At 43.3% G+C, this 72,089-nt stretch overlaps 1 long non-coding RNA gene across 1 annotated transcript; it reads left to right on the top strand.

The window, feature by feature from the left end:
• The first annotated feature begins 19,675 nt into the window (after positions 1-19,675).
• On the top strand, positions 19,676-60,602 carry LOC310686445. Its single transcript, XR_014515923.1, has 4 exons — positions 19,676-19,907; positions 56,320-56,445; positions 56,708-56,961; positions 60,490-60,602. It is a non-coding gene; the product is annotated as an uncharacterized lncRNA (long non-coding RNA).
• The last annotated feature ends 11,487 nt before the right edge of the window (positions 60,603-72,089 follow it).

Below are 72,089 nucleotides of genomic sequence, written 5' to 3'. Positions count from 1 at the left end.
AAGCAGTGTTCATTTATCCTGCAGTGGCTTCCGAAGCAGGTATTTGGATGGTTGGTCCTGGAATGTGATCTGAAGCTACATGAGGAGGCCATCATTGGCTACCTTCTTGAACTAAGCACGTCAGGGTCCAGTCAGTACCTGTAACTGACTGTAGGTATGCTGCTTTGGGTTCCAAGAAATAAGACAGGCAAGATATAAGTGTATGAAGATAAAAAGAAATGTGTTAATAAACTATCAATACCCCCAAACAAATCCATCTCAAGGATATAGAATACAATGGAACTGGTTGTCTTTGAAGAACAGCAGAACCTAAGCACATTCAGAAATATCTGCTAGCTAATGTGTGTGGGCACACACATTTGCCTTTAAGAAAGAGTAACCACAAAAAATCCACAAATATGGGAAGTGAGTTACCTGGGAAAGCTACCAGAGCACAGTGCTCAAATCTCATGGACCTTCTGCTACTTTCCACTGTTACTTCTGCTCACTTACTTGTCCTTCCCTTCAACCCAGTCTGTACAACCTCCCAGAGAGAGGACAAGGCAGATAGAGGATGCTTCTCCTTATATCTCTTCTACACTTAAGGAGGGCACATGAAGAGGCTGTGTCAGCAAGGAGGAACAGCAGGACCAATAGACTCCAGAGCAGGGATGGGGAATGTTGATCCGTGCAAGGACCACTAAGCAAAATTCCAGAGGCTACGTCCCAGTGGTGGGTGGGGCCAGAAAAAAGTGCCAGAGGACTTTACCTTTGTACAGTAGGTTAGTTTCTACAGGCCCATCTCTGTACTTCACATAGCGGACGCAGGTGGTGCTGTGATCTAAACCACTGAGCCTCTTGGGCTTGCCAATCAGAAGGTTGGCAGTTCAAATCCCCATGATGGGGTGAGCTCCTGTTGCTCTGTCCCAGCTTCTGAGAACCTAACAGTTTGAAAGCATGCCAGTGCAAGTAGATAAATAGATACTGATGCAGGGGGAAGGTAAACGGTGTTTCCGTGTGCTCTGGTTACCATGATGGTGTTCCGTTGCCCCAGAAGCGGTTTAGTCATGCTGGCCACATCACCCGAAAAGCTGTCTCTGGACAAACGCCGGCTCCCTCATCATGAAAGCAAGATGAGCACTTCAACCCCATAGTTGAGTCCAGGGAACCTTTACCTTTACCTTTACCTTTACCTCCACCTAGGCATGCAAGAGGCATCCACAGACCCTCCAAGTGTCCCTGTTTTCCAGAGATATCCCTAATTTAGAGAAGCCATCCCAGATGCTGATTTGATTCCGGAATGTCCCACTTTTCCTTAGGATGTCCCTATTTTCCTTGGAGAAATGTTGGAGGGTATGGAGTTATCCATCGCCCGAGCCGTCAGAAGGCAATCCTATATAGGGAAGATTCCTTCCAGTAGCACCTTAAAGACCAACTAAGTTAGTTCTTGGTATGAGCTTTCGTGTGCATGCACACTTCTTCAGATACACTGAAACAGAAGTTGCCAGATCCTACTATATAGAGAGAAGGTGGGGAGGGGTATTACTCAGAAGGGTGGTGGGAATGGGGGATTGGCAGATAGCTGAAATGAGCCTGTTGACGACTCTTAACGACTGTAATAGGTCTTACAACACGGCTACCTATCTGTAACTATATAGGGAAGCTTTTTTTTTTTTTTAAAAAAAATGTTTTATGTTTTATTATATTTTTATATTTAGAAGCTGCCCAGAGTGCTTGGGCAACCCAGTAAGATGTGTGAGATGTAAATAGTAAAATTATCATCATAGAATGTGGCATTCCTATTTTCATCAGAGAAACGTTGGAAGGTAAGCATCTATAGAGTTCAAGGAAACATTCCAGGAAAAGCTCTTTGTTGTTGTTGTTTAGTCGCTTAGTCGTGTCTGACTCTTCGTGACCCCATGGACCAGAGCACGCCAGGCACTCCTGTCTTCCACTGCCTCCCGCAGTTTGGTCAAACTCATGCTGGTAGCTTCGAGAACACTGTCCAACCATCTCGTCCTCTGTCGTCCCCTTCTCTTTGTGCCCTCCATCTTTCCCAACATCAGGGTCTTTTCCAGGGAGTCTTCTCTTCTCATGAGGTGGCCAAAGTATTGGAGCCTCAGCTTCAGGATCTGTCCTTCCAGTGAGCCCTCAGGGCTGATTTCCTTCAGAATGGATAGGTTTGATCTTCTTGCAGTCCATGGGACTCTCAAGAGTCTCCTCCAGCACCATAATTCAAAAGCATCAATTCTTCAGCGATCAGTCTTCTTTATAGTCCAGCCATAAAGCTTTATGGAAAAGCTCTTCAGGAGTGTGCAAAAGCGCGGCTGGTAAGGGAGTGTGGATTTGGAATAGTCCAGAGGACCAGACAGAAAGGCCTGGAGGACCATATTCACCCCCCCCCCCCCAAGACCGGAGGTTCCTCATTTCTCCTCCAGGGATTCGTAGTGGGCTTCTTCCAAAGCCATGAGCCTTAGCAGCTGTCCCCAAAGGTTTACCTATGGCAGTGACCCTGCTTCATAGGAGTATAGAATCAAATCTTGTTAGGATTTTGATGAGTCAGGCTCAAAGTTTGCTCCAGAAGGCTTTCTTAATCCAGAAGTCGGTGCAGAGAGTTGTGTGGGCTAAACTAAATCTTGCCCACTAAGCTCAGATCATAAAGTCTCCCTAACAGAGTTTGCAAGGGCTTTTGTTTGCCTCAGCAGGGAAAGAGGAAACCTGCCATTTTGAAATGTCAGATTTTAAACCTGAGGGTCTTTGTTTTGATTTTTTTGTTTCATTATTATTTATGCCCTTGTCTGTGTTTTTTCCAAGACAAATACAGAAGTAATCTTCAAAGAACTATTTGTACTATTTGGAATTTCTTAAGTATTTAAGTCTTAGTTTGAAGAACCACCTGGGAAGAATATATAGCTTGCATCCTGGACATTAAGCTCAGGCTATAAATATTCCTAATAGGTTTTTCAACATTTCCCTTTATCCCCCAGAGAAGAAGAAAAGAAACCTGTCATTCTTAGCTATCAGGTATCTTTTTTATTTTTAAAAATGGTGCTGCTTGCCACAGCCTTTTGTAAGTTCCTTTATTTATGCCTTCCTGTGTGTTTGATTTCTTCTTCTGAGAATTTTAATTGCACGGGGATCATAGTTAACTAGTCCTTTTTGCTTATTACATCAAGATAGAATAGAAATAGGGAAATTACAGCTACATTGGGAATGGGGGTAGGAGGAGACTAGCCGCACTTCCTATTAGCCAAGACGTCACTGCATTAGGGTTGCTTCCATGGCAGCAGAAGCAGGCAATACATTTGTTGGAGGCTGGATCTGCTGCCCCATGGATCCTGCTGCCTGAGGCAATCACCTCACCTTGCCTCATGAGTGGACCGGCCCTGGGTATCTTGCTTATTCCACCACTGTCTTTAAAGGACAATTCAAAGTGTTGGTGCTGACCTTTAAAGCCCTAAACGGCCTCGGTTTTGTATACCTGAAGGGGCGTCTCCACCCCCATCATTCAGCCCGGACACTGAGTTCCTGCACCAAGGACCTTCTGGCAGTTCCCTCACTGCGAGAAGTGAGGTTACAGGGAAACAGATAGAGGGCCTTTCTGGTAGTGGTGCCCATCCTATGGAACGCCCTCCCATCAGATGTCAAGGAAATAAGCACCTATCCTATTTTTAAAAGACATCTGAAGGCAGCCCTGTTCAGGGAAGTTTTTAATATTTAATGCTGTATTGTATTTAACACTTGATTGGGAGCTGCCCAGAGGCTCTGGGGAAACTCAGCCAGATGGGTGGGGTAAAAATAAATTATTATTATTATTATTATTATTATTATTATTATTATTATTATTATTATTATAACTGTTTTTTGTTTTGTTTTTTATGTGAGCCACTTTGATCCCAAATAGATCTGTGCAAAATAGCGTACAGTGGTGCCTCGCAAGATGAAATTAATTCGTTCCACAAGTTTTTTCTTCTTGCGAGTTTTTCGTCTTGCGAAGCATGGTTTCCCATAGGAATGCATTGAAAATCAATCAATGTGTTCCTATGGAGACCGTCCGGGGACAGAGGGGAAGTGCCGCGCGTCTTCCCCTCTGTCCCCTCTTTTGAAGCAAGGGGCGGAGGGGAGAAGATCGCTTCTCCCCGTTGCCGCCCCTTGGTTCAAAATGGGTCTGGGGACAGAGGAGAAGGCGCGCGCGCCTTCCCCTCTGTCCCCGGAGATTGCGGGGCTGGCAAGGGGGAGAAGCGATCTTCTTCCCGCTGCCCCTTGCTTCAAAAGAGGTCCGGGGACAGCGGGGAAGACGCGCTGCGCTTCCCCGCTATCCCCAGAGCTTGCGGGGGCAAGCTTCGTTTTGCGAAGCAAGCCCATAGGGAAATGTGTCTTGCGAAGCGGCTAAGAAAACGAAAAACTCCTTCGTCTAGTGAGTTTTTTGTCTTCCGAGGCGTTCATTTTGTGGGGTACCACTGTATTTAGAAGGAGAACTACTTGAAAATGCTTTGCAGATGGTATTTAACTCTGAGTAGGCTTGCTAACATGTATAAGACTGAATCAGATCAGTGCTGGAGATGCAAAGAGGTGGAGGGAACTTTTTCCATACGTGGTGGACTTGTGAATGGGTAAAAGATTATTGGGAAATGATCCATAATGAATTGGGGGGAAATGCTTAAAAGTACTTTTCCAAAAAATAACAGCAGAGTCCTTTCTGTTGGAGATAATTCAGACTGAAATTCCCAGGTGTCAAAAAAGGTTATTTATGTATGCTACTACTGTGGCCCATGTTTTGTTAATGTTTTGTTAAATGGAAAATGAGCGAGGTCCCAACCAAAGAAGAATGGCAACTTAAGTTGACAGAACATGAGCAGCTTGCAGACTTAACATATAGAATAAGAGAACAAGAGGAGCATACGTTTAGAGAAGATTGGAAAACGTTTATTGAATATATGGGACATAATTGCATACAGCTGAAAAACCTGGCAGCATTAAGAAAAATTCAACAGTGTAAATAAGCTTTGATGGATGTAATAATGGAATACTGAATGGTATAGGTTTTGTAAAGTATGCAGGGATTTATGATATGTAAAATGAACCATGGAAAGAGAAGAAGGGAAGTCACTGCTTTTTAAGGATGTAAAATGAATATTTGAAATTGTAAAACAGAATATTTAATAAATGTATCCCCAAAATGAAAAAAAGAAATTGGGGTATTTAAACAAATGGACTATGACGAGCTGACTGATCCTTCTTGTATTGAAAGCAGCTCTGTTCAAGTGCCTTTAACCACAGCTTGAGCTATAGTGGCTAGGCTTTTACAGCCATCCCTCCGTGGGCCAATCCCAGCGGTGGGCCTGCTAAATGTATATGCATGTGTGCATGCGTGCTACACATTCAGTGCACATGCGCACACCACAGTTGCACGTTCACCACGGGCACGCAGGATAACCCTCTTACCGGACGTACAGACACCCACACCCTCTCCTCCTTCTCTCATGGAGTTGCACGTTCATCCTTGCAGCAAACATCTCTCTCACACACACACACACACACACACACACACACACACAGTCTGTATTTCCATCCCTGTCCACTCCAGTGCTAGGGTGAGGAGTGGTTGAAAGTGCTGCCTTTTACTGTGCACTGATCGTTCTAGGCATTTCTGCCTCCTTTCACTCTTACAGAGTAAAGAGGCAGATGACGTTATCTCCAATTTTAGCACAGTGATGCATAGCACTAAGATCAAAGAGCCCCATGCCTGTTCTTTAGAGACGATCTGAGGGATTTTATCTTCCAATCTGGAAATTAATTGGCAGAGGCTGGTGGACCACTTCCTGCAGTTTGGCAGGTTGCACATGGCCCGTCTCCCGATCTATAGTCAATCAGTGCTCAATTCCATGCTTTGGAAAGATTAATCAATCTGTTGTTTGAGGCACGGGAGCAAAACACACTCTCCCCCTCACTCCACCATCCATGGGCAGCTCCAGACTGAGGGACAGCCTTTCATCCACTCAGGGAACAAGTGGTTATTCTCTATCTCTGACTAACTGGTTCTATGCAGGGCCGAAGAAAGGGGGGTGCGTGGGGGGGGTGCGCCCCGGGTGTGACCGCCAAGGGGGGTGACAAAATGCAGGGCAGCACTCACCGCGGGGCCTGCAGCACGCCCAAGCCATGTGTCTCTCCTGGGAGTGACGTGGTGGCTTGGCGTGCAGGTGGTCACTGCCCAAATGGTCCACCCGGCGCCTCCCCCTCAGCTATAGGGCGGCTGAGTGGGAGGAGGCAGGCAGACTCCTCCGGGGCCCTGCAGGGCATCCTGCCCTAGCTGGCTCCACCCCCACAGGTGGCTGGCCCCGCCCCTGGGAGCAGGGAATGCGAGCAGCCCCAGGCACCTGATCGGCTTGCTCTGCTGCTGATTCTGTGCTCCTGGAAAGTATTCGTTACAATGCATTCATTAGATTTATACTAGCTAGGCATGCCAAAGGCACAAATCCCTTTGCTTGGCAAAGTGGCAGCTTGATTTATGTCAATAACATACTGTGGTTCCCAAACTTTTTTCCTTATGGAACCCTCGGAAATTGCTGATGGTCTAGGCAAACCATTTAATGATTTTTTTTCCCTGCCTGTTGTAGCCATTGCACTAGATGCTGTGTGATTTTTCATCATATTTTATTGCTTCTTTTATTTCTTACATTGCATTATAATTTGCATTCCACAGAATTTAAATTGTAGTACAATAAAACACAATATGAAATAAATATACAATTAAAACTCAATATCAGTATGGATCACTTGAATTGACCTCTGGGACTACTGGTGGTTCACAGGCCACAATTTGGGAGCCCTTGCTCTAGTAGATACTGTGGAGTATAGAAAGTTACTACACCAATTGCTTTTAAAGCTTACTCCTTGGTGCAAATTATTCCCAAACGTATCCAAGAATAGGATGAGAATTTTCTCTCCTTCTGAAGTACAACCCTCCCCACCAAAAAAATACGAGATTATACCCCTAGAAGTCCATTTTTAAATGGCAGACAAATTTATGGTTTCTGCTGGAAAAAATGCAACAATTTGTTTTCCCTTTGGACGGTGTGCCTATTCTTTTCCCCATTCCATGGGAAAAACCTGCCTTGAGCCGCTTCAAGATGCAGTTTTGACTGCATCCCAACTCTGATCACTTGGAAAGCCATTAGAAAGTGTGGGAAGTGTTACATTCAGAGAGAAAGTTAATCAAGTGGAAGAGACACATTACAAGTGACAAGTAACAGGTTTTATAACTGAAGTGTTATTTTCTCTTACTTGCTGCCTTCTTTAAAAAAATGCTTTATGTCATATTTGTGCCAATAACGCACTACAACTTCATGTCTGCTGGTATCTCAGAAATAGTACTGCATTGTAAGAAGCAAAGAGAAGGCCTTCCTTTGTGTGCGTCTTGCTTGCTAATGAATCACAATGGCCAAAAGATGCTACTAAAACTAGATCAGGTTGTGCATTTATTTATGAAGAAATGGAACTGAGTGTGATCTGCTTACTCAATTTCCATTCTTCCAGGTAAATGGGTATGAAAAAGTGGGCTTCTTGTTCTTAGCCCACCAATACTCAGCTTTTGCTAATTCGGGTGTGAGTGGGGCTTAATTTGATCTGATAGCTTGCATTCCAGTCTATTATCCCAGTTTGCCCTGGTGTCCTGGCTCCCACCCAAAACATGCAGATACTTGTAAGTATCTTATAAGTAAGTAAGAGATCTTTATTCAGAAAAGGGACAGTACTAACTCTGCAGCAAACACAGCGACCAAGAATCACAATTCAGGAGCTCAGGAATCAGGTGAAAAATTTAGAGCTTGATAGAAGTGACAAAGATGTCCCAACAAATTTCCTCGCCCAACCTGCCAAGCCCTTGAAGATAAGGCATGGGGTACTCACTTGCAAGGCTCTCTCACTTTGCAGGAATACAGTGGTACCTCTGGTTATGAACTTAATTCGTTCCAGAGGTCTGTTCTCAAATCAAAACTGTTCTTAACCTGAGGCGCGCTTTCGCTAATGGGGCCTCCCACTGCGCGCACATCTCTGGCATGCGATTTCCGCTCACATCTCGGGGCAAAGTTCGCAACCAGGAGCATCTACTTCCGGGTTAGCGGAGCTTGTAACCAGAAGCATTTGTAAGGAGGACAGTTCGTAACCAGGGGTATTAATATACAGTGGTACCTCGGGTTACATACGCTTCAGGTTACATGCGCTTCAGGTTACACACTCTGCTAACCCAGAAATAGTGCTTCAGGTTAAGAACTTTGCTTCAGGATAAGAACAGAAATCGGGCTCCAGCGGCATGGCAGCAGCAGGAGGCCCCATTAGCTAAAGTGGTGCTTCAGGATAAGAACAGTTTCAGGTTAAGGACGGACCTCCGGAACGAATTAAGTACTTAACCTGAGGTACCACTGTATTGATATTGCAAGTGTGCACTCTGTCGGGGGTGGGTGGGTGGGTTTGCTGCCACCTGCAAAGAAGAAGAAGAGGAGGAGGAGGAGGAGAGTTTGGATTTGATATCCCGCTTTATCACTACCCGAAGGAGTCTCAAAGCGGCTAACATTCTCCTTTCCCTTCCTCCCCCACAACAAACACTCTGTGAGGTGAGTGGGGCTGAGAGACTTCAGAGAAGTGTGACTGGCCCAAGATCACCCAGCAGCTGCATTGGAGGAGCGGGGAAGTGAACCCGGTTCCCCAGATTATGAGACTACCGCTCTTAACCACTACACCACACTGGCTCCTGGTGGTACCTGGTTCTTGGCAACAAGGCTGAATGGTCCTGTTTGGGCTCCTGTTCAGTCCCTGCTGTGTTTGCTGTTCAGCCTCACTTTGGGCTGATCAAAGGCTTCCCTAGTCTCCACTGAGGCTATCAACTCCACAGGCAGTTTGGAGGGGAGAGTCAGCATTCCTGCTCTCCCTTCCAAAGCAGCTGAAGATAAGGTGAAAAGGGGAGATCCCTCCTTCTCCAAGCCAGGTTCCCACAATTTAGTTCTGCCCCCATTTTCCCCTTCTCCTCTTGTGCTGGAGCCTGCCAATCCTGACAGTATTGTATGTTTCAAGACACCCGGATGTTGCATCAGGAAATCTGCTCTGCATATAGATTTGCACAATTTCAGCAGCAGGCTAGTTTAATGTAAGTAAAGTTATATTATGCTCAGATTTTTTCTAAATTTGGAAGTGAATCTGCAGTAAATATTTCTGGATAATGTCTTGGCATCTAGCAAAGTATGAACGAACAGTGAACAATACAATTGTTTCCATTTTTCCACACGCAAACATTCAAATATTCAAATATATTTCAAATCTTCCATTATATATAAATGTGTGTGCGTGCATATGAATAAAGCTAATTATTTAGCTAGTGGGGAAAACAATCTCCAGATACAAACAAGGTCAATTAAAACTAGATCTATCGAATGTTTTGCTGTTGGCTTCAGTGGGAAATTGATTGCATCTATATGTAATTAGCAGATTGCAGAATGAGAACCAGTTCCCACTTTTATAAACAAACAGTTCCTCATTTGTATGATTTGGTCACTGTCATCTGTTCTTTTGTGACCTTAGGTTAGACTGTGCAATATGCTCTTTGTGAGCTTACTTTGTAGATGATGGGCAAGAAATCATAGCTAGTGAATTCTGTAGCTCATCACCTGGCAGTGGCTAGTGCGGGCAGGTCTGGCCCAAGGAATTTTGCTGCCCAAGGCAAGGAACAAGACACCCCAGCCCCATTCCATGCACACCAACTGACTGCATCGGCAGTTGAAAGTATCTTCAGTATTGGTGGTGAGACAGAGTCCTCCAAGGCAGCAGGCAAGTTTAGGGTGGCAAGACAGACCTTTTTGAAAGCTCTTCAAGCTCATCAAGAGCATGGGTCTTGGCATAAGACATATTTCTAGCAAGAAGTAAGCCCAGTTGTGTTAAATGTGGTTTACACCCAGGTAATTGTTTATAGAATTGCAGCCTTGCTGTGTTTTTAACTTGCATTTGTATGAGTCTATTGCATGTGATGTCTCTGCAATAGACTCCAATAGAAGCAGTAGAAGCAGAGACATCACCTTACCAACAAAGGTCCGTATAGTTAAAGCCATGGTTTTCCCAGTGGTGATGTATGGAAGTGAGAGGTGGACCATAAAGAAGGCTGATCGCCAAAGAATTGATGCTTTTGAATTATGGTGCTGGAGGAGACTCTTGAGAGTCCCATGGACTGCAGGAAGATCAAACATATCCATTCTTAAGGAAATCAGCCCTGAGTGCTCACTGGAAGGACAAATCATGAAGCTGAGGCTCCAATACTTTGGCCACCTCATGAGAAGAGAAGACTCCCTGGAAAAGACCCTGATGCTGGGAAAGATTGAGGGCACAAGAAGAATGGGACGACAGAGGATGAGATGGTTGGACAGTGTCCTCAAAGCTACAAACATGAGTCTGACCAAACTGTGGGAGGCAGTGGAAGACAGGAGTGCCTGGCATGCTCTGGTCCATGGGGTCATGAAGAGTTGGACACGACTAAACGACTAAACAACAACAACAACTTTGCATGTGAATTCTGCCCAGTACAGGCCACAAACTCCACCCACGACACCACGCCATAACCAATAAAAAATACCCCAAAATAATGGCAAGTGATTTTCCCCACCCTCTGATCAGCTGAGCAGTTTTAGCGGCTATGGAGATGAACTTTAGTACCAGATCCTTTCCTACCTTCTTCCCAGTCAGTGCCTGGCATGCTCTGGTCCATGGGGTCATGAAGAGTTGGACACGACTAAACGACTAAACAACAACAACAACTTTGCATGTGAATTCTGCCCAGTACAGGCCACAAACTCCACCCACGACACCACGCCAGCGCTTTGTAAATGCCATAATCAATAAAAAATACCCCAAAATAATGGCAAGTGATTTTCCCCGCCCTCTGATCAGCTGAGCAGTTTTAGCGGCTATGGAGATGAACTTTAGTACCAGATCCTTTCCTACCTTCTTCCCAGTCAGATGTTGTTATTTGCAAAGTTCTCTGTGGAGCATAATATCTGGAATGAAAGAAGATGTTCTATGTTGAAAGAGCGGTTGTAACAGTTAGTAAAATATGAAAGAAGCTGCATCTCTTTTTTACTGGGGCTGACATGCTAGATTGAACTAGCAAGGAAATCTGTCTGTTATGGAGACAGATGGGGGAGCTCTGGGACTCTTAGTGAAATGATGCCGTGGTTTCTGCCAGCGCTCTTACAGCATCCTGACAATCGCTACACTCCGAAAAGCAAGAGTTTACATGCCTGAAATAAATTGTTTTGATTAGAACCTTTAGGAGAGAAAGTCATAAGGTACAGTTTTATTGACTACTTGCCAGACAACAGAGCCCTGTCTTCCGTGAGCTTGTTTTGCTCTTGTAAGTCAAGCAGGAAACTGGGCTCTGCTTTTTCTAAGGTTATGGTCTTAATACCGCAGCACATTATCATTTGCTCTGAATTATTACATCCACTGTACAGTCCGAGACAAAACACAGTTTGGATTTATAAAGTGTCGTTTATCTTAAGGAAAAGTTACAGGTACCGTTACACTTCCTATAATTTATGTGCTTGGGTAGGTGAAAGCTGGAGGCTTGCTTTGAACTAAATTAAAGATACAGCAATGGAAGAAGTGTCTAGTTACTGGTAGAAAAGTGTTCTCTCATTTGTGTAAATTAGATCTCAGTTGTTGTTTGTTTTCATTTTATGGCAATTATGTGTCTGAAGCCGCTATTTTTTATACCAGTTTATACAGCATAGTTAATTCATTAAGTAATATAACCAGTATATTATTATCATCATCATCATCATCATCATCATCATCATCAAACAAGAGGTCTGGAACTCACCACGAACACCTCCCTTGTTCTCTTAGAATGTCAATGGTCCCCACCTGAGAGGTGCCAGAACTGAGTTCCGGAGAGTTCTAGATGGGGAAAACCCCCTGAATATAACAGTATTGATATTTGGAAACAAAAGAGATGAGACAAGTCACTGCTCTGATTTTACTTCTTCCTCCTTGGCCTCCCAGTCAAGGAGAAGTCTATACATTTTAGAGAGCAGGGTTTTCTTTTTCTTTTTTTGGATTAGATCTTTCTCGAGTCTTGAAAGTTCTGTGGAAAAGCCTTTCTGCTTGTCCTATTGGAATGTAAAATCAGTAATGGTACAGTGGGCCAGAGATTTCGGTTACAATATCCAAATGGAATCATGGGAAAGGTTATGGAGGGAGGACCTGAAATTCACTGTGTGCTGTGACTTGAAAGAGAATTTCATGAAAATGCTTTACAGATGGTATTTAACACCTGTAAAATTGGCCAAAGTGTATAAATCCAGGTCAAGAGTCTGTTGGCGATTCAGGGAGGCGGAAGGCACTACAGTGGTGCCTCGGGTTAAGTACTTAATTAGGTTAGGTTAGCTAATGGGGCCCCCTGCTGCCGCCGTGCCGCCGGAGCACGATTTCTGTTCTTATCCTGAAGCAAAGTTCTTAACCCAAGGTACTATTTCTGGGTTAGCGGAGTCTGTAACCTGAAGCGTATGTAACCTGAAGCGTATGTAACCCGAGGTACCACTGTATGTGGTGGAACTGCAAAAAAGGGGGGATTTTGGGAAACAATATATAACGAGCTTAAAAAAAATATTTACAAGTTCCTTTGCTAAGAAGCCTGAAGCCTTCCTGCTGGGTACAATGAATAATGAAATTCCTAAAAATTTAAGGAAATTTTTTATGTATGCAATAGCAGCAGCAAGAATCCTAATTGCAAGGGGATGGAAAAGAGATTGCATTCCCTCTAAATTGGATTGGCAGAACAAAATGTTAGAATATGCAGAGTTAGCAAGATTGACGGCAAGATTCCAAGATGATACAGACCAAATGTTTAACAGAGAGTGGGACATTTGCAGAGTATACCTAAAAGAACATTGTAAAAAGCTAAATCCTTTAGCAGGCCTGGATTGACTTCTGCATGAAAAAAGAGAATTTTACAAAACCAATACAACCCAAACCACTTAGGAGAGATAAAGTTAAGTGCATATTTAAAAATGTAATTTAGGAACCACAATGGGGGGATCGGAAGTCATGTTGAAATTCGCTATGTATGAACCTAGAGAGGAAGTTGAAGAAACACTCCACAAGGGAGGTTGTTTGAAGAAGGGTGAGAGGCTGCCAGCTCTGCAGGCAAGGGGGGGGGAATAACTGTGCCCCACAGTGGTGCCGCAGAAAGTGGTTGGTCAAGGGATCCATGGACCCAAAAAGGTTGAAAACCTCTGGGTTAGAACAACACTCAGGCTTGGTTATGTGAGGATGTCTGTGGAGGCAAATTAAGCTATGCAAGTGAGGGTAAGGTCAATGAATACGTTTTTGGATTCACTGTTCACATTGATAGAGAAGAGTGTTCATATATATATATATATATATATATATATATATATATATATATATATAAATTTTATTTATACCCCGCCCTCCCCAGCCAAGGCTGGGCTCAGGGTGGCTAACAAGCAATAATAAAAACAAGTTGAATGAATACAACTTAAAAACAAGATTAAAATACAACATTAAAATATAAACAACACAACAACTTTCCCCTTAAACAGTGAATCCTTTCAGCTCAGAGCTATTCACTAGAAGACTGGTTTGAATTCTGTGTTGACAAGGAAGGATATTTCAGTACTCAGTCAAGTCAAATTCATGTTGTATTCATTTCCGGGCTTTCTGCATAAGCAATGTTGCATTGTTCCACATTTCTTCTGAGAAATGAGAATAGGAATAAATCTTTGTGCCGAGCATCGTTCATGTGGTTAGGAAAAACAAACAAGCCCATACCCTCACCATTGTCGATGTGTGCCCAAGCAGAGCTGCATATTTCATAAGCTATGCATTTTGCTGATTGCTGATTGCTTATGTATTCACTTCAGATTTGAGCCCCTTGCGTGTTGGCAAATATATATATATTTTCTGCGCAGAAATAATTTCTGACAGCGTTTAGTAATGAGAAACATTTTGTCTCACATCACACATGAGAACTGCTTCAACAATGGCAAGGTTGTTGAAGGCCATTGGGGGATCAGGCCTTTCAGTCAGAGAGGGGAGGGGAAGCACATGGATTTCTCTGTTTTGTCAGAGTAATGAGACTCCAAGTTTGTGTGCTTCTGTCTTTTCTTGAATACAGAAATCAAAACAGAGGAACAAACCTTGTTTTTGGGGGGTTCACATTCCTTGAAGGAACAAGTAGCTGGGGTTTCTATATTCTTGAAATATAAATGTCAAGGGTTATTTTGCTTGCTTTGCTATTTTCAGTTGCTCTTGTCTTCATCGTTGATAGATGTTGACTTTGACATTTAGCCATGATGCTGAGGGCTAAGCTCGTGTGGCCTGGGTCTGAGAAACTGTCCTTCCATTAAACCTTTCAGTTGATGAAGGATGCTTAATGCAATCCCCGGTCCACCATTTCTCTCCTGCACTTCCATTCGCCAAACACTTTCCAAACCAACCTGAGACCTAGACTTCCCCATGTTTGTCCCACCAGTTATCAGAATTGCATCCCTCAATGCATACTCTCTGTGTGTGAAATAAAAACTGGCAGCTTTTTGAATGAAAGGGCCTAATTTCCAGCAGACCAAAATAAGCGCTCAGTGGCAGATCAGAGCAGTATCAATTCACATGTATGTTGTAAAATAGTAAAGATGTGAGAGAGAGCCAGAAAGATTTTAAACCACAGCATAGCCCTGGTAGAATTAATTGGGTTTTTTGTTTTAATTTAGAGGAGAAATCTGGGTCGGGAAATTCTATCCACTTGCCAAATGGGAGCAAAGGACTTTGCACCAAGTCAGTGGCGTAGCGTGGGGGGTGCCAGGGGTGCCAGCCGCACCGGGCGTAACTTCTGGGGGGGCGCGCTCGCTGCCTCCGGAGTCGCCGAAGAGCCTCGGGCGCAGGCTGTAGCTGGCAGCGGCTCTCAGCGCTCGCCGTGGTCCCCGTGCGTCAGGGCCACGGAGGGCGCGCCAGGCAGCCCCTCCTCACCGACGGGCAGCGTTCGCCTGCGGGGCTCGGCCAGTGCGCTGGGCTGGCCGCGTGGAGTCGCCGAGGAGCCGCCGCCTGCCATGCTGCCCTGGCTACTTCAACCGCGTCCGACAGCCGGCTCGAGGCTCCTTCCGGCTGGGTCTCCCGGCGGGGCGCTGCGGGCGGAGGCTCCGGCACCAAGCGCCACGCCGCCCAGGCTCGGGTCGCTGTCTGGACGCGCGCAGCCTGCCAAACGCGCCATCGGCGGCGCTCTAGTGCCTGCGCGCCAAAACCGCCCACCCGCCCCGACGGGGCCCCCCCACCCGCGCCGGAGGCCGGCCGACGCACTGGCCCCAGAGCCGCCCCCTCCCCGCGCCAGAAAGAAGCCGCGTCGGGACTAGCCGGGCCGGGGAGGGAGACCGAGAAGGCTGCACCGCGACGCCCAAAGACGCGCGTCTTGGCGTATTAATGACCATGGTTAGGTGTTAGGGGGCGCAAATTACTTGCCTTGCCCCGGGTTAGGGGGCGCAAATTACTTGCCTTGCCCCGGGTGCTGATAACCCACGCTACGCCGCTGCACCAAGTCCTGTAACATATATTATGACATTAAAACAAGCTGTAATGTAGCGGAAGGTGCAACACTGATGTCCAGAAACAATATACAGTTTGTAACGATAGCAGTGAAAGAAACAAGCAGAAATTAGCCTTTCATTGAAGACTCTCCTGGATTTCTTTCTTCCGTCTTCATCTCTTGCCTCTCTCAAGCACCCGGCAACATTTTGATAATCCTACACATTGAGACTGTGGGCACATCACTGAGTTACAATGCTGCAGTTAGGTTGTAAAGGTAAAGGGACCCCTGACCATTAGGACCAGTTGTGACCAACTCTGGGGTTGTGGCACTCATCTTGCTTTATGGCCGAGGGAGCCGGCGTACAGCTTCCGGGTCACGTGGCCAGCATGACTAAGCCACTTCTGGTGAACCAGAGCAGCGCACGGACACGCCGTTTACCTTCCCGCCGGAGCAGTACCTATTTATCTACTTGCACTTTGATGTGCTTTCGAACTGCTAGGTTGGCAGGAGCAGGGACCTAGCAACGGGAGCTCACCCCGTCGCAGGGATTCAAACCACCAACCTTCTGATCAGCAAGTCCTAGGCTCTGTGGTTTAACCCACAGCCCCACCCACGTTCCTGCAGTTAGGTTGTACATTTGCTTAATTCAGATCAAGATGGTTTGGGGGGTGGAACACATCAAAACACAACATTTCATAAGAAACAACAGGATAAATATGGATTGTGACTAATGTCCTGGATACCACGCTTGCCAAACAAGCAGTGGGAGGGCACTGGATGCTGAATAAAGAGGAAAGTGTACCCAGCCCAGGACTTTCATCAGAAACATTTTAATCTCTCTCTCTGATTTAGAGAGCTTCTGAACGGTGGATAATCACAATGTTAATGCTGTGCAGATTGTCTTAGACTTGGGGACCTTGAGTCCTTCCATGGAAACTAGAAGTGGAGAGATATAAGCCTATTTGTTTTCTGGCCGTATCAGCTTTGCATATGCTTTGTTCTGCCTCTAATGCTCACTCCCCCCCCCAAAAAATTGTTTTTTCTTTTTTATCCCTGAAAAATCAGCATCTAAATTTTACACATTTTATATGCATTCTCCCCCTAAAATACGCATATCTGTGAGCTATTTGGTGCAATACACATTTCCGTGCCCATTTTTCTCCAGTCAAAAAGGCATCACAAAATTATGAGAAATGCGTAATCCGACTGTGTGTTAAGCTGGGACAGAAGGATGAAGTTCCGTTATGCGAATCTTAGCTCCATATTCAAATACTCTAAGGAGGCTCTGAAAATTGTGTGTGTGAATGCAAAGAGTATTTGGTAATTAAGACAAGGAAATGGTGCATGATGAGGAAAATGTTCTGCCACCAGACTGTCAACTTTGGTTTTGAAGCACTTGATGTGTGTCTGTATGTTCTAAATGATGAATAATCCATTTGTGTTTGAGTAGTGGGTTAAGTGGTGGGCATCCTGTATAATATTCGAGATCTTGCATTCATTCATTTGTTTCTCTGCAGATGAGTCATGTCGTTGTCCTTTCCAGCAACGAAATTATTAAAGGAAGGCATTTTTCAAGCTCCTTATTTCCTGCTATCAGGAATGGGTCATAGCAGCCATTTCCATGCTATGACAGAATGCTAAATGATTTGTGAGGCTGAACAAACAAGAAACTGGGTGTTCTTTTATTTATTTTTATTATACAACATGATGGCGGGAGAGGTTGTGAAAGCTGTAAGGAAGGGGTAAAAAATGGAATAAGATGATAAGTAATTTATCGTTAGAGAAAACTAATCAGGACACCTCAATTCCCATTGTCCCTACACAGGTGTTCAATTACTTTCTGGGAGAAGCCGAAAGACCAATAACCCAATGTCTAAGATATAAATGAATTTTATTATTAAGGAACATATTAAAACTTACATAAGTATACCAATGTAGCTCATCTAAATTCTGTACAGATTTCTACCAACCTTCCTTCACTGGAGTTTCTTTTTCTTAATACAAGGTTCTGATCTCACTTTGAGCTGCGTTATGCATGGCCCCAGCAGACATGTTGCACATATGTGTGTGAGAGAGAGAGAGAGCGAAAGAGCAAGAGAGAGCACGGAATTGAGCTTTGGGGTAATATTTGCACACACAACTATAGTATAGCTCTTCAACTTAGGCAAACACAAGTAAATGCCCATCTAAGAAGGCCTTAATCAGATGAACCTACCATTGTTTTAGGGATGCGGGTGGCGCTGTGGGTTAAAACACAGAGCCTAGGGCTTGCCGATCAGAAGGTCGACAGTTCGAATCCCTGCGACGGGGTGAGCTCCCATTGCTCGGTCCCTGCTCCTGCCAACCTAGCAGTTCAAAAGCATGTCAAAGTGCAAGTAGATAAATAGGTACCGCTCCAGCGGGAAGGTAAACGGTGTTTCCGTGCGCTGCTCTGGTTCGCCAGAAGTGGCTTAGTCATGCTGGCCACATGACCCAGAAGCTGTACACCGGCTCCCTCGGCCAATAAAGTGAGATGAGCGACGCAACCCCAGAGTCGGTCACGACTGGACCTAATGGTCAGGGGTCCCTTTACCCTTTACCATTGCTTTGGGGGGGGCAGCGGAGAGATTGTAGCTTGTGTCATAGCAATTTGCACATGTTGGTCTGCGTTCAGAGTCGAGAATCTATGCATGAGTGGGGATGGAGCAATAAGAGTCTAAGACTCATTTGCATCCTTCAGTGACATCATCAAGCATTTCACCTTTATGTGTATGTCTTGTGTAGGATAATAATCTGCAATATGGGGCAAATAGTACTGTGTGTCAGGGTTTTGCTGATGTGGTCCAAAGAGAAACAGAGCCAGTCACCCCCAGGAGGTACTCAATGGCACACAGTACCAACACCCCCCTCTTTTGGTTTTAAAAATGTGGTACTCACTGTAAGAACTTCATGGTGAGTACCAGCACCTATTTTTCTAGAAAAAAGCACTGAGCAATACATTTGGCACCAACTTGGCTGCAGGAGATGCTGGAAGTAGGCGTACAAGGTACCATCCAACCATCTTAGGCACTCCACTGTGGATTTGCATAGGGTTTACTCCTTAGCCCTTTCTTCTCCCAAAGATATCTTGCAAGACAGTGGATGTTTAGGATCTGAGTTTTCCTTCTCCTAGATGGACTACCTTCCCTGATGGATGAGCTCCATCTGCTCCTCGTTTCCTGCTACACGGTGTGCAGAAACCAGCTTCTCGACTGTTGGAACCACCATTGGTCTCTTCCGCTCAGTCCACCAGAGCCTCTTATTGCATGCAGGGGAGGTCCTTAACTCACCAACGGTTTGAGATCCATTGGACTGTCTCACCAGAGTGGTGCATGCTCTAGTTATCTCCTGCCTGGACTGCTGCAATGCACTCTACGTGGGGCTACCTTTGAAGGTGACCCATAAACTACAACTAATCCAGAATGCGGCAGCTAGACTGGTGACTGGGGGTGGCTGCCAAGACCACATAACACCGATCTTGAAAGACCTACATTGGCTCCCAGTATGTTTCCAAGCACAATTCAAAGTGTTGGTGTTGAAATTTAAAGCCCTAAACGGCCTCAGCCCAGTATACCTGAAGGAGCGTCTCCACCCCCATCATTCTGCCCAGATGCTGAGGGCCAGCTCTGAGGGCCTTCTGGCGGTTCCCTCACTGCGAGAAGCAAAGCTACAGGGAACCAGGCAGAGAACCTCCTCGGTAGTGGCACCCACCCTGTGGAATGCCTTCCCATCAGATGTCAAAGAGATAAACTGAAGGCAGCCCTGTTCAGGGAAGCTTTTAATGTGTGACATTTTAATGTATTTTTAATCTTTGTTGGAAGCCGCCCAGAGTGGCTGGGGAAACCCAGCCAGATGGGTGGGGTACAAATAAATTATTATTATTATTATTATTATTATTATTATTATTATTATTATTATCATCATCATCATCATCATCATCATCATCATCATCACCATCTACCCTCACCTGGTTTGGTCAGTTGAGCTCTACCACTTGACAGCAATTATGAGATGGTGCTTGGCAACAGTTATGTCATCTGTCTGACCACCCTATCACCAAGGAAACCAGCATGGATCCATCAGTCTGCAGGGAGTGGCCATCCTAGCAGGTCCTCCACTTCTGCACTAGATGGGTTGTCATCACTAGTTTAACCAGTTAGTGAGTTCTCCCTGACTAGAGAATTGAAGCAGTTCTCCCCATCTTCAGCTCAGCCTCTAATTTAATTATTAACTTGCCATGTGTGCTGTTGAAGTGACCTAAGACCTTGGGCCCCATCAAAGGTGGTAGAGTAATATCTGTGGAGATTCAGCCAGTGCAAAGGTGTGAGAGGTAGGCTGTAGAAAGGGATGGATAGAGCTGTTCCTTTCAGTTTCTCCTTTTTCCAATCTTAAATTCCATTCACCACATTTCTGCATCAGTTTGCAAAAATCTTCATGACTGTGCATTAGCTTTTAAGCCTAACATTTTGCCTAATATGCACATTTTTGCAATGCACTCCCTCCCCCAATATAATGCATTTGTGTATGTTGCTTTCGTGTATATATGTATTCTCATGCAACCCTTCCCACATTTTTCCATTGGAGACATGCACCACAAAATTCAGAGGAGTGCAAATTCTCTGAAGGCTCGTTTCAGTTTATGTATCGTCTTGGGAAGAAGGTTTGCATTTAAATCTGAACTGATCTGAATGTCTCTCCTGGCCTGAGCTGTATATGGCCATGAATAAAGCTACTCTCTATTCTGCTTGCTCAGTGCCGATACCAAGATAATATCAGTGGTATGGGAAGAAAATGGTGGGGAACAATAGAGTAGGTAGAAGAATTAGCACCTTTGTTCACAGCCAGTATTTACACTTCCATCTACCAAGTTTCCCTTGCCAGCTAATTTTAATGTTACCCTCTAAGGTTTATAGGCCTGAAACCCATTATTAACTTTATATAAAGGCTTTTATTAACTGGGAACTTAAGCTTTCTAATAATAGTTTTAAATTACAGTGGTTAGCTCTCATGCCACTTCAGTAAGGAAACGAAACACCATTTGAATGAAATGTTCTGTTGTAAATGGAAAGAACAAATGCTACAACTTTGGGGGAACATGTGCAACGATGGCTTTAACAAGCTGGTGAGTTACTATAGGGTGACTGTGACTCACATTCAGGACTGGAGTCTTGGGGTAGTTCTGAGGTCGGCTTTCTGTTGTTGCTTTTTATATAAATTTATTTATTTGGTTTTCAGATTAAAATTTTACACTCACATATCCAACATACAGGGACGCGGGTGGCGCTGTGGGTTAAACCACAGAGCCTAGGACTTGCCAATCAGAAGGTCGGCGGTTTGAATCCCCACAATGGGGTGAGCTCCTGTTGCTCGATCCCTGCTCCTGCCAACCTAGCAGTTCGAAAGCACGTCAGAGTGCAAGCAGATAAATAGGCACCGCTCCGGCGGGAAGGTAAACGGCGTTTCTGTGCGCTGCTCTGGTTCGCCAGAAGCGGCTTAGTCATGCTGGCCACATGACCTGGAAACTATACACCGGCTTCCTCAGCCAATAAAGCGAGATGAGCGCCGCAACCCCAGAGTCGGCCACAACTGGACCTAATGGTCAGGGGTCCCTTTACTTTTACCTTTATCCATCATACAACATAGAAACAAGATTCCAGAGAATATCTTGAACTTCCCTCCTCCCCTTTGTGGGTCCTATTGCTAATCATTTCCTCCTTCACCTTTTATGATAATCCAAATCTTTTACATCTCCATTATGTCCATAATTCACCACAAAACTAGAAGTGTTATTCCAGTCCTACTAACAAGTTTAACTGTTTGCAATGGTTTTTAAGATAAGTTAACAATTGTCCCCATTCCTTATTAAAATTTTGGTATTCCTGATTTCTGATACTTCCAGGCATTTTTGCCATTTCGGCACAATCCACCAATTTGATCTCCGGTAGGGACTTTATCTTCTTTCCATCTCTGGGCCAAGGATATGGCTTTCTGGGACCCTCTGTGGTAAGGAGAATGCAGGGAGCACTGACCATTGACTCACCATTTAGCAGTGCAGTTTCTGCTTTAGAATTTACTCTCCAATGAAGAAGACCTGCAGAAGGGACATGGAAAAGAGTTAAGAGCCTCAGATAGAAGATCACCAGGTTGATGGACCATATGGTATTGATAGAAAGGACTGACAGAATCCGAGTCCAGGGTGAAGAGACGGTGGAAGAAGATTGGAAAAAAAGTTTTAAAAATTTATTTAGAGAAATATTGTTAAGTTAATGAGTGTTAGAAAAATTGTTGGAATGAAATTATATGGCTTTAGTAGAAATGTTATAAGGAACTAAGTAAATATAAGTTTTAGGATTTTAATGGTAAGATAAGGTTAAAATAAATTAAGACAATTAATTGACAGAAAATAGTGAAAGATGGAAAGGATTTGATGGCTTTAGCAGAAATGCTATAAAGAGCTAAGTAAAAATAGATTGTTAATGGACCAAAGTGGAAAATCTAAGGTTAGACTGTCTTAAGTAAAATTTTAGATTGAAAATTGAGAAAGATGGAAAGGACTTGCTGAAATAGCTAATTGAACTAGAATACAAAGAAGGGAGGTGTGAGGAGGTCGATGAAACAAGTATATGAAAGGTAAAGACATGGAAAGGTTGGATGTCTTTTTAAATGTTTGTGTTCTTTTTTTGCTGTTTTGCTGTTTTATTGTATTGTTTTTTGTTCTTTTTGGGTTTTTTTTTCCTTTTTTGATGTATTGTAAGGTACTGTTCAATTTGTTTAATTTTTTTATTGTTCTTTTTCTTTTTCTGTATTTTCCAAACCCTTAATAAATATCATTAAAAAAAAATAGAATTCACTCTCCATTGCCTAGTGAGGGCATTAAGTCCCACAAATGGAGTCCAGTTTAATCTTGCTACCACCATCCTCTTGTGATGATATGGAAGCAGACTTTGGCACAGGCGTAACCAGTATTATGAAATGTATTCCCTGCTGGGGGGAAAAGGCACAACCCATCTGCATTGCCATTCCAGCTGCTTTTGAAGATGCACCTATTTCCATAGGCATTTCCTCCACCTCTCAACCTGAGCCGCCTTGTTTATTTTTTAATGTATTAATGGGATTGTTTTAGCGCACATTTTAATTATGGATATTTGCATTTTGACGTTCGCACAGTTGTTTTTATCAGTACTATTTTTCTAGAAAAAGAGGTGCTGGAACCCACCATGAATGCCTCCTCATTCTCTTAGAATGGCAATGGTACCTACCTGAGAGGTGCCAGAATTGAGTTCTAGTGAGTTCTGGCTGAAAAAACCCACACCCTGGAGATTTTTTTTTTACTTGCAAACTGCTTAGATGACTACCATATTTTTCGCTCTATAGGACGCACCTTGTTTTAGAGGGGGAGAACAAGGAAAAAAAATCTCCCCCTCTCTGCTCAGCGCCCCTTCAGCAAAGCAGCAGGAGAAATGGAGCCCTTCCATTTCTCCTCCTGCTTCGCTGAAGGGGCGCTGAGCAGCTCTCCCTCTCTGCTGAAGCCAGGAGAGTCTTGCCCTCCCAGCTTCAGCAAAAGGAACCTGAAACCTGCGGAGTGCAACAGGAACTCGCGCTGCACTCCGAAGGCTTCAGGCGGCTATCCCTGAAGCCTGGAACTTGCTCTCCAGCCTTCAGCGAAAGCAACGTGAAGCCTCCGGAGCGCGGAGGGAGCGCTCCCTCTGTGCTTCGGAGGCTTCGCGTTGCTATCACTGAAGCCAAGGAGCCTGCATTCACTCCATAGGATGCACACATATTTCCCCTTAATTTTTGGAGGGGGGAAAGTGCGTCCTATAGAGCGAAAAATATGGTATTTTGACAGTGAACAGTATATTCTTTATTTCTATCTGTCTGTCTGTCTCAGATCTTTAGGCTTTTGCTTGCCACTGGAGAGAAGAAGTTGGTCAATGGATCAACAAAAAGGCTGGTGTTGCTCCCCTTTTGAGCCCCATCCCTGTGTTGTTCCCCAGGCCATGATGAGTAGCTCTGCCTTCTCATACAGAGCACAAGGATGGATCAAGTGACCAAGCCTGAGATGGAATCTCACAGAGCTGATGCAGTGCTAGGAAAGTTTCCATTACACTGGCCCAAGCCAAGCTGCAGTCCTCGATGGCTGAAGAACATCTAGCCACACTGGGCTAAGACAGTTGATCTTTTCAGGGTAGCAAGAGTGTGTGCCCTGCACTCAGTAGCTGCAAGGAAGCATTAGACAGCCTGCAACAAAGAACATGAGTACTGATATCCATGCCTCTATACAATAGTAGCAGACCCTCCAAGTTCCCCTATTTTCCAGGGCTGTTCTGATTTAGAGAACCCGTCGTTGATCCCGGAATGTCCTGCTTTTCCTTAGGACGTTCCTATTTTCATTGGAGAAATGTTGGAGGTTATGGTAGGATGCCCCTATTTTCATTGGAGAAATGTTGGAAGTTATGGTAAGATGTCCTTAATTTCATTGGAGAAATGTATGAGAGTATAACATAATAGTCATTTTGGAACTGGATCTCTCATACATCCCTCCCATTAATAGATGGGTTTTGAGTACAAACTGCACAAAAGGCTTGCATATCCGCCCAATGCTCAGTAGTGCAGGCTCAGGGTTCTCACATTTTCAGCTTTCAGTGTTCCTTTTCTTTCCTTCAGCTATTTCTGTGTAAACATCCAGAGAGGTCGAGCAGGTGCAAATCGAAGACGTTGAGCTATCCACTTGATCTAGCCATATCACTGTAGGCCAGACATACACAATTCATGAATCGCCAACCCCCACAACCTGTGCGTTGCAGCATCTCAAGTACTTGACACCCTCCCCCCCATACACACAATCTCAATCTATCCTGTTTAAGGCAGACAATAAAAACAGGAAGTTTATTGAATAGTCACCGGGGCAAAATATTAGGCCTTGGGGCTGAATTTGGCTGACTGGATTGCCAGTTGCCCTCTGTGGATCTATGGAATATATAAGGTGAAGAGTCTTTATGTCTGTAAAACTAAACAACAGACTTCGGTATCAGACTTACCCTGGTCTTCTAGAAATTAATCTACCTACTAATAGTGTGATCAATTTTGGAAGCCATTTCAAGTGACTTGACATACTAACTTGAAATGTCAAACAGCGTAGCCTGATTAAAAGTAATTATTCTTATTTCTGCATCCAGCAACATTAATTTCATATTGCCTTTGCAATATTGGGAAAAAAATAACTGGGCTGATCGACGGCAGTCACAATTTTTTTAAATAAACAAACTGTTAGAACTGTGTGTCTTGCATGTGTTGATATAGTATAGTTGCCTTTGCCAACCTGGTACCCTTCCAAAGTACAATTCCTGTCAACCCCAGTAAGCTATGTTGACTGGGGATGATGGGAGTTGTAGTCCATGATGTATGGAGGGCACCAGGTTGACAAAGGTGGTATTGCAGGATAGGATAGGCCATGCTTTTTTGTGTCATCTTCATAAAGCACCTTCTAGCTGTTTCTTTGGTGAGTGGTGATGCTAAGAGCTTGGCACACAATGGATGGATTTGCAGGTGGACTTGCTGGTCGTGATGACGTCTCCCTAGCAATGGCAGAAGGCGTCATTGGTGACTTTTGTGATTGTCAGAACTCTATGTAGGGGACTTTGCTGCTGCTGTGAATGGAAAGTAGATTGCCCTCTGCAGCCCAGCAGCATTCACTTCTAACGTGCAACAAAATGTTGCAGGAAAACCTGCTCCCTTTCTCACGAGTAGACCAGGCATCACATGAGGCGGGGTTTGTGAAAAAGGAGTCCAAGTTTATTTCTGCACAGATGTTTTGAGCCAGTGGGATTGCTCTGCAAAGACTGGACCATGAACAAAAGATCCAACAGTTTTGATATTCATTGCAGAAATTACAAATTCAGTTACCCAATCAGATATTTTTGTTTCTCTCTCATTGATATGCACATGCTGTCTTCCTGTAATTGGTCCGAATGGCAAACAGTGAGAGCATGCATACTAGCAGTCTATAAACAAAGGAAATTCCTCGTGGTCTGTTAGATTTTTATTGCAGGATTAAGTTTAACCTCTTTATTGTATTTCACCCCAGTTCTTGAGCGTGCTCAGATCGTACCAAAACCTCAGTCCAGTATGTTTCCCTGTTTTTCATTACCTCAAAAGCATCCCATGGAAATGATGCTACAGGCTTAGGGCCTAAGAGAAGGGGCAAATATAAATTGGTTTACTCTGAGGCAGCCTGCACTGATGTCTAGGGCAGTGGAATAGTAGATGAAGGCAACTCCACATTTACACACATTCAAGGAATGCACGACTGCACACTCGGGCATCTTCACGGACCTGAAAATGACTTCAAAAATGACAAAAATAGCCCTAAAAGAGCATGGGAAAGCTTTTTAAAAAGTGTGTGAACAGCACCTAGCAATGCCAGGAGCCTTTGCACTGACCGTTGAGGCATATGGTAAGTTGGAGTTTGAGAAAGGAGATTTGGAGGGAGAGATTGTGGTGGAGTTTGGCAAAGCTTTTGGAGTTTCTGCACAACTTTTTTGAGATCTTTTCTTATGAGGTTTTTTGATATTTTTCTTTGAGGAGTTTTTGTCAGCTTGCATTTTTTAGTACAGAAAGTATTGATCTGATGTGTAGAGATCTTTCCTATTCTAATTAATTCAAGAGGGTTCTGGAAGCTTCTCTGTGTGAAAGAAACAAGCAGAAGGTTCCTGATGTTTGGGTTATTCCTTCGGAGAAGCTGAGTACAGCTGGCTTAAACTGGTTTTGTTATCTCTTTCTGTCAAGGTCATGCTGACTGTAAAAGTAGGGCCAGAAGGAGCCTGGGTTTCATTTTATCTTTCTATCTCTTTTCCTTCTGGTGTGGTGTTCTGTACATAGTATGCTTAGTGTTAAAGCTTAGACTTATTATAAGTTGTTGTAAGTTTAAGTTAAGTCTGATGCAACTGGATTTCTTATGGACAGTGCCATTCCCGAATGTATTGGGTTTGTGGCTATGATGCTCATTTGCCTTCAGTAGCAGTAAAGCCCTGCTGGATGAAATATTAATTGCCTCTGGTCTGTTTTTGGGGAATCCTGCAATGTGTCTAAGTTTTTACTCTGCTAACTATACATTGGAATCTGCTGTGGATCAATACTGAGTAGAATTCCCTGACAGTTTTTTAAGCCTTTTTAAAGAGATGGCACCTAAACACACCACGTTGCCATCTTGATGATGACAATCAAATCATCTAGTGATGACAACCCCAAGCCATTTTGTGCAAACATGCAGTACCTCAGAACGTAATCCCTGTGTAAATGGGGAGTTCCCTGTATCTGGAGTTGTATATAGTGAGGGGAATGATCCATGAGCATAAGGGTTTTTCCTTGTGCAACAGGATATTTCCCTCCCTTTCCTACACATGTTGTTGTTGTTTAGTTGTGTCCGACTCTTCGTGACCCCATGGACCAGAGCACACCAGGCACTCCTGTCTTCCACCGCCTCCCGCAGTTTAGTCAAACTCATGCTGGTAGCTTCAAGAACACTGTCCAACCATCTTGTCCTCTGTTATTCTCTTCTCCTTGTGCCCTCCATCTTTCCCAACATCAGGGTCTTTTCCAGGGAGTTTTCTCTTCTCATGAGGTGGCCAAAGTATTGGAGCCTCAGCTTCACAATCTGTCCTTCCAGTGAGCACTCAGGGCTGATTTCCTGCAGAATGGATAGATTTGATCTTCTTGCAGTCTATGGGACTCTCAAGAGTCTCCTCCAGCACCATAATTCAAAAGCATCAGTTATTCAGCGACCAGCCTTCTTTATGGTCCAGCTCTCACTTCCTTAATGAAAAGAAAACAAAGCCAGATGTGACCTTTGGGAAGTCGCTCCAGTCCACTTGGGCTTAGCTTTTTATGAATTTTATTTATTAAATTTCTGGGGCACCCTTTATCTGTAGATCTCAGGGAAGTTCACAACATAAAAATACAGGATAATAACACAAGATACATAATAAAATTAAGGGTGAAAAGCCAATAACATCCCCCTCCCCACAGAATCGCAGAAAATGAGGGCATGAGAGGGATATTGCATTTCTGGCATGTAAATATGAAAAGTTGACCAAGATTCAATGAGTGGCTTTCATAATATTCTGTGGGAACCTTTTTTTCATTCTGCATGTCAAGACTTGGGGTGGCATTCAGTGAAAGTTTACTTGGAACAGAACCATCAAAATGAATGGACCTAACTTAATTTCAATGATCTAGTAAAACTTAGCTGAATCCTACCTTCTGTGTCTCACACAATGCATCTCCCTCAGATTATAAAATGGCAAGTACATTTATATGGAGCTATAGGTAAAGGCAGCAGCTGTATTGTACGCTGAAAGAAAATTATATGAAAATGATGTACTGGTGGTATTTGACTCCTAACAAGCTAGCAAAAATGTATAAGACAAGTACAAATATCTGCTGGAAATGTAAAGAAAAAGAAGGCACCTTTTACCATATGTGGTGGATGTGTAAGGTAACAAAAGCATTCTGGGAAATGATATATAATGAATTGGAAAAAAAAATGTTTAAAATAACTTTTATTTTAAAAAAGCAGCTTTTTTATTAGGAATTGTAGGTGCTTATATTCCAAAGGAACAGAAAAGACTTTTCATGTACACAACAGCAGCCGCACGGATGCCACTATCCTGGAGATGGAAGGAAGACAAAGTCCCTACCAGAGAAGAACGGCAAACTAAAGTGTTGGATTATGCTGAAATGGCAAAACTGACCGGAAAGCTAAGGAACCAAGAAGACCAAAACTTCAATAAAGAATGGGACTTTTTTTTTTTTAGTTTACTTGAGAGATCACTATAAGCAGATGAAAACATTAGCAGAATTGCAATTAACATTAACATTAGCAGAGTGGCTGGGGAAGCCCAGTCAGATGGGTGGGGTATAAATTATTATTATCATCATCATTATTATTATTATTATTATTATTATTATTATTATTATTAGTAATGTAGAAGATATTGTGGATAAAATTGGAGAGGCATACAATTTGGATGTTGAAAAAATGTGCAGTTGAAAAGGTTTATAATAGGACCTATGCAGGGGAAGATGGGAAGTCTAGAGATTCGGAGAAATCTCCAAATATGCATATGTATTTTGTATTGTTGTAACTATATGCTTGTAAAATCAAATAAAAATTATTTCATCAAAAAAGGCAACAGCTGTAGAACAAGCCCTGTGAGCGAAAGCAGCAACAGTGTTTGAGTCTGTGACATTTTAAGTGCTCACCAAAGTGAGTTGTATCCTATTTGAATACTTGGATGAATTAGAACAGGGGTCAGCAAACTTTTTCAGCAGGGGACCGGTCCACTGTCTCTCAGACCTTGTGGGGGGCCGGACTATATTTTGGGGAAGGGGGGAAAAAGAATGAATTCTTATGCCCCACAAATAACCCAGAGATGCATTTTAAATAAAAAGACACATTCTACTCAAGTAAAAACATGCTGATTTCCAGACCACCCACAGGCCGGATTTAGAAGGCAATTGGGCCGGATCCGGCCCCCGGGCCTTAGTTTGCCCACCCATGGATTAGAACATAGCAAAGTACAGTGGTGCCCCGCAAGATGAATGCCTCGCAAGACCGAAAACTCGCTAGACGAAAGAGTTTTCCATTTTGGAGGTGCTTCGCAAAACGAATTTCCTATGGGCTTGCTTCGCAAGACGACAGTGTCTTGCGAGTTCCTGCTGGTTTTTTTTCCTCCCCCCCCTTTTTCTAAGCCGCTAAGCCGCTTATCAGCTGATCTGATCAGCAGATAAGCCGCTAAAAGCCGCTAAAAGCCGCTAATAGCGCTAATAGCGCTAATAGCGCTAATCCGTCAATGGGCTTGCTTCGCAAGACGAAAAAACCGCTAGACGAAGAGAATCACAGAACGGATTCTTTTCGTCTTGCGAGGCACCACTGTACAGCAGACTGTAGTGGTTAAGCTTTCAGGAGAAGAAATTATTCATTCCCACACAGCATTTCCCTTGGCAAGTTTTGGAAGTTTAAATATTCAGTTAAGAACAATGGGCCTCTGCATGTTCAGGCTTCCTGATCTCCTGCTTATAGCTAGACACTCTTTGTGTAGAATGAATGCTAAAGGCATCCTAGATTATTGAATTTCACTTTTTCTCAATAATTCAGTTTTAACTGTAAAATATTTATAAGCACAATGTCTCTTTCACAGGGCCAATATGCTTTCAGTTAAGATGGCAGTAATGACACTTAAGTCCTCAGCAGTTTCATAACACAGTTTAAGCAACACACACACAGGGTTATGTTCACAAGCCTCTGCGGAGGCTTTCTATTCTATTTACAGTTCTTAATTGTTTGTACACATGCATGTCATTTATAGGATGTAAATAATTCAGATGGCAAAGCAAGTAAATTTCCATGTTTGCATTTAAGAAGCAGTTGGGTGAAAACAACAAATTACATGATCGTTTTAAGAAAGAACCTCAACGAAGCTGATCTTGACATTTAAGTAATTGCATGTGTGATAGCAAGTTCCAGTGTAGATCACAGAAGAATAATGCACCCTTTGAGCACAGACAATAAAGAGGGATTTTTGTATTTGCTACTGGAGCTGTATTGCAATATTTGACTCTAAATAAAACAGTACTACATAGATTGTCTTTGTATTTATTTGCAAACTGCAGTGTTTATGTGCTACTAACTGCCTATCAAAAGGGACACAGGTGGCGCTGTGGGATTGGATTGATCTTTATTACTGCCATTGGCCCGTTACACGACAGTTTCCCATACCGACATATTATACTTAAACCTCCAAATTTAAAATCGCCAAAACTTACAAAAGACAAACAGTAACCGAAGCAAAACAAAAACAAAAACCACCATCATACAAACAGAAACCACCATCATACATTACAATAATTTTGTAACCTATACATCGCCCTCTGCTCATAAATTAATCAGGGATATCAATGGTGATATCGCCTAAAACATAGATCATGGTTTAAAACAATGGTGATATCACCTAAAACACAGGTCATGGTTTAAAGGGGTTGTCCGAGTCACGCAGGAGACCGTTTCTCTTCTTTAGGGATAGGACGCTGATCAGGAATCTGGCAACCATGAGTGATTTTAGGGGGTCATCATCAATTAGTAGATATCTCAGTTTGGCTTCAATCGTATCATCGGCAATTCCCTTAAGATATTGAGCAAGAAACTTGCTCCTGGCCGGTAAGTGAAAAGCACAGTCAAAAATTATGTGATGCAACGATTTGGGTGCCCCACTATTACAATCACATAAGAGCGATATCTGTCCATTGGAGAATCTATTTCACAGCACGTTCGATGGGAAGGTGTTGAATCTTGTTAAACCACAGAGCCTAGGACTTGCCGATCAGAAGGTCGGCGGTTCGAATCTCCACGATGGGGTGAGCTCCCATTGCTCGGTCCCTGCTCCTGCCCACCTAGCAGTTCAAAAGCACGTCAAAGTGCAAGTAGATAAATAGGTACCGCTTTGGCGGGAAGGTAAACGGCATTTCCGTGCGCTGCTCTGGTTTGCCAGAAGCGGCTTAGTCATGCCAGATTAAGACTCTGCTGTTACTCAGGACTCAAGCCTTTGTGGGTTCTGAATATGGAGACTGACATAGAGGGATTCAGTTTTCCAACTACCTAGGCTTTTTCTGTGACCATATTCACTGATGCAGAGTACCAACATTTCTTGTTTTGCTGCCCACGGCAGTCATTTTGTGCTGGGCTGGGTTTCGCTTCATGTCCCGATTTTCCCAGTTTGGTCCTGGAATTACAGAAGCCACTCCGTTTTCCGATTTGATCATGGAATGTCCTGTTTCCTCTCCTCAGAACCACCACCTCTGAGCTCAGGGAGAAGGATGAGCTAGCGCTTGTGGTGGGTGCTTGTGCTTGCAGTGGTGGTACCTGAGCCCGCTAGGCCGCATTTCTGCATACCTAAGGTATGCAAGTAGGGACGTGGGTGGTGCTGTGGGTTAAATCACAGAGCCTAGGACTTGCCGATCAGAAGGTTGGCGGTTTGAATCCCCGCAACAGTTGCTCTGTCCCAGCTCCTGCCAACCTAGCAGTTCAAAAGCATGTCAAAGTGCAAGTAGATAAATAGGTACCGCTCTGGCGGGAAGGTAAATGGCTTTTCTGTGTGCTGCTCTGGTTCTCCAGAAGCGGCTTAGTCATGCTGGCCACATGACCCGGAAGCTGTACGCCGGCTCCCTCGGCCAATAAAGCGAGATGAGCGCCGCAACCCCAGAGTTGGTCATGACTGGACCTAATGGTCAGGGGTCCCTTTACCTGTACCTTTAAGGTATGCAAGTACAGCGGTACCTTGTTTCTCAAACTTAATCCATTCTGGGAGTCCGTTCGACTACCAAAGCTGTTCGGAAACCAAGGCATGGCTTCAGATTGGTTGCAGGAGCTTCCTGCACTCAAGCGGAAGCTGCGTCGGATGTTCGGCTTCCAAAAAACATTCACAAACTGGGTTTGTGGTGTTCGGGAGTGAATTTGTTTGGCAACTAAGCCGTTCAGGAACCAAGGTTTGACTGTATCATCACCCTCACCATCTTTATTATGGTCACAGACCAGCCACAAGTTAAAATAGAAACACACAGTGATTTAGGAAGTAACACAAATAAAATGTGTTAACGGAGTGACTCAAAGTGGGGGGAGGAGTGTGAGGAAGACTTAAAATCAGCAGTTGCAAAAGTAACTATAGAAGGGAGGGTACCAAAGAGGGCATACAAGCCTTCAGCTTGGGTCTGGTAAGTGCCCCAAACCATTCTGATTTTCTGTGTGAGGCGTTTCCCTTGGGAGGAGCGTCGCTTGGCGATGGCTGATCGGGTTCCAGCCGGGGTAATGGATGGTGAATTTCGAGATCAACCAAGGGGCTACTGGACTGTCCTGTCTTTGACTTCTCTAGATTGGGCTGGTGTTCTTTATGTAGCTGGCCTTTTTGCTCTAAGGTTTTCCTCTCCAAGGGAGTGTTACGGCTGGGTGCATCGCGCATATCCATCCTTAACGGCCCTGTCGAATGAACCATGGGCTTATGGCAAATGCCCTCCGACAAAGAGGGCATTGATTGCTCAGGGTCAGTCCGGCAATACGACAAATTTGGCAGTAGTTGTTTCCATTCTGTGTCTTTAAAAACTCGCCTCAGCTCAAAATTATAGTTCTGTAAGAGGGCCCTATATTTCAGGAGCTTTTTCGGAGTAGCCGAGTCAGAAAATGTCAGCATGAGTCTGGTGTGCTGGAAGTCTGTGCAAAGCAGGTTTATTGCAATCAGATTGTCGCACTGGATATTTAGTAAAAGTGGTGGATGCCAGTAAGATGTCTATGCAGGCCATCATGCATTTTTTCATAACAAGAGGTAATTCGCATATCCCTTCTGCCCTTAAAATCTTCAACGCCAAACCATTCTTTGGTGAATTGAAGCACCGGAAATCTGGCTGCTGAGTAAGTTACATCTGGGTTTGCATCTTGAAGGAGCAAGGAGGTAAAGAGTTACTCTGTCCATCCAGGCAATTTGTGTAGTATTGGCAGGATTAACCTAACTCGTATGTCTGTAAAATATTGGCAGTGAAAGAAGACATGGTCAGGAGTTTCTGGTTGCCCTGAGCCACGTATGAAGAAACTGCTACTTTATTTTTGAGTGACCCTGTTTTCTTTCCAGTATGTTCACTATGAAGATGAAATCTCTTCCCAACATTCTGCCCCTCTCTCAGTTGTTCCCTGTTAGTTCTGTAGCCTTAGTATGGATGTGATGAGGAGGAACATCTCATTCTTCCCCAGTTTAATATTATTTTTCTTTCATTCTATTTATCTGTTGTCCAACAACAATAGTTCTCAACAGACATACAACGTTGTGTCAGATTTGATGGCCTTCTGGCTTCTTATAAAACAAATATGAAATTGTGCACTGTTGAGATATATCACCTAAGCTATTTCTGCACTTGCAGGAATGAACTGTTTACCATATTCCATTTGCTCCTATGCAAACCTCTATTTCCTTATGACAGATGGGAATCCCAATGGGGCCAAACCATCCCAAGTGACATTACAAGCTACAAGCTTCCTCTAGGCTGGTGAGGATTGGAAGAGGAGAAGAGATCACATAATCACACCTATCTTCTTGCTCCAAATAAGGAACTTAAAAATAAATTGACTGAGTGCCGGTAAAAGAAGAAGAAAAAATTAACACCTTTATTGCATGCAACTATTGAAACCTGGTCTTTGCAGATATTTTGCTTAATAAGGAAGGTGAAAAAACATTCAGCACTATGATCAAGCAATCAATAAAGGAATTACGAAAGAAAGATTATGTATAAACATTTGAGTAAAGTGAAGAGAGTTTTGATTCACATTTAAAGGCAAGCCTGCATAATTTGTACTGTCCTAAAACAATTTGTACTTCCGAAAACAATACTCAAATCAAAACAGACCTATCCTTTAAAATGTGCAGTTATCTGAATTTTGCCATACACTTGCAAATACCAATGTGCAGCCAGTTCTCCAGGCGGGCAATGTGTGCAAATATGTAGAGATAAAGATAAAGTGTGCAGGAATTCATGAAAATAACATAAAAAGTGCATTACCTTAAAAGATCCCCCCCCCCCAAAATGTATTTATTTGTTAAATGGAAGGTGGTGCAAGCTTGTTTTCTCCTGCTCTGGAAGCTATGACCCAAACCAATGGATTCAAGTTATGAGAAAGGAGATTCTGAGTAAACATCACAACGAATTTTCTGACAGTAAGAGCTGTTAGACAGACTCCTTCAAGAGGTGGAGGACTCTATGTTACTGGAGATTTTAAGCAGAGGTTGAATGGCCACCTGTCATGTATAATTTAGTTGAAAACACCCCAAAGGTTGTTGAGCTTTGTTTAGTAAAACCCCCATTGCTGGTTTTCCAGAATATTTGCCCAATTTCCAAAAAAATAATCCAGGATGCCATTTTTGGAGGTGAATTCCAGGACATGTCCTGGAAAATCAGGACGTTTGATAGCCCTAGACTAGATGTTCCTCAGGTTCATTTCCGATTCTACAAGTATATGACTCTAGAGCCAGTATGGTGTAGTGGTTAAGAGCGGTAGACTCGTAATCTGGTGAACCGGGTTCGATTCCCCGCTCTTCCACATGCAGCTGCTGGGTGACCTTGGGCCAGTCACACTTCTCTGAAGTCTCTCAGCCCCACTCACTTCACAGAGTGTTTGTTGTGGGGGAGGAAGGGAAAGGAGAATGCTAGCCGCTTTGAGACTCCTTCGGGTAGTGATAAAGCGGGATATCAAGTCCAAACTCTACGATCGCTCACAAACAAATCTGGAAAATGGTTAATTAAAACTGGACATAGTCTAACCAGCTTTCTGTAAGCAAATCAGGATAAATCCTCAATATATGATAATCCAGAGGAGCCTCATATCGAGTCAGAAACACCCCAAAGGCAACACAGCACAGATGATATGGCAACACTCTTCTTGGGCAAGGTGTTTGAGCAAGTGGTTGTCCAACAGTGCCAGATACTCTTGGATGAATCTGATTTTCCAGATCTGTTAGGCTTGGTTTTGGCACGGAAACTCTTGCTTCCAGGAGAGAAAGTGCAACCCTGTTGATTTTCTCCTGTTTAATCCTCACTGACCTGGCCCTTATAAACATGTCTGGAAATGTGAAACATCTACTGCCACGTCTTAATTTACAATGGCCGGAGCAGAAGCATTACCTCCAAGTCTACCACTCCATTGCCTTCCCACAAGACAATAAATGTACCACTTCCTGAAAAACATCCTACCTTTTCATGATGTAAGGCTCTGTGTTCTCCCTCTGATGTTACAATGTGTCAAGAGTTAATGTGAATTATAACACAAATTCACTGCACATCGAGGGGAAAGGTAGCTTCCCTTTGGTTCGACATGACAGATTTGCAGGCTTCATTAAAGAAAATAAAGTTTCTAGACCTGTTTTCAGAGGAAGCTCTGGTTCTATAAATCAGTGTATTCCTGCATTGTGTGTTTTGCTCCCAGATGGACAGGAATAACAATGCCAGCAGAACTGTATGAACTGCCTTTATTCATCTTAATGGCATATTCACTTCAAAGCCAAGTGCAAGCTACTTAAATGCTAACGCAGTAAGTTTGCCTCCCACAAATTTCCCACCTCCAGATACAAAAATAAATAGGATGTATGCTGAGTGCAACTAGCTTCTAACAGGAGCAAGTCTTAATTGCACTGAAGTGTAACTTCAAAATGTAAATAAAAGGAATAGGATATATGAAACTGAGAGACTAACATTGGGGTACCAGCTGCTTTATTTATTTATTTATTTATTTATTTATTTATTTAAACTTTAAATAACCAATGGCCATTCCCCTCCACCTCATACTGGAATCATACATCAGGAGTACAAAACAAAATGAAAGAAAATAGAAGTAAAAAAAGATCCATGGGCAATACAGAGATAAACACTTGCACTAGTACAAGGATCAATGCTAACACAATGGGATTTCCCCACACCCTGTGCATGAGCCCCACGCCATCCCAAAATCTGGTTTGGATGGATGGGCAGAACCACAGAACAGGTTTAGGGGCAACCATGTGTAGGAAGATCAAAAGAAGATTAATCCTATCCATTCTTAAGGAAATCAGCCCTGAGTGCTCACTGGAAGGACAGATCGTGAAGCTGAGGCTCCAGTACTTTGGCCACCTCATGAGAAGAGAAGACTCCCTGTAAAAGACCCTGATGTTGGGAAAGATAGAGGGCACAAGGAGAAGGGGATGACAGAGGACAAGATGGTTGGACAGTGTTCTTGAAGCTACCAGCATGAGTTTGACTAAACTGCGGGAGGCGGTGGAAGACAGGAGTGCCTGGTGTGCTCTGGTCCATGGGGTCACGAAGAGTCCTAGCACAAGTTGCGATGATGAGGACCAACTTAGACAGCTTTAGAAGAGGATTCAACAAATTGAGCTATCGTTGAATACTAGCCACAATTTAAACATTGCTGTAGAAATTATAGTAAAAGTAACGTTATTTTAATATATTTTTATATAAATGTTTGCTTCCGTTCTAAAATGCATCTTCTTCTTCTTTTCCCTGGAAGTGACTTTGGATAACAGTTCAGGGAAAAAATCATGATGGGGAGGAAAGTTGAGGGAATGAATACTGAAGGGTTTGTAAAGGTAAAGGTAAAGGTACGACCGATCAACGGGAGCTCACCCCATCGTGGGGATTCAAACCACCGACCATCTGATCGGCAAGCCCTAGGCTCTGTGGTTTAGACCACAGTGCCACCCACGTATGTTGTCAGATAATAAATACCACGCCACCACATCATCATGCTTTTTGTGTTGAAAAAGCGTGTTCTCCCTAACAGAGAGGTTGGGGGAACAAGCCACCCTGAAGTGACTAGGCAGATTTGGCAAGGAACCCAAGCCTTAAGGGTTAAAATTGGGTTGCTGGGGATTTTTGATTGTTGCCAATTTTGGAGGAGGGGTCAGAGGTTTTAAATATAGGGGCCAGACGTTGGGGCTTTCTCTTGGCCATTTTGCACCGGATCACCCGCCCTCCCTCCCTTTTATTAGGGTGGTTTTTCTTGCTCGCTTGACCTTGCTATGCCTGTCATGGGGTCGTCCGCCTTGGAGCGGGGGCCTGGTAGGAATTTTGCCATTTGGCTGATTGGCTGGTGCCATTTGGTTTTTGCCTACTGCGTAGCAAATCGTCACAACTTGTAAGGTTGGCGGTTAGGCATTGGTTAAATTGGTGCTTGGAGGGGTAAGTGCCTATCCCTCCAAATGATGCGGAAAGGGAATTCCGTTAAAGGAATCCAGGGGCTTGCCATTCGTTTCGTCCTTGTCCGTGGAGCCGGACTTGGGCCGTGCAAGCCCCAACGGAACATGAGGGTGAGAGGTGTGGGTCTGTGTCCCAGCTTCATCTCTCACCCAATACTTGTTTCCCACGCTGGCTTCCGTTGGTGTCCGGAAGGGCCAGCTCTGTCCTTGAGGGCAAGGACAGATAGTCATAACCAATGCCTAAGCAACCACTCACATTTTTTGTATTTGAATAAAGTTGTGGCCAAAAATTATGCCAAAAACCTTAAACAAAAATTGATGTGTGAAGTGTGAATTTTTTGGTGGGTGGCATTGTGGGACTCAACACGCAACTGAGCTTCCCACATGATAGATAAATCAGATGACTTATTTATTGTACTGCCAGATCTTATGCACATTAGATTTGCTAAGCATTCAAATGTGGTTTTGAGTCAGGGATTGGTGTCAGGATGCCACAGATTATTCTCTACTTCCTAAGCAGCGATTGCATATTTGTCATCAAGAGTCCACAGTGACCAAAAGGTTTGCAAATAGGTGTTGTAGATGTGAGAAATGATAAACCATTTGAAATAGCTATGACATTTTTTTTCGAGCTTAAGGAACAATACCTGATAATGATCTGGTGAAGGTTTCTCAATGAAGACCAATGCATAAGAATTCCAAGTCTGTGCTACTGGATGGAAAATGATGAGCTATTAATAGTGTAAGTCCTATACATGTCTCTCCAAGCACAAGTCCTATTGAGTACATTAGGATTTACACCCATGTAACTGTGAATACAACTGCAGCCTAAATCAGGGCTGTGCTTTACTTAAATGGGAAGCAATGCACTAGAAAGCCAACTGCATCGCAGTGTACAATTACAATGTCAAAAATCGTGAGAACAGTGAACATTGCCTCCGTCAATACAAACATTGCATAACACAGATCTCTGGTACCTGGTGTTCAGAAAGGTATTTTGAAAACAAATGGGGAGATTTTACACATCTGCTAGTACAGACTTGATTCTAACCCAGTATTTCCAGTTGAAAATTTAGAATAATAATAATAGTACCCACTCGTTTCTACCTCAATAACAATTTGCAAGGGAGTTAATATTAGCAGCAATGTGATGAATAAGGTACGTCATGTACCTTGTCTTGCAAAAATAGCAGCAGGGGATTGCAGCACGGATAACTGTGTTCAACGCAGAGGAAAAGCTGGCAGCACAGAGACATCATTTACCAATGTCAGTCTCATTTCAATAATCACTTGAACCTGCTAATTGTCGGTAAACCTCTGAGCTACACCTTGTGTCGTTTTCCTATCTCAAAGTGCTTCCATCTATCACTGCCACTGAGCTCACTCTAGACTGCTCTCTGCATTTGAAAAGCGTCCAGTCACGGAGCTGCATAATTTACATGCCATTCTACCAAGGGGATATCAAGACACAGTGCAAATTCAGCACATCATCCACTTTTCTTAGTGCATGTAAAGGTGCCAGCTGTGTCCTTAATTTGGGAGGGCTCTGTACGCACATCTCAGGAGCCCTCTCAGTTTTCCTGGAAAGTACTCCACAGGCATTTCTGCGACACAGTCACTTGAGAAAATGTATCCCGTTCAAGTTCCACATGATTATAAAAGGTAAGCAGATTTAATATAGCCAATTAGCTGCTACTACTGCAAACCCTTCAGGGATGCTGGTGGCTCTGTGGTTTAGACCACAGCGCCACTAGTGTCCCTGAAGGGTTTGTAGTAGTAGCAGCTAATTAGCTCTATTAGGGCTTGCTGATCAGAAGGTCGGTGGTTTGAATCCCCGTGCCGGGGTGAGCTCCTGTTGCTCAGTCCCAGCTCCGGCCCACCTAGCAGTTCGAAAGCACGTCAAAGTGCAAGTAGATAAATAGGTACCACTCCGGCGGGAAGGTAAATAGCGTTTCCATGTGCTGCCCTGGTTCACCAGAAGCGGCTTAGGCTAAGCCACTTAGTCATGCTGGCCACATGACCCGGAAGCTGTCTGCAGACAAACACCATGCTGGCCTATAGAGCGAGATGAGCACAGAATCCCAGAGTTGTTTGCGACTGGACCTAACGGTCACGGTTCCCTTTACCTTTAACACACACAGAGAGAAAAACTTTTTGAATGAAGGTTCATTGAAAGTATGTATGCAGGTAGAATACGGACTCGGCTGAACACCAGTTTTGTATTATTATTAGCAGAAGGTCTCAAGTTTGGTCACTGGTTCTCCAGGTCAGACTGTCAAAGACTCATTTGTGAAATTTTGGAAAGCCACTGCTCTCTGGCAGTTTTGTCACCAATGTAACATTTGTAAACTTTTTTTATATGCTATATTTATTTTAGCTAATATGATTTAAACTCCAATTAATCATGAAATATTTGTGTTTTAAATGGATTAATCTTCCCTAGAAAAAAAATAATCAAGGAGTTTGCCAAAAATAGTTTCAATGCTTTCTTTGTGATGTGTTTTACGAGATGTGACCAACATGTTTGGAACCTCAAGAATTTATCTGTAACTTTCTTATTTTCTAAATGTGTGAATCAAAAAATAAATCCCATCTGCAGCAATATGCATTTTGTAACATGCTCAACCAATGTAAATTATATTGTCCTAAACTAATCTCATTTTGCTCCTAATGTACAATTTCTTCTTAATTCTACAAATGAGAAAGCAAAACTATCAGTAGTACAATAAAAGGACATTAACCTATTGTCTATTTTCTTGGAAAGGTCTTTAACTAAACTTTAGAAAATAATTAGAGAAATTCTGAGTCATCTTGCATGTCGTGCTTCTGGTTGTTTTACTCACATGTAAAATGCCACCTTTAAAAAACTGTTGGCAGATTATTGTGGATTTGATTGCTGGTTTGATGTGAATGATTTTTGGACTGGGGGAGGTTGAAGTTTGTTTATTTTTTAAATAATGGATAAGTAATACAGTGGTACCTTGTGTTAAGTACTTAATTCGTTCCGGAGGTCCGTTCTTAACCTGAAACTGTTCTTAACCTGAAGCACCACTTTAGCTAATGGGGCCTCCTGCTGCTGCCGTGGCGCTGGAGCACGATTTCTGTTCTCATCCCGAAGGAAATTTCTTAACCCAAGGTACTATTTCTGGGTTAGCGGAGTCTGTAACCTGAAGCATATGTTGCGCGTTGAGGTCCCCAAGACACCCCCCCCCCAAAGAACACACAATTGACACTTAATTTTTGTTTAAGGTTTTTGGCATAATTTTGGCCATAACTTTATTCAAATTACAGCAATGTGAGTGGTTGCTTAGGCATTGGTAGCACTAACTGACCCCGCACGGGGACAGCTCTGACATTTGCACCCCCCATGAAGTCAGGAAGGGTAAGTCACCTGGGGAGAGAGACGGGACTGGGAACCATGCCTCACCTCTCCCCAGAATGCTCCCAGGGGCTTGCGTGGCCCTAGCCCCTTGCCAGGGGGTTTCGGACAAAAGCATGGGGAGCCCCTGGGTTCCTTTAATGGAAAACCCTTGCAGCAGCAGCAGCAGCATTTTGGAGGGGCAGGCACAGCCAAATCCATACCCCTCCACCAACCAATTCCAAGACCAATGCCTAACCGCCAACCTTACAAGTTGTGACGATTTGCTACGCAGTAGGCAAAAACCAAGTGGCACACACTAATCAGCCACATGGACAAAATTCCTACCGGGCCCCTGCCCCAAGGCAGACGACCCCATGACAGGCATAGCAAGGTCAAGCAAACAGCCTAAAATTAGGGAAGGAAGGGCGGGTGAGCCGAAGTAAGCAGCGAAAAGAGGAAGTTCATCGCTGCGAGCATTGTATTTAACAAATAGGGCTGTCAATCAGCAAATGGCAACATCTAGATAACCCCAGTAACAGCCCGCCCCTGCTTAAAGGATGGCCAAACCATTTGCCTAGTAACAGTGAGGTGTCTTGTCAGCCCCGCCCGCAACCTGTGCTCTCCCTGAGGGAGAACACACTTAACCTGAAGCGTATGTACCCTGAGGTACCACTGTACTTGAGTATTGTTAATGTTGTTCACTACTATTGATACAGTTGGTATGTTCCCCCCTCCCTGCATGGATGTCATGTTATATGAAATATTAATGTATTATATGATCTCCCCCCTTTTCCCCTATGGTATTATGTATTGTATATTTTTGTTGTCACCTGGAGGCCTTCGGATGACAAGTGACTATTAAATCAATCAAAGAAAGAAAGAAAGAAAGAAAGAAAGAAAGAAAGAAAGAAAGAAAGACTTTGGGAAATTATATTTAAAAATAATGTAAAACATGTTTACAATATATGGAAATGAAAAATGGATCTGTGGGTTTTTTATTTAATTTTTATAAATGTATTTTATTGGTTTTTCAAAAAGAATATGAGAATGTAACATCCCATAACAATAATTTGCCCTCCCATGTCCTCCTCCAAAGCATAGTGTCCTATGGGAAAAGGTTATTACAAAGAAAAAAGGGTCTGTTAGGCTGACATTTTCATGGAATTATCTTATAGACCATAGTGAACTAGACAGACAAGTTGTCAGACTTGGTGTAAGGAACTTTCTGATGTTCCTAATCAGTACAGTGGTACCTTGGTTTAAGAACAGCTTAGTTTATGAACAACTTGGATTAAGAACGCTGCAAACCCAGAAGTAGGTGTTTTAGTTTGTGAACTTTGCCTTGGAATAAGAACATGTATCACTTCCTGTTGAGTGTGTTCCATTTGTAAATTGAGTCCCCCACTGCTATGGTAAAGCACACCTTGGTTTAAGAACGCTTTGGTTTAAGAACGGACTTCCGAAATGGATTAAGTTCGTAAACCAAGGTACTACTGTAGATGATAAACATAATGAAGGTATCATCCAAACATATTCACAACTCTTTGCAAATGGGTGATGGCAGTACAGACAAGAGCATTTCTGAGCATATGAAGTGTGACTTCCTTTTGTTCTCGTTGTACTGATGATATAAATTTGTGTCCCTTCTCTTAGAATATAGGTTGACACATGATCTTAAAATTTAGGTGGTGCAAAAGCACTCCTAATTGTTATGAACACACACACTCAAAATGCATTCATAGATTTGACACTACGTAACCAATTTTAACCATAAAGAAGGATCACCGAAGAATTGATGCTTTTGAATTATGGTGCTGGAGGAGACTCTTGAAAGTCCCATGGACTGCAAGAAGATCATACTGATCCATTCTTAAGGAAATCAGCCCTGAGTGCTCACTGGAAGGACAGATTGTGAAGCTGAGGCTCCAATACTTTGGCCACCTCATGAGAAGAGAAGACTCCCTGGAAAAGTCCCTGATGTTGGGAAAGATGGAGGGCACAAGGAGAAGGGGACGACAGAGGACAAGATGGTTGGACAGTGTTCTCGAAGCTACCAGCATGAGTTTGACCAAACTATGGGAGGCAGTGGAAGACAGGAGTGCCTGGCGTGCTCTGGTCCATGGGGTCATGAAGAGTCGGACACGACTAAACAACAACAACAACAAACCAATTTTAAAATATTGGTTAAGTGAGCAGGGCTGTTTCTTTCGTTCTCCAGCTTTGCAAAGTTCTCTTGGCCTTAAAGATTTCTTATTACTTTGTGAGACCTTGGCTCTTTTGACGTCCGCATTTGCTGTCAGAATTATATCCATCAAAGGCTCAGGCTGTCACTGTGAGGCTTACCGACTGGAACAATGTCCAAGAAAGGATCTAACACCTCCATGAATCAAACATTTATTCATTTTTGTTTCTGTGCCAGGTATCAATAAAGCTAACTATCCAGTGTAAATAATTGGGCTAGCATCTAAATGAACACTGACCAAAGGCAAATGGGATGAGGGCCAGCTGCTGGCTGTCAGGAGAAAGATGGAGAGCTTTGTCCCTCCTGCAACAGCCCACTGTGTTTCTAGGATGCGAATGGAAGAGATTATGCCTCTCTTCTGGTGGACCACTTGGTTTATTTGATGAAGATGAGGGCAGAGAGCCCTCTCTCTCCTACACCATTTTCTTTTCTTTTCTTTTCTTTTCTTTTCTTTTCTTTTCTTTTCTTTTCTTTTCTTTTCTTTTCGGCTTATTTTTTTTTTATACAGACAGCAAAACAAAGAAGTCTAAATTAGCATTGCCTTCTACCGATAAGAAATACCGTATTTTTCGTTCTATAAGACACACTTTTCCCCCTCCAAAAATTAAGGGAAAATGTGTGTGCATCTTATGGAGCGAATGCAGGCTCCTTGGCTTCATCGACAGCAACGCCAAGCCTCCGAAGTGCAGAGAGAGCGCTCCCTCCGTGCTCCGGAGGCTTCACGTTGCTGTCGCTGACGCCTGGAGAATGAGGGGTCGGTGTGCACTGATCCCTCTCGCTCTCCTGGCTTCGCTTCGCTGGAGAGGCGCTGCACAGCTTTTGCTCTCTGCGCAGCACCCCTTCAGCGAAGCGGGAGGAGAAATGGAAGGGGCTCCGTTTCTCCTGCCGCTTCGCTGAAGGGGTGCTGAGCAGGGAGGGGGGGATTTTTTCCCCTTGTTCTCCCCCTCTAAAAAAGGTGCATCCTATGGTCAGTTGCATCCTATAGAGCGAAAAATACGGTAATAATAACTATTACAATAATGAAAATACTAAAAGTACATTTACTTCCCCTTTTAAACTTCTATTCTGGTTACAATATATTACTCTTCTATCAGAATCTATTATATCCTTTGCTGTCCCATATATTATTTTATTTCCCAAATTCAACCTAACCCTCCCCTCCTCCCCACTGCTTCCCTTCACCTCTGTGAGATCTTCCCATCATAATAATTTTTTTTCTAGTTGCTTTGATAAAATAGAGTAACTTGAAAACTGTTAAATTATAATTACTTCTTTTGTCCTTACACTCTTAACAATTGCCTATTAAGAGTTCTGCTTTAACATCATATTTCTTCATGTATTCCCTTATGCATTCCCATTCTGTATAGAATTTTTGATTGGAGCAGCCCCTGATTGCTGCAGTCATTTTTGCCATCTCGGCAAACTCACAAATCTTAACTTGCCATTCTGTCATTTGTGGTACTTTTCCTGTTTTCCAACATTTTGCCATAAGTATTCTTGCAGCTGCGGTTATATATAAAAATATATTCCTTTTGTCCTTGGGTATGTCATTTGTCAATAAACTCAGTAAGTAGGACTCTGTTGTTGTTTTTTGTTTTGTTTTTTTGAAATAGAGCTCCTGAGGATCTTTTTGATCTCCTCATGTATCTCATTCCAAAATTGTCTCACCACCTTACACCCCCACCACATATGGTATAATGTCCCCATCACTTTCTTGCACTTCCAGCAGAGATTTGGATGCTTTTATATTTTTTTGCTAATTTTACTGGGGTGAGAAACCATTGATAACACATTTTCATTATATTTTCTTTTACTACATAACAAGCTGTAAAATTGATATCTGTTTTCCTACACCACATATTTTGTAGATGTGGATCTGCTCTCGTCTAATTTTCAAGAACAAACATGCATAAGGTATCTATTCAAAATCAAAGCTAAATCATTTGTTGCTTGATGCACTTCATGTTGCTACTTAGTAGCTAAAGGTAAAGGGACCCCTGACCATTAGGTCCAGTCGTGACCGACTATGGGGTTGTGGTGCTCATCTCGCTTTATTGGCCGAGGGAGCCAGTGTACAGCTTCCAGGTCATGTGGCCAGCATGACTAAGCTGCTTCTGGCAAACCAGAGAAGCACACGGAAACGCTGTTTACCTTCCCGACGGAGCGGTACCTATTTATCTACTTGCACTTTGACGTGCTTTCAAACTGCTAGGTTGGCAGGAGCGGGGACTGAGCAACGGGAGCTCACCCTGTCGCGGGGATTCAAACTGCCAACCTTCTGATTGGCAAGTCCTAGGCTCTGTGGTTTAACCCACAGTGCCACCCGCGTTCCTACTTAGTAGCTACTGGTATGTTAATCTCTTAATGGTTTATGAGCTGTTGGATACTTCCAGACATCACCTCCACCTGCTTCTTGATCTTGGCCAGATCCTACCTAAACTCAGAAGCCTGCAAAATGGAATCTCTGCTGCTGAAAGGCAGAAAGCTAACATTTAAACTAATAACACCACTGATGTATATTGGTAACTGACAGCTCCCTGGATTTCATTAAATTGTCTCCTGACAGCTGAATCAATGCCAGACAGCATCAAATGCTTGCTTTTGGCCATGTTAGTGCTTCACACGCATGCTATAGCATCAAAACTAGTTGGACACATAACTAAAAGCTGAAAACAAAACAAAGCCAGAAAATACAACAAGGGAAACTTTTTTGATAATCTTTGCGCAAGGGAAGGATGTAAATTTTGGGAAACATTTTACAGCAGCTCTCTATCTTGACTTTGATTTTCCAGATGAAGAGAAGAACATTTCAAGCTTTAAGGGCCAGGCTGCTAGGGACATGTGGATGCTGTCGAGAGCAGCAACTCTGCATCTCGCTGGTAACACCTCATAAAAAGAAGATACACACTTGTGATATCATTACACTCATAATTCCCTGTCGCCTGCAAGTGCTAACCCATGAAACAGAGATCTTGTTTTCCGCATGTCTTCCTGGAGATGTGATACAAATGTTCACCCCGGCATGCTGAAAGAATAGCTGCCATGAGATAACTACTACTGGGGTGTGCTTAGGAACATTCATTCTTTTCCTTGGCCTCCAGCAAATTCTGCTGGACCACATCCCCCTAAACAGAGCCAAAATGGAGACAACGACAACCCCATGTGAGCTTTTTGTTGCTGCTGCTATCATTCACACATAAACATCTGCTGTCACGAACCTGCCTGCCTCAAATCTTAAGCATTGCACAGTGTGTTCTGGCCCCCAATCTTCTAGTATTCTGAATTGCCTTGTAACTCACCCAATAACATTCAACTCCTCTTCACAAACAGACTTGTGCCTCTACACATCTTATTTTTTTCCTTGACATTTCCATGGAAAGAATTCTGTAGGCTTCAGTGATGAACTAGAGCACAGTAGACAACAATATCTGCAGGGACACAGGTTGCCCACTCTTGTTTTAGCAAGTAGAAACTATCTTATCAGTAATTTGTATTGGGTCCATGCTGAATGTCTGCCAGCAGACATTTTCACAGCAAACAGTACTTCCAGGGGGCCAAAATACCCCTTGACCTCTTTCGCTTCTGGAGTGCTGCTTGCTGTCTGATTGGCATGATATATGGCATACAAAGGTTTTGTATGGCCAACAAAGGTCCGTATAGTAAAAGCTATGGTTTTCCCAGTAGTGATGTATGGAAGTGAGAGCTGGACCATAAAGAAGGCTGATCGCCAAAGAATTGATGCTTTTGAATTATGGTGCTGGAGGAGACTCTTGAGAGTCCCATGGACTGCAAGAAGATCAAACCTATCCATTCTTAAGGAAATCAGCCCTGAGTGCTCACTGGAAGGACAGATCCTGAAGCTGAGGCTCCAATACTTTGGCCACCTCATGAGAAGAGAAGACTCCCTGGAAAAGACCCTGATGTTGGGAAAGATGGAGGGCACAAGGAGAAGGGGACGACAGAGGACAAGATGGTTGGACAGTGTTCTCGAAGCTACCAGCATGAGTTTGACCAAACTGCAGGAGGCAGTGGAAGACAGGAGTGCCTGGCGTGCTCTGGTCCATGGGGTCACGAAGAGTCGGACACGACTAAACGACTAAACAACAACAATGGCATAATTTAAAAACCAATCCAAAGTATTTCTTCATGCTGCAATAGCTCAGTTGATTGGGTATCACATAGCAGAACAATCCCACAAACGTGCTACTCAGCCAATGAGACTTGCTATGTGATGGCATCACCAAGCCAATTCAGAGTGAGCACATTGGTTTCTATCAGTCACCCTTCCCTCCCCACAAGGAAAATCTGCAGAAGTACATCCTTCTCTCACCAGGAATCAATGTGTTATTAGATCCACTTTCATATTAAGGGGCAGCAGCAGCCGAAAGGTGCTAGATTGCTCTTGGATGGGGCCAGAGGAAGAATAAGGAGATGGGGGGGGGGAGAGGAATGCTGAACCCAGAGCTGTTGATGCAGTTATATTACCATCCTCTGGCTGATCCTCATAATAATGAAAAGAAACACTTTTTTATGAAGGTGGACAGACATAATAAGAAGCAGCCTGGTTCAAGAGCCCTTCTGGAGTTTGATCTCATTTGATTTCCCTACCATCGCCAAAACCCTTCCAAGGACTGAAAATGGAAATAAGGTTGATTTGCTTGGCTGATGATGCCAATATAACCTCTTCTCCTTAAGCCTTATTAGAAATGTGCTAGAATAAATTCTATGCTTCCCAGATTTTCTGGTTTCCTTCTAATCCATCTCTTGAGACAGTTGTTGGCATTTAATATGTTCCCCATAGATAAAATGAAATTTGATCATTTTGTATCATCAAAGAAAGCAAATGGTCAGAGTATTTGGGGGGGGCAGAGGGGGGCCTTGGCTTTAGAGCTTTTGCTATTAACTGCACTCTGTCATTTATCTGGCTCCACCCAAGCTCCACACAGCCAAGCTGGGTCCCTCAACCTACCCGGTGCCATCATGTTGTTGTTTAGTCATTTAGTCGTGTCCAACTCTTCGTGACCCCATGGACCAGAGCACACCAGGAACTCCTGTCTTCCACTTCCTCCCGCAGTTTGGTCAGACTCATGTTTGTAGCTTCGAGAACACTGTCCAACCATCTCGTCCTCTGTCGTCCCCTTCTCCTTGTGCCCTCCATCTTTCCCAACATCAGGGTCTTTTCCAGGGAGTCTTCTCTTCTCATGAGGTGCCATCATAAGAACATCCAAAAAGCCCTCTCCAGCAGACCAAAGGCCAATCTAGTCCAATGTCCTGTTCACACAATGACAAACAAGTCAGCTATGGCCTGTATTCAAGATACTACTCCAAAATTCCACAAACCCCCTAGACATAATCAAAAAACAATGGGAGGACAACATAGCCTATGAGATTAACCCCATCCAATGGACCAGAATGTGGTCTAAACCTCCCTTTAAATCCATATCAGTGAAAAGAAAAGAATGCACTCTGAAACTCACTTATAGGTGGTACCGAACACCATGGAAACTAATGCTAATATTCCTAGGAGCCTCATCAAAATTGTAGAGAGGATGCACCTCCATAGGCACATACCTCCACATGTGGTGGGAATGTCCTAACATCCAACTCTTCTGGACATCAATCATACAAGAAATATGCAAAATAACTAAGCAAGTATTAGAAGTCACCCCAGAACTGGACCTACTGAACATCTTCCAGGACCATAATGCCCACTCACATCACAATGAGCTCATAACCCACCTACTCTCAGCAGCCAGAAGCATCATAGCCAGACACTGGAGAGACCTGTCAGGAGTAAGCATGGACCAATGGTATCAAATAATATGGGAAACAGCCTTATTAGAAAAACTAACCAACAAACTAAAACTGACACGGGGACAAATAGAAGAAGACGCTTGCACCCCGGTATGGTTACCCTTTGTCACATACATAGCTCAACAAGACAGCAACAAGAACCCGCCAACAGCATACGAATCAACCTGGCTAATCTGATCCAACATGAGTGCAATCATGCTCTTCCCACTTAGGATTCCAAGCCACTGGCAATGAGAGGCGTATTGTCTCCATCAGTGAAGGCAGAACATTGCCATTTTGACGTGTGGTCATTGATGGTTTATCATCCATGAGCCTGCCTAATCTTCTGTTAAAGCCATCCCCTGAGCTAGGCTTCATCTCTCTCACCTGGTTCTACTCCCACATCTTCCTGGTGCCATCACTTAGCTCCTCTTCACACAGATCTGAATCTTAGGGAACCTGGCAGGAGAGTTTTGAGGCCTCTGATCAGGAATGGCCCAAGCCACTTTGCTGCCTGAGACAAGATGGTACATTCCCATTCTGTGCAGAAAATCTAACTAGACTGGTAATTGACTCTTACTTCAGTGCTGGCGATGGAACTAAGTCTCCCACCACAGCCTTGGGCAGCAAGCTAGGTTAGGAACTGCAGTACAAACCACATATTTCTAGCCACTTTTCACCTCTCAGGATTTGCTGCCTGAGGCAACTGCCTCACTCTACCTCACAGAAGTTCTGGCCTTGCTGAGGCCGCACAGCCTCCATTAGCTCACCAAATTAGACCCCAGCTTCAGAGCTGATGCAAGCCCTGCTGGTGACCTGCCATATGGCTTCTTTTCATCCCACTTTGTTTTTCTGTCCCTCTGCCTTCACCTTCCTTTGGTTCTGAGCGGAGGAAGGCATCTTAGATCCCAGGAAGCTGATGTGCAACGGAGCCTCTCATCTGCCATGTACAAGCAAATCATTCTGTCTCTCCCCTTGTGCTCTGTTTTCCCAGCCAGCACAATTAGTATAATTATCTCTCTGTTCACACCTCAGTTGACAGCACAGACACTTCCAGTTTAATGGGCTGAGACACCGATGAACTCAGAAAACAGTTCACGTTATTGTTCCTGGTTTCAAACTGTTCAGTATATTTTACTCACCACTACCTGCTTCAGAGGAAAAAGTGCGGGAGGAAAAAAAAAACCCCATAAAATCTATTCTGTCTCATTTCATTGCCTAGAACTTTCTTTGATTTATCATAAAACTGGAGTTAGAAGAATGGAGGAAGGCTCTTTCATTTTTCTTTTCTTTCTTTCGATTCCTTTCTTTTTCCTTTCTTTTCCTTTCCAAAAAGGAAGCCCAAGGTAGTTACATCTAGGTCATCCTTTGTGGAAACCAACCCTTGACCTGCACTTGAGGAACTGAATCTTTTTGAATCTTGATGAAAATTGACCTGATCCACACCTTCTGGCAGAGTCAACCCACCCATGAGGAAGCTGAGTCACTGTTGCTTATGAGGAGGCCTGTGTGGTGAAACCAAACCAGCAGGAGTACCAGATTGGCAGTATCAGTGCATTTGCAGCATCCCAAGCTCTCTGCCAGGGATGCGGGTGGCGCTGTGGGTTAAACCACAGAGACTACGGCTTGCCGATCAGAAGGTCGGCAGTTCGAATCCCCGGGACGGGGTGAGCTCCCATTGCTCGGTCCCTGCTCCTGCCAAACTAGCAGTTTGAAAGCACCTCAAAGTGCAAGTAGATAAATAGGTACTGCTCCGGCGGGAAGGTAAACAGCGTTTCCGTGTGCCGCTCTGGTTCGCCAGAAGTGGCTTAGTCATGCTGGCCACATGACCCGGAAGCTGTACGCCAGCTCCCTCGGCCAGTAAAGCGAGATGAGCACCGCAACCCCAGAGTCGGTCACAACTGGACCTGGTGGTCAGGGGTCCTTTTACCTTTACCTTAAGCTCTCTGCCACCTTGCCCACCTCCCTTTTCGTAAACAGCAGCAACTCAGGGATTGGAAAACCAAGTCAGCTCCACCATGCTGTCCCCTGCTGAATCCTTGCAAATTCCAATATGAACTCATTTGATCCACAGCTCTGAAACTTATTAGTAGGTCAGAACCTCAATATGCATGTAGATTATGCACTTTTCAAAATTTAGGATGTTATTCTGTACATACCTAATCCCAAGTAAATACGCACAGAACGGCGCCCTAATTTACACACATGACAGATTTTGGAAATTTTGTGCACTTAAAATCATTTGCCGTCATTACCATATAAGAAATGTATGGCTGCATCAGAGATACATATTAGCACTTACCATATTCAGAAATACAAACCCATAATTTGAATTGCATGAGAAATATGGTGGTTGGTTTTGTTTTGTTTTTAAAAAGCTCAATCAAATGTATGTACTAAATAATAGAAACAATGGGGTGGGAGGAACAAATGATTTGAAGAATATGTGTTTATAAACAAGCCTGGATTTCCCCCCCCCCCTCAAACTAGTGTATCGTGTACGAAATGAAATGTATTTTGACCTTTAACAGACAGCGGCGCTGATGATTCTTGCTTTCTGCCTCTCTTGTGCTGACAGGAAGAAAAGCACCATGTTGCAAAAGGAGCTGCTCAGATTTGTTTTAGATTTGACATTATATGCTGCATAACTCAAGGGTATAAATTTTGATTACCAGGCAAGAATGGAAGTTTTTTTTTTTAAAGAGAGAGTCACTCGTACAAAAGTTATTTCAGTTTAATTGAGTTTTGAAATACTTTCGCATACACAACTTATTGTGATGTCACAGACTGCCACCTTAGTAAAAAAAATCCCATTAGCTCTGCCATAGCTTTGCTCTTGACAATGCATTCTAACTTTATGAGCCATCAAGATAACCTTTGTGCAATCGGACAAGGGAGGTTCATATGTGCTTCAATCCACCCCAACGCTCATTTGCACTTTCATCTGGCATTTTCTGACCTGTTGCAGCTGGCTTATTTCTTCCTTGTTCTTTCCATGTGAAAAGAACAAGCATGAATGATGCATTCCATTGGATTTTTAAATCTAACCTTTGATAATTTTACGAATTTGAAGAGGCTTTATAAAAGCTTTTTTAAAAAAGCTTGAGCAGGAATTTCCATATTGGCCTCATAATCTGCTCCAGATCAACTTTGATAGCAATGATGCGTGGTGACAATTTGAGAGAAAATAAAACAACTATGTTTAAAAACAAACAAACAAACCACCATGAACTTTGACAATAATCTAAAAGTCAGTGCTAAATTCTCAACCAAGGGTGGTAGTTTGCCACATATTTAGTGAACTTGGCACAGGTGATGTTAAGATGTCATAGAATTCTCATTTCTTTACATCTCTCTCTCTCTCTCTCTCTCTCTCTCTCTCTCTCTCTCTCTCTCTCTCCCCCCTCTATTTCATAAGGCTGCTTTTAATAGTAGCCGACGCAAACAGAAACTTAGGTTGCCATCTGTATCCACTTACCTAGAAACAAGATCAATTGTACTCAATGGGACTTTGAATAGTTATGTATAGGATTGACTAGGCATGCATAAGAATGTATAGGCATTCAAAATAATACATTGCTATGAAGATCACTGCAGCTCCTGACAACATTTGACATTCACAGCAGATGGTAATTCAAAAGAAGAAATACAGCTTCCACTTTAAATCTAGGTGTTTTTTTTATTCACTCTGACTATATCATGGCTCCTTTATAAAATAAGGATAGGCTAGAGTTCAGTAACTTTTGTAAGTGTGTGTGTATGTATCTATAAAATGAAAACGGCAGCTATTTATATCCGAAAGCACTCAAGAATTGAATGATAAAACAGACGAGGAATAAAAAGCAGAAAACATTGAAGATTCAGCATAAGATGAAATGCCAGCATAGCAGCTTTTTATGTTCTTATGGACAAATGTATGGAGGACCAGTCCATTAGTAACAATAGCTACACAGGACATCTGTGATAAAAGATAAAAAGTATATATATATCTGAGTATCCTACCTTAGGATCGAAAAAGAGAATGATTCTTGCTCGTGAGCTTCCAGGGGGATCTAAGTCACTACATCTGGAAACAGAACAGTGGAGCATAGCCAACGCTAAAATCAAAAGTACTGGATCAAAGAGTTAAACATCTTTGTGTATCTCAGTTTCTGTAGGATTGTATGTTGATAATGATTATATTGTCACCGATATATATTGCACTTGGCCACAGTTTATTAGTTACCCATATGAACCAGACATTCAACTTCTGTGTTTATGGTCATGGAAGCTCCGGCTACAATATCCAAAGGTTAACAAAAGGCATAATCCTCCCCACCCACAATATAATTGTCATTGAATTTCCATTTTTCTACTAAATGACTTCAAATTAAATAGTTACATTAATTAGCGTATTGCTTTTCCATCCCTACTTCCACAATCTTTTTGTTTAAACCCTTTCTACTGCATTATACTGTGGTACCTCTGGTTATGTACTTAATTCGTTCCGGAGGTCCGTTCTTAACCTGAAACTGTTCTTAACCTGAAGCACCACTTTAGCTAATGGGGCCTCCCGCTGCCGCTGCGCCACTGCTGCGTGATTTCTGTTCTCATCCTGAAGCAAAGTTCTTAACCCAAGGTAATATTTCTGGGTTAGCGGAGTCTGTAACCTGAAGCGTCTGTAACCTGAAGTGTATGTAACCCGAGGTACCACTGTATATCAAACTCTCGCCCATTACACGAATCCCTCTAATACATTTACTTTATCCTTTTTCTTCCACTGCTCCTATCTCAAATCCTGCCCGTGATTTCATTTGTTTGTGGTACCTTCCCCAATAGCCCAAACAAGGCCTTCATTCTTTGAAGAAATGGGAGAATCCCAACATCACCATGCAATCTTCAATGTGCCATACTCTATGCTTTTTGAAAAAGATTCCCAGTGCATATTATAGCCTGTTTTTACTCTGATCTGACATGTAAGAGTCTATTTGGTACTACTTAGAGATCCATTTGTATGTATATGTGGATTTGTGGATTTGAATGCATGCCTTCCAGAGCAGAATACACACATATAGAGAGAGGGTGTGTGTGTCTATGTGTTAAATTTCAGATAAAACTATTCAAGACAAAGAAATTGTTTTAAGACAAAAAAAAATGGATTCCACTGCTATGTCAACGAAGAACTTTTTCTTTCAGTCCTAAGGAGAGAAGGGAGAGGGAGCTGAAGTTGACATTCTCACAGTAATCATAGCTCTCCCACACACTGCCGCATACCTGGAATATATTGAATGTCTTATTAAAATTCAATCCAAATGGTACATTTTACAATAGCTAGGACAATGTGCTCTGCCCTCAGGATGGCACACATGGCTGGCTTCAAGGCGGGTTGCATGACTGCATTTCAGGGGATGGAAAGAATGTTAACTTTTTGCATTTCTTTTCATGGTGCTGGGTAAAAATGATAATGGAGAGCTCTCTCTAGATTAATTGCAGGTTTGTTATTGGATATATGCATTGCACTTTATACATACAGACTATAAGCCAAGGTTTATGTACCACTAATTATGACAATAAGAAGAAGCTAATGGAAATAAATGTGTGAGGTAGCAACATTTGAATTTTAACTGCAGAGTAGAAAATGGCTTTGAAACAAAAACTGCAAAATAGCTTGAACTTGGCAAAGGGCGCATCTTTTCTATAACTTAGGGGATGCGCCACTAAAACAAAGTTTCGCACCAAAAACAGATGTAACGCTAAACCAATGTTTAGCGGTATGTGTATGAGCAGCAGAAAGCTGCTTTCTGTTCTTGGTTGCATTCAGTGCTTTTTCCCCTTGGGGGTACGCAGGGGTACGCATGCCCCTATATATTTTGTGAATCTAATGGGAGAAGAAACTGAAAAAAAGAATTTTTTTTAGTTTCTTCTCTAGCACGGTGAATCGTCAGTTCCATTGCAGCTCCTGATGATGGCCTCCTCCCCTGTTACGGTGTTTCCTAAGTCTCATATGGAATGAGAGTACCCCTAAACATTTTTTTTTCTTAGAAAAAAAGCACTGGTTGTATTAAGCATCAAATCATAGCTTACCGACCATGGTTTGCCCAGAAATCAGGATTGGAAATTATGGTTTGATCTTGGTTTTCAATACTAGTTTCTGGGCAAACAATAGTGAGTGCTAACCGATTTCCTAGATTTCGAAACAGCGGCAAACTGTGGTTGGCAAGGTTGGAGCAGCGAATACAAAAAGCTTCTTTGATTCCTATACAGCACCAATATGGTGCCACATGCACCACTGTAGTCACTGCTGTCCCTTATGACACCCATGAAGGGTCTTCATAAACATCACCTCAAAATGCCACAATGCACAAGAAATGGTTTGCTGCTCCTGCTCAGTTCTCCCCTAAATTGAACAAACCTTCCCTCTTTACCCAGATTTCATTCAGTGCTGGGACTGGAGGCCTGACCTCCTCTCTGTCTGAACAAGATAAGGTAAAGGAGGTAAAGGACCCCTGGACAGATAAGTCCAGTCAAAGGTAACTATGGGGTTGCAGCGCTCATCTCTCTTTCAGGCCGAGGGAGCTGGCGTTTGTCCACTGACAGCTTACTGGGTCATGTGGCCAGCATGACAAAACTGCTTCTGGCACAATGGAACACTGTGATGGAAACCAGACCGCACAGAAAGGCCGTTTACCTTCCCACCACAATGGTACCTATGTATCTACTTGCACTGGCATGCTTTTGAACTGCTAGGTTGGCAGGAGCTGGGACAGAGCAACGGGAGCTCACCCCGTTACAGGGATTCGAACTGCCGACCTTCTGATCTTCAAGCCCAGAGGCTCAGCGGTTAAGACCACAGCGTCACCCACACACCACCCCTCTGATCAGAAGAGATGTACAAAGAGGATTTCTCATTGTGACTGTTAAGTTGTGGGTGAACATATCAGACGACACAGCGATTCTTCAAACAGCTCTTGTTTATTCACAGGCCAGAACAGAACCTGAACTGAAGGGTTCAGCCAAACTGCTTATATAGAGCTCAACTACAAAGCAACAGTAACAACTTTCTGTAACTATCCAATCACTGAAGGTCACTTTCAATTTCTTATTTGCATATTTGGACCTGAGTGAAAACTATCTACAGTATCTCCCTGCTGGCCCAGAGTGAGAACTTCAGTACATAACAGTGACCATGGTGGTGGCTTATGCAGGTGCCTCCCTGCCCCCAAGTGGGGGCATGTCTGCACCATTTTGTGTTCCTGTCACTTTTTGTTTGTTTGTTATTTTGGATGTGGCAGCCTTATGCCATGCCCCTCCCATGCCAGCCATTTTGTAACTGGTGCCCGTGGCATTTTCTCAAAATTCAAATGTCTCCGCTGGTTCCCCCTAAAAAGGATTAGCAACTCCTATCGTAAAGACAGTGGTTCTGATGTAAATTCAGCTTAGCTGTTAACTTGCCCAGTGAGCTGCTGCTTCTCTGTCTGAAACCAGCCTGCCCCTCAAACGTGGGGGTAATTATACCACTCTACTTTCAGGGCTATTGTAGGATTACTAGCGCAGCACACACTTCTCTCTCTCTCCCCCCCCCCCCCCCCAGAAATTGCTATGGTTGTGACAAGTGAAAAGAAGTCAGCTTTGAAATGACTGGGGGATGTACAGTACAGCATTCCTACGGAGAAGAATGCTGTAGTGAAAACTTTGCCAGCTGCAGTGGGGTTTAAAGGTAAGTCACCTCAATCTTTACTCCCACTCTAACCGCTGCCATCCTTGTAATGCCAGTTCATAACATTTAACTTTTGATTTATTGATCTGGAGCTCAGTATGCTGGGAATCAAAGTCCTGAGCTTGGAGGTGCATCTTGCCTTTTGATCCTTACTGGTGTTTTACTGCTATTCTCTATCATTTTGAGTTAAGCGGTGCTCTCATAGCTTCTAGCTCTTGTCAGTCTATTTAGTGTATAAAAGGCTGCATGTTTCTTCCCTAAGGTGCATCACAGAACGGTCAAATCTCATAATGCCATACGCTATACATAATTTATAGTCCGGGCTTAAGATGAACATGCAAGGAGAAGAGATGGCGATCTAGCAAAATGGATGGAAGCAAGAAAGGTCAAAGCCATCCATTCCGCAGATGGGGAGATCTCACTGAAAAGATTGTGGCATTTAATCTTGATGATTAAACCTGACTCAAAATTGGAAAATGTTTGCATTCGGGGAAATACATTTACCCAAAATACAAGGTATCTGTAGAACAATTCCTGACCAATTTAATATTACTATTTTCAAGCTATTTTTGAGAAAACCTTGGGATATCTCAGAAGGATTATTGAGAGGGTTGGGGGTGGGTTTCAATTAGCAGGCGAGTAAGAATGGTTTAGGGACGCGGGTGGCGCTGTGGGTTAAACCACAGAGCCTAGGACTTGCCGATCAGAAGGTTCGAATCCCCGTGACGGGGTGAGCTCCCGTTGCTCGGTCCTGCTCCTGCCAACCTAGCAGTTCAAAAGCATGTCAAAATGCAAGTAGATAAATAAGTACCGCTCCGGTGGGAAGGAAAACGGCGTTTCCGTGCACTGCTCTGGTTAGCCAGAGGCGGCGTAGTCATGCTGCCCACATGACCTGGAAGCTGTACGCTGGCTCCCTCGGCCAATAAAGTGAGATGAGTGCCGCAACTCCAGAGTCGGTCATGACTGGACCTAATGGTCAGGGGTCCCTTTACCTTTACCTTTACTAAAATGAGGCTGCCTTTTAAGCTGCATTTTATGCTATATTTCAAGCCATATTTTAATTAACTGTTTGTTTATTCATTCATTCATTCCCTATTATGTTTTATTGTAATTTATATTTGGTGTTAGCCGCCCTGAGCCCAGCCCTGGCCGGGAAGGATGGGGTATAAATAAATTATTATTATTATTATTATTATTTACTTTTTCACATGACTCTAAGTTATCGTCTTCTGTGACCTCCCTGTGGGTCTCTTGGTGGGCGGCCCCTACCACTCTTTCTCATCCAGCCAGTCTCTGCCACTATTTCACCCTTGAGATTCTCCCCAGATTACACCCCTTGTTTCCTCTGGCACAGTCTACACTTCTCACCAACCTTTCTCCACATCCTCCTTGAGTGCTTTTGCCAGACTGGAGTGTTCCCTCGAATTTTAATATTGCCTCGTGTTTGCGTGGGTAGAGGATAGAGAGGGGTGCCTGGGTGCATGCGCAAGGGCACATGCTCAGAAGGCAATGTGGCCCTAAGGTTGAACAGCACATTTCATGTAAGCACCTACCCCTAATTACCTGTTTGCAGCATTGGGAAGAGGTGATTTGGAGTTGGAAAAGAGTTTGACTTGATTTGCATAATTAGCAAACGCTTTGCATAATGTGCCCTCATTCAAATGTGGTTTGAATGCCACAACCTTAATTCAGTGCAACTAACTTCATTCTGAATTGCCATGCTTGGCTTTCTGCAGCTTAGATGGTGTGCATTTGTCGTTTTGTGTGTGTTTTTGTGCAAACCTGGGAATGTACTCTCTCGTAGGGAGCATAAAAACAGGGTTTTATTTGATGAAAGAAAATATGCCTGCTTTGGAGGGGGAGAGATCTGCTGCTAATGTAGCTGCTGCATTGTTAGTTATTTCACAAATGCATTGAATTTGAAGTGAGCAAAACCGGCAAATATATCACACGGTTCTAAATGCCAGCTTACTGCTGTGCATGGGCATTGTAACTACCTGTCCTTGAGCGAGGCAATTCAAGCAACAATATAAAAAGAGAGAGACTTTAACATGTCTGGCTCCATCTAAGCCAGAAGGACGGAAAGTATGACATATGAAAGCAATATACTGTTTAGTGTGAGAATCAATTTTGTTATTTCTATAACAGATTCGCTTTTCTGGTTTCCACATTCTGTTTTTACAATGTCCCCTGCATTGCCCTGATATCATTTTGCATTGGCTTGCCTTGTAAAAATGGTCACAGAGCAACACTGTCATTATATTGCCTCTTTCCCTACCATAAAGCCATTGCTCCGAGCCTGCAACGACAGAGATTTCTTTTCTCTTTACACCACAGAGTCATTTTCTGTGAACTTGCTTTTTAAATATATATATATATGTATATATAAAATAACATAATCTTCACTGACTCTGAATGAAGAATTGCTTTTAGCCAGATTGCATTGCACGGGTCAATTATATACTGGGCTCACATGAGAGTCGTTTTATATAGGGGCATGCACTGATTTTCTAATGAATGAAAGACTGAACCAAATGAGGTCCATTTGGTTCAACGTTCATTCAGTACCAAACAAATGCCATCTGTAAGAATTTAATCATCCCACTCAGGGGTGGGGATGGTTATCTTTCTCCCATGGCAGTAGCTAATGTGGGGGCAGATGTCGCCCAGCAGGTGTCATTTTATTTTCTCAGAACTGCTTATCACATGATTCTGGAGCATTTCTGTGGGAAATGGCAGTCTCCAACAGGGCTGCCACTTTTTTGTGGCGACCGCCATTGCCCATTCCTACAATGCGGCACAATGCTGTACGGTCTGGGATATTCTGGGAACATAAAACAGTGGCTGGCAAATCAGGTATGCTGCCACAGCAGAGTGAAGAGATTGAAAGGAGCTCAAGTCAGCGAAAACAAATGTGAGCATTTTCATTTTAAATAAATGAAAAATTAAGGGTTGTATCCAGTTAAGGACTTCTAATGTCCCTTTCTCTGCACCCACCAAAAATCTGTTCCAGGGAAGGAGAGGGTGAGGAAGGTTTATTGTGCAGGTCCTTGCACTAATTAATAGTGAACCCTGCCCCTGTGAACAATGGCTCCTCTGTGGGAGGAAAATATACGGTCCTGTGATCCACATGCGTGGGTAAATAACAAAAGAATTGGCTGGGTGCCTGGATTCAAAACACAGGCGAAACTCACTCCCCAGCAGGAGAGGGCTGCCAATGGCAGAGTTGAAGCTCACAAAAAAACCAGGCAGCAGTATAATGCGGGAATATATGCTGTTAAACCTTTTCATGTCCCATTTAGTTTGCTTGCAAACAGAACTCCCCTCTTTCTACCCCTCTGGCAATGAACAGATCACACACTGTTAAGTAATTTTAAAAATTTTACTTGCAAAATCTCCAAAGGTCAGATTCATGCATTTGTCCAAGCAGCAGCAAGGAGAACACAGGCAGAAAGTTCTTGGGTAGAAAATACAGAACAGGCATCGGCAAACTCGGCCCTCCAGATGTTTTGGGACTACAATTCCCATCATCCCTGACCACTGGGCCTGCTAGCTTGGGATGATGGGAGTTGTAGTCCCAAAACATCTGGAGGGCCGAGTTTGCCTATGCCTGATACAGAAGATACTTCCAAACACATGTTCGAAGCTTGGAGCTTGCTTAGGCACTTCTTCTTTGGTCAATTCCATGTCACAGTGAGAGAGGGGGGGGACAGGAAGAGAAGGTTTCACTTCCACCCTTATTGAAGAAGAGGGGGACGTCACCTAGCTGAGTCTAGGAATCCTTTTCTATTTTCTTAACCCCTTCATGCACTAACTAGCACTCATGCATGTTTGACTACAGTCTCACACATCCTTCCTATGGGAAAAATCTTATGGAATGATGTCCCTAACCTTTCTGCCCACAAGTAGGCCATTTGCAGTGATGGTTGGTGTCAACTGGGACTGATAGGGTGGAAAGAAGGGAATAGGTGGAGCCAGTGAAAAGAGGAGCATGAGCCAATGACAGGCAGAGCCCACTAATTCTAATCCTACTCTTCCTTGCAGGAACAAAACTGAGGAGGAGGAAGCTGGCAAGAAATGTCACCCACTGGTCACCTGTAAGACAACAGGTGGTTAGGAAATGTGTGAGGGCAGACTGAGTTTGGTGAGGTACAAAACCACCTAAACATTAGGAAGAACTTCCTGACAGTAAGAGCTGTTCGACAGTGGAATTTGCTGCCAAGGAGTGTGGTGGAGTCTCCTTCTTTGGAGGTCTTTAACCAGAGGCTTGACAACCATATGTCAGGAGTGCTCTGATGGTGTTTCCTGCTTGGCAGGGGGTTGGACTCGATGGCCCTTGTGGTCTCTTCCAACTCTATGATTCTATGATTCTATGATTTGGCTTAATGGTCCAATTTCCATTTGCATGCAGCTCTACAGATAAAGCGTGTCCTCCCCAAAAGAGGGCACGTGTTGCGGTGAGACCTGGAGACTGACCTTTTGGTTGTGTGTGGGTATATTGGACAGCCACAACACTTGACTGGTAGGCGCCTCATTGCTGGGTTTAATCTGGCCAATGGGGAGCTGTCTGAACGGGCCGAGGGACTTATATATACCTATGCACGTGACCCAGAGCTTCCTCTTTCGGCTCGTGCATCGGAACACCCGCCCACCTCTCCCTATATTTAGGACATTGTGCGATTGACCTTGCTATGCCGTTGTGTGTCGTCTGTCATTGGGACAGGGGCATGGCAGGAATTTTCCCCACTTGGCTGATTGGCTGTTGCCATTTGGGTTTCGCCTGCCACATAGCAAATCGTCACAACTTGTAAGGTTGCGGATAGGCACTGGTTCAGGTGATAGGGATCGGACAATGGTCTTGCCATCCCTATGTGAAGGGTATTCCATTAAAGGAATTCAGGGACTCAATTCAGGTTGTGCCCCTGCCTGAGTTCATGGGAGCATCTGGGGAGTGGACATAGTCTGTTCCCGGGCTTTCTACCTACCTCAGGTGTTCACCCTTGGCTGACCTATGATAGAGCTCTGGGTCAGTGCCATCTGCAAGGGTGCAGGGAGCTAGTCGAACCGGCGCCTATGCAACCACTCACTTTCTGTAATCAATAAAGTTGTGGCCTAAATTCTGCCAAAAACCAAAACTAAAATTTGAGTCAAATGTGTGTTTATTTAGGGGGGAGGTCTCTGTGTCTGAACACGCAAGCGCATTTGGAGATGATATGGTCTTACTCTGACTGTACCATATATTATTTCTAAACACTTGAATTAGTTCTTATAGACAAAAATGGGTTAGTATGTGGCCACTATGGGGCGAGCACGCTCAATTTCAAAGGAATGGGGTCTTTTAAAGTACACAGCAGTAATGCTGCCAAAAATACCCATATTGCTCATGACACTTATTATGTAAAATGCAACAGCAGGTAAATATCCATGTAGGTCTTCATTTACCCTTAAGGATTCCTTTCACAAAGAAACTGTTCAGTTTGAAAAGAGCTCCTTTAAATATTTAAAATATGAATAGCTTCTCCACCCCTTCTCTGGCCGATGAAAGGGGAGCTTGCCTTTAGTTTTTGGAAAACATGAAAGGGGTCAGATCACTAGTATTAGAAGCCTCCCTCCCTCTTTGAGAGATGTGCTCTTTCAAGACATCAAATAGAAAAACACTTTTCTCTTTAGTCTACCAGTCTTGCACAATGTGTCGCACTCATGAAGTCCTTTAATCCCATTAGAGTTTGCACAGACCATAGAGGGAGTCCGGGAGGTGGGGGCTACTTTTGAACAAGCTGGAAGCTTCTGAAACCCAGTATACAAAAATTAATGTTCATTCAGTTCAGTTGTTTTTACCAGCACATCTGTTGCCCAATCCACAACATATGCCGCTTGGGTTGATGTTTCTTTTATCTCCAGTCTACTAAAAAAGGGAGCAGTCAGCACTGAACATGGTGACATAAAAAGAGTCCTGCTGGACCAGACGAAAGGCCTATCTAGTCCAGCATCCTCTTCTCACAAGTGGGTCAACAAGATGCCTCTGGGAAGTAAGGTAAAGGGACCCCTGACTTCCCAGTCGTGGCTGACTCTGGGCTTGCAGCACTCATCTCGCTTTATTGGCCGAGGGAGCCGGCGTACCTCTTCCAGGTCATGTGGCCAGCATGACTAAGCCGCTTCTGGCGAACCTGAGCAGCACACGGAAACGTCATTTACCTTCCCGCCAGAAGGATACCTATTTATCTACTTGCACTTTGACATGCTTTCGAACTGCTAGGTTGGCAGGAGCAGGGACTGAGCAATGGGAGCTCACCCCATCACGGGGATTTGAACCAACAACCTTCTGATTGGCAAGTCCTAGGCTCTGTGGCTTAAGCCACAGTGCCACCCATGTCCCTCTATGGGAAGTAAGGTAAAGGCATAGGGGCCCCTGACCATTAGGTCCAGTCGTGGCCGACTCTGGGGTTGCGGCGCTCATCTCGCTTTACTGGCTGAGGGAGCTGGTGTACAGCTTCCGGGTCATGTGGCTAGAATGACTAAGCCGCTTCTGGCAAACCAGAACAGCACACAGAAACGCCGTTTACCTTCCCACCGGAGCGGTACCTATTTATCTACTTGCACTTTGACGTGCTTTCGAACTGCTAGGTTGGCAGGAGCAGGGACCTAGCAACAGGAGCTCACCCCATCGTGGGGATTCGAACCACCAACCTTCTGATCGGCAAGCCCTAGGCTCTGTGGTTTAACCCACAGCGCCACTCGTGTCCCTCTATGGGAAGTAGCTCTTCTCAATAAAGCCCTCAAGAGCATAACAGCACTTTTACCACATGTGAGTCCCGGTAATGGCAGTATGGAAACAGCTTAGCGGGTGTGGGGCTAAGCCCATAGCATAGCTGAGCCCATACACCTTTGCCAGACTATAGCATGCATCCCCTCTGTCTGTGCAATTTGTGGCACCAATCCATAGGGTGGCCCTCCATGGTTCAGATTCTCTCTCTCCCACTACTGGAAGAGGTGGGACCAGTGGGGATTCAGGGCCAGGGTCAGTGGGTCTCTGTGATGCCAGTTGTGTGCTTTTTTTTAGGCATAAGGTAATAATGCCTGAATACGTTTCTAATGCTTGAAGTTTTTATTATGTTTTTAGATCTGCTGTAATATGCCCAGAGTGGCTCAGGAAACTCAGCCAGGTGTGCAGGGTATAAATTATAAAATGCAAGGCATGAGAAGGCTCATTTCTCACTAAATGATTGTATGAAAAAGGTGAAGGATCCCACGGACAGTTAAGTCCAGTCATCTCGCTTTCAGAGAGCCGGCGTTTGTCCACAGACAGCTTTCCGGGTCATGTAGCCAGCATGGTTAAGCCACTTCTGAACACCGTGATGGAAACCAGAGAGCACAGAAACAGCATTTACCTTCCCGCTGCAGTGGTATCTATTTATCTACTTTCACTGGCATGCTTTCGAACAGCTAGGTTGGCAGGAGCTGGGACAGAGCAACGGGAGCTCACCCCGTCATAGAGATTCGAACCGCCTACCTTCTGATCGGCAAGCCCAATAGGCTCAGTGGTTTAGACCACAGCGCCACCCGTTATTATTGTTGTTGTTGTTGTTATCAGGGCTACTATTTCTAAAAATATATATATATTATAAAGGCACCTTAAGTCCCCAGGGCACTTTAAGCCACGGGATTCCTTCTCCCTTCCTTCCTTCCTTCCTTCCTTCCTTCCTTCCTTCCTTCCTTCCTTCCTTCCGGAACAGAAATACAGCATTCAGAGTCGAATGTTTGAAATGCCCCCATCACCTTCTCCAAAGACACAAGTCAAAGCCTACAGGAGATGCGGTTCTATATGGTATTGCCACTTAGGCCACCAATTTATTGATACCTCTTATTAGAGAGTGTATGAATAGCATAGTCTCACCCTAAAGACTGTGATTCATACACATATTACAGAGAAGGGAAGAGATTCCGGACATAAAATGTTAAGGCAGTTCAGCAATATAGTATATTAATGCTACCCAGCTAACCGAATCAAATTAAAAGTGAATAAATAAATCGATAGCAGCTGTCCCTTCAGTGAAACTGGTTTGTCTCTTAATTACTTTTGCAGTACCCAGAGATTCCAAGGCCAAGAATATCTTGGTCTCTGAGCTCGTAAATAAACACATTGCAAAGGGAAGAACTGCAGATCTACTTTTCAATACATTTATGAAGTCATATTAATAAACCTTTCACATGTGCTCAAATTGCCCAAACCTTTTCACACTATGAGTTATGTTGTCCTCAGGATAACTTCATCCAAACATTCCAGTATATGAAATGGATGGAGAATTATATATACTGGTTTGTTCTGTTTGTGTTTGATGGTTGATATGAAAGGTTATTTAAAAATATGCTGCTTTATGGCTTGCAAATATAGGTCATAAGGCTCACTATGGTTCAGTAAGTGGGGGAAGGCAGAAGTCATGTAGAGTCACTACCATGTTTCATTAAAAAAGGATAATGTTCTTTTGCAAAGTCAGAGAGATTAAAGGTCACATTAAAGCTTGGGTTTTCACAGCCCTGTCTCTGAAGTTATTGGGTTATACAGGTACAGTAAACAAAATTTAGGACATGTTGCTTGCATTCAGAATACAGAAGGCGATATTTTGGAAGTTCAAGTAACAAGAAAAGCCTTCTTCAGGCTGTACGTTTAACTTCAATTAAAGGCAAGCAGTGGGTATGCAGCAGCAAACCAGCAGCTTCTGATTGGAAACATGGGCATCTGCTGTTGTGCAAACCTTATTAAAGCTCAGTTATTTTTTATTTTATTTTATTTTTATCTTCTGAACTGCCCAGGTAGTTACTTACTATATACAGTGGTGCCCCGCAAGACGAATGCCTCGCAAGACGGAAAACCCACTAGACGAAAGGGTTTTCCGTTTTGGAGGTGCTTCGCAAAACGAATTTCCTATGGGCTTGCTTCGCAAGACGAAAATGTCTTGGGAGTTCCTGCGGGGTTTTTTTCCTCCCCCCCCCTTTTTCCCAAGCCGCTAAGCCGCTTATCAGCTGATCCTAAGCCGCTAAGCCGCTTAACAGCTGATCCGCTAAGCCGCTAAGCTGCTTATCAGCTGATCCGCTAAGCCACTAAACCGCTTATCAGCTGATCCGCTAAGCCGCTAATAGCGCTAATCCGCTAAGCCGCTAATGGGCTTGCTTCGCAAGACGTAAAAACCGCAAGACAAAGAGACTCGCGGAACGGATTCTTTTCGTCTTGCGAGGCACCACTGTACCACTAAGTTTAGTCTCTCTCTGCGTGTATGAACCCACAATAATGGGGAAACCATCCCTAAGACATAATGACTTCAATTGGCTGCTCGGTCACGTGACTGGTTCACAATTTCATATGACTGCTTCTACTATAATTTAAGGAATAAATTATAACTCTTGTCAGGTAGGTGTGCTTCCTGTTCTGTAGTGTAGTGAGTGCCTTCGAATACAAGTTGACACTGCTGTTTCAGATAAATCCTAATTTTACCAATTGCACGATACGACGCTTTTCAATTTCAACGTATTCTTTATTATTATTATTAACAATGAAGGCAGAGGTCATTCTGCTCTTGTACTTTGCTTTCTGTCAGATGTACCTGTAGCGGAAAAAGAAAAGCTAATTTCTAGCCTATATTTTTTGTTCAGAAGGCTTTTTCCCACTCCAGATCCATCTTTGCTTGTTTATAATGATGCAGCTGCCATCCCTCCACTTCTGACTTTGAGCGCTGAAGTGTGTGTAAGCAAAATAGGTAATTCAGAAGGAAATGATTGAATCAAGGCAAATGAGAAATAATGAATTGACAAATCCTGAGTACGGAATACACAATGGCTGGCAAACTATGCCTCTGCTAATTTCCAGTCCCTAATGATGCTAGAAATATATAAATATCAGCAGGTCAGCTAGTTACAGAGTGAAAAAACAGACAAACCAATAACTAATTGGCTGAAGTAAAGCAAAATAATAATAATATTTGTCCTTGGAGTGCAAGCAACGATAGACAGACAGACAGACAGATGATAGATAGACAGAAAGACAGATAGACAGATGATAGATAGACCTTAAATTTTAAAATGTGGATGTGCCATGTTTGCAAATATGTATTATGCAGAACTTTAGTTGCAACTCTCTCCTGAGTGAACATCTGCATTTGCCTCTGCATAATGCCAAGCCCGTGTGTGCCTCTGCATAAAATGTGAAATAGTTCAGAGTACCTGCTCCCATCATGATCATATGCTTTGGGCAAGAGCTGGGAAGTCCTTGTTCTGACTCAGCTATATCTCAGCTTTGACACCTTCATTTACAATATAATAAGCCTTGCAATGTTGTCATGATGAATGTGATATAAGAATAATGCATTCAAAGTGCTTTGACCGCTTCAATGAGCTGCATAATGGCACAACTTTGGCCTATCTCCACACCACATTTGGTCTACAGTGTTGTTTGATTTTGTCCTAGTTCATTTATGTACTTAGCTATTTCCCAAGGCTGGCACAATACATTTTGCTACCTGAGACAAAGGACAAGAAGGCTCTCCCTCCCAATTCCATGTAAAGAAACCAACTGGATTGATAGCATAAGAAAAACATAAGAAAAACATGCTAGATCAGACCAGTGGCCGATCTAGTCCAGCATCCTCACAATAGCCAACCCAGATACTTAAGGGAAGTAAATGAATTTTACTCCAGAACTGATGGATGGCTGTGTCCTCCTTTGCACTTGAAAGCAGCAGGCTCAATTAAATGTGCCAGAGAGGCTTCATGGCACGCTCAGGTTTGTGTTTCCACCTTCCACAAAGTGCTGGCCCTGTTCACATCTTCCAGCTGAGGTGGCCCTCTCATTCTGCCTAATGGCAGGACTAGCCCTGCCCTGCCTGATAATTTCCTTTCTAAAATAATAACAATAAATTTGGTGCAGTAATGGGGTTGATGTGTCCTTCCTAAAATAATAATAATAAATTTGGTGCAATAATGGGGTTGGTGTGCTTTAGGGAAGCTTTTAATGTTTAATAGGTTATTGTATTTTAATATACTGTTGGATGCTGCCCAGGGTGGCTGGGGAAACCCAGCCAGATGAGTGGAGTATAAATAAATTATAGATAGATAGATAGATAGATAGATAGATAGATAGATAGATAGATATAGATATATATTATATACCTGGTCCTAACAGATCCCTGTTCAGATACTCCTGTCTGAAATAGTCACTCTTGATGAAGGTTTCCTAGCTGTTTTAGGACTACATTTCCCATCACTCCTGACAAGTGGTCCTGATAGCTAGGGATGATGGGAGTTGTAGTCCAAAAAGAGCTGGAGACCTAAGTTTGGTAAGCAAACTAAGGCCCGGGGGCCGGATCTGGCCCAATCGCCTTCTAAATCCGGCCCACAGACGGTCCAGGAATCAGTCTGTTTTTATATTAGTAGAATGTGTCCTTTTATTTAAAATGCATCTCTTTGTTATTTGTGGGGCACAGGAATTCATTCATATTTTTTTCAATATATAGTCCAGCCCCCCACAAGGTCTGAGGGACAGTGAACCGGCCCCCTGCTGAAAAAGTTGCTGACCCCTGATCTAGACAGTGCTGAACTAGAGATCTGCATTGACATCTGCTGCCCCTGTGGATCCTGCCATCTGAAGCAGTCATCTAACCTTGCCTGGATTGCTGGACCTATGGTCAGACTTGTTATAAGGCACCTTTCTGTTTATGGGAGGGATTGGTAGAAGGTTCCAGGCTCAATCTGCAGGACTGGGAATGTTTCCTGTCTGAAATCCCATCACTGACAATCAGTGTAGGTAATACTGAGTTATATAGACCCAATGTTCCCCATTTCGCCATGAAACTCACCAAGCAGCCATGGGCAAGTCAGCCTACGTTACTCTTCAGGGTTGCTGTTGTTGAAAGGGTGAAATAGCACTGTTCTTTGCTCCTTGGTGTAAAGGTGGGATTCATCCTGGGTAGCTCAGTGAGTAGAGCATCAGCCTCTTAATCTCAGAGTTGTGGGTTCCAGTCACATGCTAAAGATTCCTGCATTGCAGAGGGTTGAAGATGACTCTTGTGTCCCTTCCAACTATACAATTCTAGGATTTGACTGGCAAATGGATCCTATTGAAATTGTTGAGCTGTCCAACAGCTTAAAGTTGGATATCTCTGCCAATAGCTGCCTGATTCACCACCAATAAGGTTTATATCATCTAACTGGTAAATAAAAAAAAAATATAAACTATTGCTAAGCAGTATAAAGACTGTGAAATAACTAACTTTCAAAACATTTATTATTTAAAAATGTTATATTACTATATATCTATATCTCTATCTCTATATCTATATCTATATCTATATCTATGTATCTATATATCTATATATCTATATATATATATCTATATCTCTATCTATCTATCTATCTATCTATCTATCTATCTATCTATCTAATATCCCTCATTACTTTTCCTCTTCATTCCCCTCGTAGGTATTTTTTGAGATGGTTGCATGATAATATTTCTAGGTAGCTTTAGGCTATAAAACTCTTATCATTTGCTGAGAGAAATGAGGGAGGTTAAGGAGGAGGCATCTTCCCATCAAAATTGATGACACCTAGCTGTTGTCCATAACTTTTTTTAGAACCAAGGAACAAGAATTCAGAATATGCTTAGTGGATATTGTTTAAGGCTATTTTGGATGGTAGGAGAATTTATGAGTTAAATTAATAATAAATGAGCCCATGTTGCATCTCCTGGAGTTTGCAAACAACCTCATCTGACCACTGAGAAGATGTATGCTTTTCAGCAATAATGAAAGTACATAAATATTAATAACTTTCTTTTAAAAAGAAAGAAAAGCTGTCACTGTATGGCTGTTGACTATACATAAAGTTTAATGAAGACTATGAAAATAAGTGGGTGTTGCAGTTTTAGGAAACTCGCTATGCTTTAGCATTTATTGTCTGGGAAGTTGCCCATGGTGGCTGTCTATGATAATAACCATTAAATTTGCAGCTTTGAGCCAATTACTTAACCAAGAGTATTGATTGCTTATTGAGACATAATGTAGGTGAAATATTCACAGAGATAGAGAGTTAATAAGTCCCTGCAAGGAGCCCCTTTAAATGTGTTGTCGATGGCTGTTGACTGCAGATATACTTTGCAGGTCTGAAATAACCCCCCCCCTCTCTGACTCCACACACACACAAACTAGACTTCATTGTTCCCCCCCCCCCCCATTTTTTATTTTCATTTTTAATTTTGACAAAGTAATAATACTCCAACTGGAGAACAGCACCAGCCATTGTCCTAACAACAAGATATACCTGGTGTCAGAGACTGTGCTGAGGAGGGCTGCACTGAGGACTGAGGTGGGAGCCTACCCCCCCCCCCCCGCCGCCCTCGCCCTCACCCTCACCCTGCTCTGGATCCGGATCCTGAATCTTCCCAGGAGCAGGAGGACAGTATAGATTTCGAACAGTGGTTTGCAGAGGGGCATAGTTCAGAAGGCAGAAGCTGGGAAATACTGGATGGGGAACAGCTAGCAGCAGAAACACTAGAAGAGAGGATGAACAGATTCATGGTCTCTGGACAGCATTCAAGCCCCATCCCCAAAGACACAGAGAGCTCAGAGTTTGTTAGAACAGAAAGCGCAGAGGTTACAAACTACGAGATGTAGGAGTGACATAGATTAATAGGGACGGGGGGGGGTAAGCCTTAATTGGGAGCAGCGCCATTCTAGGGAGACTTGTTCTTTTGCCTCTTGCTGTGATTATTAAAGAATCTAACTGGTAAGACATTTCTTTCGTTTGATCTTCGATTCCCCGAAGCTTGACACCTGTGTAGCAGTTAGAGTATTGGACTAAGACCTGGAAGAGCAGGGTTCTAATCCCCACTCAGCCAGGAAACTCACTGGGTGACCTTACTTACTGCCTCTCAACCTACCCTACCTCACAGGGTTGTCGTGAGGGATCATTGAGGAGGCCACATTGAGCTCCCTGGAGAAAAAAGGTGGGGTACAAATGCAAGAATAAATAATAAATAAAAGCAAATGTAACAAGAATGCAGCAGAGATTTTTAAAAATAATGTTATAGGGACGATGTGAAGTTTTGCTCAACTTAAGTTGGAGATGTGTGTGCAGTTTTATGTTCCTTTTCCCGAGCTTGTGAAATGACATTGGAACATTGTATTTGTTCAGCTCTCTTGAAAGTTTCTGGGAGCTCAAAGCAAATAAAGACAAATGGATAGTTGATGCAGAATACAAAACATTATCAAAGCAGCACAGGGAGCCATCAGAATATATTAGGTGTTAAATCCCATTGTCTCGTGCTCGCTTAAAATAAAACAGAACGGGAAATGTCACTTCATTAATCTGTGCTTGAGACAAAGACTTGCCCAATGAGAAATGGTGTAAATTCAGGGCAGCTACAATAGGGAGATTACATTGCCACTGTCTTCCCCTAAATGCTGTAAGAACTCCTATTTAAACATTAATTCAATTAACTAATCAATTTTAATTGTAATGAATTTTAATTAAGTCTCCAGCCATTACCAAAGAGGCCTACCAGTACACATCTATTTTAAGGCTCCGAAAGATTTTCTTTGCATTGTTAACACTGATCCAGCTCAGCTGAAGCATGTAGCCACTCACAACAATGCCCCCCCCCCAAAAAAGCATAAAACCTTGCAAAAAAGGAGGGAAGAATCTCAATGAATTTGTACCTTAAAAGAAAGCATTAGGACTTGGGTGAGGAAACTTTCGCTGTTTTACAAGCTGCAGTTTGCAACATCTCTTCAAGTTACATGCCTTGCCTCCAAGTCAATAAATATGGAAATCTAATAGTGAGTGCAATTCTCCACATCATGACTACTGAGAAGGAAGTCCCGTTGAATTTGGCAGGGTTTACACCCAGGGGGATTACAGCCTAAATTCTCATTTGTTGCAAAGGGCTGGAAATCAACAGAGAAACAGTTGAACTATGTTAATTTGCATCAGGTGACTCTATGTATGTTTAATGATGAGCAAGTCACGGGTGACAGTACTAGGAGTTATTTGGATGGTTAGATCTCAGGGATCAGGGCACAATTTGTTTGTTTTGCTTTTACAATGAACCAACCCAATGTGATTTCACCAAACTTGTCTGCAGATCAAAACACAACTTCTCTGTCAGATTATGCACTTCCTTGCATTTTGCAAAGCAGTTCTGGTCCTAAAAATTGTGCACAGAAATATATGTAACATAGAGGGTGTCTGAGAGAGCACAATATGTATATTTTAGGGAGAAACTCACTGAAAAACATGTGGGATATTATAGGAAGTGTGTACAAAATGTGTTAGCTATATACAGACGTAGGTAAAGGTAAAGGGACCCCTGACCATTAGGTCCAGTCATGGCCGACTCTGGGGTTGCGGCGCTCATCTCACTTTATTGGCCGAGGGAGCTAGCATACAACTTCCAGGTCATGTGGCCAGCATGACTAAGCCACTTCTGGCGAACCAGAGCAGCGCATGGAAACACTGTTTACCTTCCCGCCGGAGTGGTACCTATTTATCTACTTGCACTTTGACATGCTTTCGAACTGCTAGGTTGGCAGGATCAGGGACCGAGCAACGGGAGCTCACCCCGTCGTGGAGATTCGAACCACCAACCTTCTGATCGGCAA

The sequence above is a fragment of the Podarcis liolepis genome, assembly GCF_965112155.1.
Source record: "Podarcis liolepis genome assembly, chromosome: 9".
Classification (NCBI taxonomy): domain Eukaryota; kingdom Metazoa; phylum Chordata; class Lepidosauria; order Squamata; family Lacertidae; genus Podarcis; species Podarcis liolepis.
The sequence above is the reverse complement of the archived record's forward strand: the minus strand, read 5'-3'. Positions and strand labels throughout refer to the sequence as shown.